This window comes from Dama dama, chromosome 12, assembly GCF_033118175.1.
Source record: "Dama dama isolate Ldn47 chromosome 12, ASM3311817v1, whole genome shotgun sequence".
Lineage (NCBI taxonomy): Eukaryota > Metazoa > Chordata > Mammalia > Artiodactyla > Cervidae > Dama > Dama dama.
The window spans coordinates 22,577,904-22,644,989 of NC_083692.1; the positions used below are offsets into that span (position 1 = coordinate 22,577,904).

The following is a 67,086-nucleotide window of genomic DNA, read 5'->3' on the forward strand; positions in this document are numbered from 1 at the left end:
CATTCTTACACCCTCTTATAGTTTATCTCATCCAAGAAAAACTGATTCTCAACTGCATTCCTGAGGGATGAGGTACTCTAAAAATGACCAAGTAAAGAACAGAAAAGACGAGACCAGAAAGAAGAATCCTTTTAAGATACATAATAATTAGCAAACTAGTAAACTGAGAGACTATGGTACCTCTCAGAGGATGAGACATAATGAATTAAAAGAAAAAGATAGATGAATGAATGAAACACTCAAAGAGGTAAGGTAACTAAAATTTAAATTATAGTCAAATGTTAGGGCCCCAAACATTAGAATAGGAAGCTGAACAAAAGCTCTTTCTGTCTGCTGGGCTCCTGAGTCTAAAATGAGGGATTAAAATGGCTTTATTTCAACAGAACACATTTTGTCATCTGATCTCTGTCTGTGACATGGATAAGAATAAGTAACTTATGGCTGCACTCTTAAGAGGGAAACAAATCCCTGAATATCATGCTTTGTTCGCTTTAGGATGGCAAATCAGTAACTGCTTGTTTATCAGGGGGGAAAAAAAGGCCATAACCCTTATTTTAAAATAAAATTTTTTATTTTTAATTAATTATTTTTACAATTTTATTTTAAAACAAACAGTATTTCCAAAAATCACTGCTGCAAGGAGGAATGAGGCAAGGAAGGATGGGAGCAGAAGGGAAGCAGAAAAAAGACTCTGAGGCTGCAATCATAGTGCCCAGGCACGTCAGAGAGGCCTTTGCTGTGACGCTGTCGGCTCACTGTTGCTCACAGAGGAGGAAACTCAGCAAATGCCCCAGGACGTGCGAGAAAGGGTCAGAGGCAAGCATTCCCGTCACAGAAACTCCTAAAAATGGATATCAGTTTGTACTCCCTCCAGCAACGTGCCTCCCCCTCCTTGCAATCCAATTTCTAAGGTTCTAAGCTAAGTAAGTTAGCAAAGTTATAGTCAAAGATTTACACACAAAAAAGTTCATCGCATGTATCATTGATATTAACAAACGATCCGAAGCAACCAAAAATTTCAACAGTGTGGGCATGGATAATAAAGTAAGGTAGAGTTACTGGAAATCTACTTTCAAAGATTTAAAGAGATAAGAAATTACTTATGATACCATGTTAAATGAAGGAAAAATAGGATACCAAGCTATATGTATACTCTCAAGCCTGTTTAAATACTACACACGATATATGCATTTTTAAATACTGAAAGGAAATTCATAAACATAACTGCAGAGATTAGTTGTGTTCTACCCAGAGGGATGATGGATTTTCATTCTTTCTTTAGATTCGTCTCTAACAAGCATACGCGTTACTTTTATATCAGAAAAAAAAAAAAAAACCCAACTTATTTTAAAACACGCTTACCCTAAAATAACTCATTTGAGATAGCAATTGTCAGTCTTAGGGACAGGCTGCTAAAGTCCAAGGCTGATTGAAAAAAAACGAAAAGATTCAAATCTAAACAGCGCGTGTTCTAAAAAGGACAGAGATTGCGTGTGCCATAGTCCAGATTTTTCTTCTATCTTGGCTGCTGGCTCTGTGATATTAAGTTCTGCAGGGAGCTCTACTGGAGAACCCATTCCTTTCACCCGAAGCAACCACAGCACCTTAAACGACCTCTTAGGACACGATTCTCACATCTTAGTGTGAAAGGGAAAGGAAGAGCCCTACTCTCTTAAGAGAAAGAGGTTTTTCTTATAAAACTTATCAAAATGACTCAGAATCAGATATACACAGTCTGAAACATAAGTCATGAGTTATGTCCAAGAACCGGGTATAAAAGCCCCTTATTCTCAAGAAGGAATATAAAGCAAGAGCTACAGGCACCCCCTTGTGGCAAGCCTGACTACTACGACGCCCGCCCATCCGTTTCCCGGTCCTCTGCCGTGTGCTCCAGTGCAGTTATAGCCCCATAACCACCTAGTGTGCGGAACATGCGGCCCCCAAGACTTTCTGATTTAGGGCCCAGAAACACCTATTTGAGGACGAGTGGGAAGGGACAGAGGAAAAAAATGCAAGATGTGCATGTGTGGTGGGCTGCTGTCCAGGGGTCAAAGCTAGGGGCGGGGGTGGGAGGCGGGGTGGAGTGGGGTATGGGGTGCGGAAGGGGAATCTGTGCATACATACCACGGGCTTCCCACATGGGGCTAGTGGTAAAGAACCTGCCTGCCAATGCAGGTTAGACATAAGAGATGTGGGTTCGATCCCTGGGTGGGGAAGATCCCCTGGAGAAAGGAATGGCAACTCACTCTAGCATTCTTGCTTGGAGAATCCCAAGGTCAGAGGTGCCTGGCAGGCTACAATCCATAGGGTCGCAGAGAGTTGGACACGACTAAAGCGACTTAGCACACACCACGGGCTGCCTAGATCTCCTTCCCCAAGAGTATCCACTGATTTTACAAAGTTATAAAGCAAAAAGTTTTACATTTACAATTCATGAACTTTGTGCTTAGAAGTTGCTTTACTTATCAATGTTAGAGCAGCCATAACCGACTCAGGCACACTTCCAACACAGAGTTCCTGTTGAATTCTGGCCATAAAAAAATTTTTTTAAAGCTTGTTAAAATCTTGTAAGAAAGTTTTCCTTATACTTTAAAAAAGATACTAATCACTAATAAGTTGATTTCACGCTCAAAGTGGTGGCCTCACGTTTAGAAAGATGAGAAACACCACCGTTTTGAACATCGAAATGGATTAATTAATCCCAGTGTCCCAGGCAAGATGGGAGACGGAGAAATCCTCTCACTGCAACCTGACCAAATGGCTCTGGGAGAGAATTAAAGCGCTTAAAAGAGGTCAGTATTGCAAATCTGATAGAACACAGAACACTGAAGGGACCAGATACTGATTCTGAGAGAAGATAATCTTCCTCTCAGAAAAGGGATTACACTAAAAACCTTGACGTTCTGGGCAGGAGGATTGCAACAAACAGCCGAAAGCTGAGCAAATCATCCAAGTTCTCTAGGGAGACAGTCCTTGTGCTTCTGTGTGGCCCACCCAGGCCTCTTTCCAGAAGAGAATCCCCTCCAGTGTTCGGGTGAAAACATATGGCAGGAAGGTGCTGCCTTGGTCCTGAACGTGTAAAGGGGAGCATTTGCAAGGACGTGTAATAAACCAGCCCAGGTGGGCCGGATCCCTGCCCAGGTGAGCTCCAGCACAGCATCAAGCCAAAGAACTTCTAATCATGAGGCTGAACTGGGAATAGGAATCCAACCCCTTTTCACCTCTCCAACCTCTAGAAGAACGTTTTATTTTTTTCTCCCTCCTAACCGGATGGGATTGAAATGCTTGACAGCTCCTGTTTGAGATAAACTAACACACTGGACAGGGAAGAAAAATTATTAAAAACTCGGAAGTCCTGACAAGACACTTCAGGAAGAATCCTTCATGTGTCGCCTGGACAGGGAAAGCATTATAGGGAGAGGGGAAAAATATGAAGGCCATGGTTCCCATTGGTCCAGAAAAGGGCGGAATAGAGAATTCTCACTCTGCCCAGCTGAAATTCAAAACCGGGAGCACCCCTGAAAGCAACAGCCTGGCTCCATCAGAAGCATCCTGGGATGATCACGACGGGTTAGTATTGTGAGTTGTGTCACCAGAATTTGACAATGACATTAAAACAGGAAGAGGTGACTTGGCACCCCCACCGGCTCCAGCTTCCCAGGCGTCCTGACCCAGAAGGGAGGCGGCGATCACGACAGCTTGATGGGAAGGTCCTCCCCGTATTTCCGGAGCAGCTTCTGATGGTTGTGGTCCACCGACCACTGCTGGGGCAGGTGCCGGGGCTGCATGGAGTCCAGGAAGTGCTGCCGCCAGCGGCTCTCCAGCTGCATGAGGGAGCGCAGCCCGCCCTGGGTGTGGTGCTGCACCACCTTCAGCCCGTGAGGAACGTAGTTTTCATTGGAAATCCTGTCGAGATACGAAGGACAAGGGTCTGAGGAAAACAAGCAAGGACAGCATCTCAATGGCTCCAGATGCTGTGGGCCAAGGGGCTTCCATGGGGGAACACAGAGAGGCTACCCGACTCCTGAAGGGTTGGTTACTTTGATGCTTTTGAAAACATCTTCTTTCCCACATCTGACTTTTTAAAAATAGTTCGGTCAAGCACAATCAATTCCATAGAAGACATCTGGGGATTCTGAGCTATACTTATGGGAAGACCACTGCATAACGCTCAACCCTACTAGCGGGGGCCCCACCACCTGGCAGATGATGGGTGGAGAATGGAGGTCTTTCATTTACTGAAGGGTTTCCTTCCTACTGGCTTACCCTTCTATTTTTTTTTTTTTAATATTTATTTATTTGACAGCACTGAGTCTTAGTTGCAGCACGGGGGATCATCAATCTTCATTGCAGTATGCACAATCTTTAGCTGCGGCCTGTGGGATCTAGGGCTTCCCTGGTGGCTTAAAGATGGTGAAGAATCCACCTGCAGGGCGGAGGCCCGGGTTCAGATCTAGTTCCATCAGATCCAGGTAAAGAACCTGGGCCCCCTTGCATTGGGAGCACAGAGTCTTAGCCAAGAGACCACCAGGGAAGTCCCTAGACCTTCTTTTAAGTTACTCATTCTGATCAATACTTAGTCTTTATATGAACTCTTCAATCAGCCCACGTGTTCCAGGCTTTCATCACAGTGTAATACTTGAATGTAAAATAAAGGTGGCATATTTCTTCAGTGCCTTCCTTCTCATACGAAGAAATGCCAAACCACATCCACAAGACGTGTTTTGGTCACAGTTAAATGCTACCGTGTTGCTCGGCTGCACAGCTCGTGCCGTTTAATGAGAAGATGAAGCCCTGCCTCCTTTCTCACTAAGATGCCTTGTGAGCAGTGCCTTCAGCTCCTGTGAATGAAAGGATTTCCCTGCCTGGGATTCAGTTCCTCTCCCTGCATCCACACCCCACTCTCAATCCTCCCCGTCTAGCCTGTTCGTGCCTTCCGGGTGTTTGTGGGGTATGTTCTTATTTAACTCACAAGCATACCACTAACTTGCCTAACTTTCCCCAAACAGCTGTTCTTCTTGGTCCTAGACATCCAAGCCCAGCACCCTCCCATCCAAGGCAGCGAGATGAATTTACTAGATAGGTTGGTCACCGAAATGGAAAATGTAGCTGTTTTAGGAAATACATCTAGGAACTGGTTAAAGAAGCTAGTCTCCTTAATTTGTAATATAACCTTAACCTTAATTTTGATGTATCTAAAATAGAGTTTGGAAAATAGTCTTAGGAATAATTTTTAAATCTTGAAAGATTTAAAAAAAATACAGGATATGATGTTAGCAGAAACCAGTAAGAAATCTAAATCCTACCTCACAGGAGGGAAAGAATTGTTATAAGAAACAATTAAGGCAATATATATAAAGTTTATTAACTGGGCTAAATAGATTAGCATATCTATAAAAATTTGTTCAATAAATATTTGTTGCTATAATTAAGTTTATGGGAGTTTTTTTTTTTTTTAAATAATAAAACACCATAGGCAACCAGCAGCATTATCAGGATTTGTGAACTTACCAGTTCAGTTACTTCAATCCCTGGAAAGAACTGACAAGTTGGGAAGCAAACTATAACAGGCAGCCCAGAGTTTTTAGCATCTGGGCCATGTTGCCATTCATTTCTCAGGACTATAAAATGCCTCTCATCTAGGGACACTGAATTAAATGATATGAATTCAGTGAATTCAACTATGTACTCCTGGGGAAAGAGAGAGAAAGCAAGCAAGGAAGCAAAAACATACAAAGTAATTTAAATGCTAACAACGATCCTGGCCAACATGCCATTCAGCAGGCCAATACCCTGGAGGGCAGGTTAGAGACAGGAAACATGAACCCCTGTGTCTCAATTCCCACCGACCTGGATAAGGGAAAAGATGCAAAACCACACACACTGTACTTCACAGGCAACTCCAGACACTGGAGGGATATTTCTTGACTCTGATTTTCCTCTTACGTGCTGACCAGAAGATTTCCTTCTGCAGAGAATGCATAAGGTTCAACTCCGGTGCCTTTGAACTCTCCTGCTCACTATGAAAATGGCTGGACATAGGGATATGATCTTAAAAGGTCAAGGACAGAAGGCATGTCTCCTCTAGAAAGTTAATCAGCAAATCGACTGCTCTGTCCCACCTGCCTGGATATCTTGAGCCACACAGACTCAGCGGGGTGAGCCCGAGGCTGCCGCAGGGCACCTGCTTCTGCCCTACAGGCACGCAAACCGAGCAGCCGATGTAAAGACACTGGACCAGTCCTCACCCGCCTCTGAGCAGGACCGCAGATCATACCTGGTCTCCAGGCTGGCTGCCTCCTGAAGCATCTCCTCCGTGACCGTGTCTGTGCGATAAAACTCGCGCAGCGCCTGCAGCAGCTCCTCCTTCCGGTGCGCAGGCAGGCTCTCGGCGTTGAGCAGGGCCCTGGCGCCCGAGCGCACCTGCCGGCGCTCAGGATCCTCCAGGAGGCGCAAGCCCTCCTCGGAGCCAATGGGGGCCTGGAACTCCCTGGCCAGCTGCTGCTTCAGGTGGTTGTCGTAGTAGTTGGAGATGGCGTGGCAGGAGGTGCAGAGCAGCAGCACGTCGTGGGAGTTGTGGTCCTTCATCTCGATGGGGAAGTGCTTCCGGTACTCGTGTGGGATCACGTTCTTCCTGCGGGCGCCCGGCACAAGGCAGCGCGCGTTAGCAGACGACACAGACCGAACACGGAGTCGGCAGGTGGGCTACTGGGATTCTGATCTGGGTCTAAACACGACTGAGGAGCTGGGGCCCCACAACCCAACAGAGACGACATAACGGCCCGACCACCTATTCCGGTCTCCGCCCACCTGCCTATGGCCCTTGGGTCCCCCTCTCCTTGAAGTAGCACAGACCACCGGGTCTCTGACTCCTCTGGAGCCAGGGGTAGGAAGAGGCTGATAACCACCTCTGGGAAGTCTGTGCTCCCCAAAGGAGAAGGATCTGAGAAATGAAAAGAAATTCTAATGGCCTTTAACATCTAGAAAATAACCCTCTCAAAGCATGCAGCAGGTAACCACTCTTCCCGAAATTTTGGAAGCCTGGTGATCTGTAAGAGCCCGTTTCTTTCATCTGAAGAGTCCCTTACTCTCAAATCATTTCCCTGGTTCATCGAAGTCCGTCATTGTCTTCTAAGGAGAACTAAGTTCTCAGGGAAAACTCCTGGCCACCACAACTATTTGCCTTACTTTGCAAGGAGAGATAGCAGTCAAGTGAGTTACTACACCTCAGTAGCCAGGGAGAAAGCCCAGGTGTCTGGGAACCTGGACCCAGTGGTAACATCACCCTCATTGCCTGGGGACCTTGATGCAGAATAATCTCAGACTATTCCAGAGTGTGCCTTCAGGTCACCTGGATACTCATGTACCCAGGATCACAAAGCCTGTGAGCCACTCAAAGGGAGGATCACAAGGACACAGAAAGGCAGCTTCTGAAGGAACTGGTCTCCGTTCCTTCATGAGCAAAAGGGAACGACTCTCTTCATGGCAAACTGTTTTGACAAGAGTGTTTCATTCCGGAAACTAAAAACTGGCTCTGGTGGGGGGCGGCGGGGCGGTGGGGGTAGTGGCAGGCACCACTACAGCAAGGCCAGGCAGTGTGTCGAAGCTCTTGGAGACACTGGGATGCCCCCTGGGGACAAGTCTCCAAGCCAAAGTGGGCAGACTCAACCAAGCCCGCCGAGGGCTCTGTGTGTGGCTTGAAGGGCACCTTCCATCAGAAGCAGACAAGAGGGCAGCCGCACCCTGCTGGACACTCACCGAATGTACGAGTCTTTCTTGCCACACACTACACACAGGTTCTCTTTAACCATCAAGTAGTAGTCTCCCGGGGATTCGGGTCTGCCCGCAGGTTCAAACTGCAGCTTGACCACAAAAGGCTCTTCACTCACCAGCTCTTAGAGGAAAGAGGCAGCGTTAGCACATGACCGTCTGCCCACCTCTCCCCCAGGGAAGAAGTACCACCTCAGTTGTTCTCTGCTGTGTCCTGGGCAGAGATCACTATTTCTGGGCTTTGAACAGCTCCATCCTGCGTGTCTCTAGGGCTCTCTTGCCTTCTACACATCGCAACCCTCTCCCTGATCTCAGGCTCACTCCAGTCAGTGCCTGCATGCACCTAATTATAAATCAAGTATGATGGCTGAGTCTCAAACCTCCGATGCCTTTGTCCAGGTACCACTGAGCTTTTCTTCGATCACAAGTGCAGAGGGGCTGTCCATCAGGAGCGTGGAGAAAGCAGTTATCGTAGAGAGGTGATTTTCTGTGGGGAAGGGAGAGAGAAATCTAAAATTTGGAGCGAACTATTGATCAAGGTATCAATTACCTTCCTATATTCTGAGTGACACAAGCCATTCAACACTAGGGTCATATGTTACATTTATGGGGGGGGGGGGGAGCATGGTGAGAAACCATGTTTACTTTTCCATCTACAATGGGCTAGGAAAGAGAAATTAAAATGAATTAGTTTATACCATTAGTTTTTATATTTATAGATTGGGAAATTAGGGAGTAAGTTGGGTAATGTTTACATGGTTCTACCATGAAAGCAAGCAGGAACAGGACATGAAGAAACTTCCCTGTAATCACTGGATTAAACCAAGTCAATTAAAATTCAAGCTCAAGTAATGAGTGCCATGTGGATTTATTTCTGGCTCATACACAATGCTTGCTTCAATTTAATCATCCAATTCCTAAAGGCATTTTGCTTAGAGGAACCAAACTTCCACTCCAAAGTATTTATTAGTCATCATTCTGCAATAGAGATATAAGCTGTACAGGAAAATTCTCATTGACTAGAGAATAACGTAAGTTTAGGACCTGGATACCATTCTAAATAATCAAATACCAAATGAGTAAGAAATCGAATGATGCATTTCTCCTGAAAAGTATGAGGCACTTCATGTTACTTTCACAGCTCTCCTGAAGCAAGCAAAGAATAATAATTATACCCCTTGGTAGCTCAGATGGTAAAGAATCTGCCTGCAATGAAGAAGATCCAGGTTCAATCCCTGGGTAGGGAAGATCCCCTGGAGGAGGGAATGGCAACCCAGTTCAGCATTCTTGCCTGGAGAATCTTGCCTGGAGAGCCTGGCAGGCTACAGTCCATAGGGTTCACAACTGAGTGACTACACTTTCACTTTTCTCATTTATAATAGAAGTACAGATCTTAAGGTTGTATCAAGGTCAGTGACAAAGCTAGGTTAAGCACTCCTCATTTCCACTTCCACTGCTCAAAAATAAAACAGTAGAAGGGTAAAAGGGAAAAGTACACAAATAAAGGCTAGCTCCAAATGTCCTTGAAGGAAAGGAAAAATAAAAATCCTTGGAGAGCCCCTGCCACCTTACCACACAAGCCTTCTTCCCAGACCCAAGGTAAAGCATCATGCTTTTTGCTGCAGGCTGGGCCACTGAATCTACTAGACACAGAACAACTCAGTTACCTGGCAGAATAGCCCACTCCCAGGGGCTTTCTTTTATGTTTTCTGGGGTCTCTCCCTTGGTGGTTGCCTGGCATTGTTCCATCAGCTTTCGACTTCTTATTTCTTATTTTCTGCTGAGATTCTGTTGCTTCCCCATTAACCTCTTCTCCTGATCGGCTAAGCCCTTTGCTTCGGAATGGGATATCTACCACATCCTGACATTTCTCTAAGATTTTTCTCCAGACAATGTGGTCATCATTTTCTTCTAGAGTCGAATTCCTAGAGAAAGGGTATCCAAGAAGATGGAGAAAGAGAGCCACTGAAATCTGGGCATCCCTGGCAGCATAAATTACCTGAAGAGAAAAGTCAGAGATCAGTAGAATCCAGAAGGCGGACCAGAGAGAGCAAGTTCAAAGTCAGTCACAAAGACAAGAGACCACTTCCAGGTTCTAATTCAAGATGCACAGTAACCCAGGCACCATCTACTGCTTAAAATGTTTTCATTACAAAAAAATTCAAACTAGACAAAAATAAATCAAATGGTATAATGAATCCTCATGTAACATAGATAAAATAATGACTTATTCTACATGCTTGAAATTCCTAATCTATATAAATCAGTGAAGTTTCCTTCTATCTGCTACCAAACCTGCTGGACAGATTTTCCTCCAGCTTGGAGTAGGGTACTTATCACAGGTCTGACAGCTAGTACATGAATTTCACTTTGGAAATGGTCATCATCTAGAACAACTGACACCAAGATTCATTAAGAGGCCTGTGTGACTACTGATCAGAGACAGCCTGCTGTACATATTAATATGATATGTAAAACAAGAAAAACAGCTTCAAACATGGACCTCAGATCAAAAGTCACAAGGGTCCATTTCTGGAATTTATGTATTTAACAATAGTAAGTCATTCTCTCAAGCAACTAGGCACAGGCAAGCTGGTCATAAATAAAAGTAGTCAAAACTATTAATTTAATTACTAGCTCTTCCTAACAAAGCATGTAAGGACTTTAATGAAAATTCCTTTAATTCACCTTTAATAATCAAGCCTGGTAAATAATACTATTCATATGGATCTTTTTTCTGTGTGTACTTTTAGAATAACAAAAAAAGAACAGAATACTAGAAAAAGAAGTTTAGATAAAATTTTCCACGTAGACTCAACCATCTACATCTCTGTCAGCAAGCAGTCTCCCACAGGAAAAGAAGGTGTTTGAATGTGAAGAGTGCAGAATACTTTTTTAACAAATTGTTTAAAAAAAAAAAAATTGTTTTCAAATGATAAGGAATTCAAGGCACTTTCAACAAATGGTGCTGGAATAGCTGGGTGTTCACATGCAAAAGGATAAATCTGGACTCCCACTTCAGACCACACACAAAAATTAACTCAAAATGAATTAGGAGAACCTAGGTGTAAGAGCTAAAACATATGATTCCTTGAAGAAAACATAAGAGTAAGTGTTCATGACCTTAGGTCAGGCAACAATTTTTTAGATATGACAGCATCAGGAATAAAAGAAAAAATAGATAACTGGACCTCAATAAAAATTAAAACTTTCAAAAAAAAATTTGAAACTTTCATGCTTCAGATGATCCCATCAAGTAAGTGAAAGGAAAATTTGCATAAAATGGGAGAAAATATTTATAAATTATATATCTGATAAGAGATCAGCATCCAGAATATATAAAGAATATGTATGCATACACACACATGTCTGTTAAAACTCAACAATTTAAAAACAAACAACACAATTAAAATGTGAGCAGAGGATCTGAATAGACATTTCTCCAAAGAAGATATAACATTAGACAATAAGCACATGAAAGATGCTCAGCATCATTGGTCACTAGGGAAATATAAATTAAAACCAAATCAAACACAATATGGAAAATTGGAACCCTCATATATTACTGGTGGGACTATAAAATGATACAGTTACTTTGGAAAATAGTTTGGCAATTCCTCAAAACACTTAAACATAAAGTTACCATATGACTCAGTAATTCCATTGTAGGTTATTTACCCTAGAGAACTGAAGATGTATGTCCACATAAAAACTTACACACAGATATTCAGAGTGGTATTATTCATAACAGCCAAAAAAACGAAAGCAACTCAAAGCTCTACCAAATGATGAATGAATAAACAAAATGTGGTCTATCCATACAATGAAGTATTATTTAGCAATTAAAAAAAATGAAGTACCAGCTCACATGAGTTACTGCAATGAACTCATATTTCTGCTTTGTTTTACTCTGTGTGCAGAGTTTGGGTTTTGACAAGTGTAAGCTACATAGTGGTTAAATCACAGAGGATCTGGACCTAGTAATATCAGGGATGGCAGAGGTTGGGGGCAAAGTGTCATCAGGAAAAATAAGGATTATGGGAAAATCTACATATTAAATAATGAGATAACCAGCACCACCTCTTCTACTCAGCTACCAGTATATAGGCTGTGGGGCTTATACTTCTTGGGTAGAAGACTAGAAGATTTATGTCTGGAGAAACTGAGTGGCCTGAGAGAAAAGACTTACCGTTATTGACATTTGATTATAATTTATAGTTACTGATAATAAAACCCATTAGTCAAAAAAATTTGGCCATATGTGCTATGCTCTCACTTCATTTCTTTAAATGTCAAATTTAAATATTATGTTCTATATTTTACAAAATCTCATTAAGCATTATGTTTATAATTAAAAAACAATATTTTAAATGAAGAATGAATAAGAGTCTTTGGAAATTCTGAATTTCATAATAATATGGATCACAAATCTGGTTTCAAATTTGCTGGCAATTAACCTTTTCTCCCCAATGTTTTATTTTGAAAGTTTCAAACCTACAGAAAAGAATGACAACTAACATGCACAACTGTCAACATGTGCTTTATCTCTTTATAATACATACACCAAATACTTCTCTTTTGGCTGAACACATTTCAATATTAAGTTGCAGCTACTATGATACTTCCTCCTTAAATACTTTAGTGCATCTCTTCTAAGAACAAGGACACTCTCCTACATAATCACACCACTGTCACACCCAAGAACTTTAATACTGACAAAACACGATAATATATGGTTGCATTCTAATGTCGCCAATTGTCCCAAATATGTCTCTTAGAGATGCTGCATGACTGAGGATTTTTCACACATTTACAGAATTGTGCAACCTTCACCACATCAATTTTAGAACATTTTCGTCAGCCCAGTAAAAAATCTTATATCCTTTAGTAGTCATCCCCTACTTCTTCCAGTCCTAAGCAACCACTGATTTGTTTTCTGTCTACAGATCTGCCTGTTCTGAACACTTCATATAAGTGGACTCATACAATACGTGATCTTGTGTAACTGGCTTCTTTCACTTCTTAGCATAATGTTTTCAAGACTCATCCATGTTGTAGTATGTATCCTTTTAACTGTTGAATAGTATTCTATTGTATGGCTATACTGTATTTTATTACTCATTCATCAATTGGTGCTTGATTCAATAGGCCAGTAGATTCAACTGGCGCTTTAATGTCTCCTTCATAAATAGAAATGGATAGCCAAGGATCTAACATTTGAAAAAAAATCCTTAACATGAAAGACAAAGACCAAATCAAACATTTAAAATTAGGAATTCAGAGGAAAAGGAGGCAATGCAGGAAGGAAAAAAAAACTTCAGAACCTTCAACACTCTAAGATAAGAGAAGATGTTATTAAACAAAAATGAAAAGTTATTTTAAAGGTGAATATTCAGAGAAGACCAGGAGCTCTTATAACAATAGGAATAATTAAAACTTTGAGTGAAATATTGAAAGATAAACTTGAAATTTTCCAGAAGATAAAACAAAAAATACAGAGATGGAAAATCAAAGAGAAAACATTTTACTAAGAAAATGAGAATATTAATTCAAGGGATCCAAACCACATATAATATGAATTCTAGAAACAAAAGGGAAATTTTCTAAGAAATATTTTGAGACTAATTCCCTGAACTCAAAGACATGAGCTTCCAGATCAAGAGTCCACTGAATTCTAAGACTATAGGGGAAATAGCTCACACTAATGTATATCATCATGAATTTAAAAACTAAGAATAAAAAAGATTTTTCCAGAAAGAAAAACAAGTCACATACTCAACATCAACACTGGAAGCTACAAACAGCACTGCCTTCAAAGTTCTGAAGGAAAATGATTTCCACCCTAAAATGCTATCCTCAGCCAAAGTATCAGTATCAGAGGAAACAAGTATCTTTTCAGACATGCAAGGTGTCATAAATTAACTTCCCATGCTCCTTTTCTCAGGAAGCTATTTTGAATGTACTCCACCAGAACAAGCAAGTGAAAAGACACAAGGTTTGTGAAACAGAGGACCTGCTATAGAAGAGAGGTGAAGAGAATTCCCACTCTGATGGTAAACACAAACAGGATGAGAGTCTGGCAAGCAGGGCTACAGAGCAACCAGTCCTGAAAGAAACAGGAAGACCAAGGGCTCGATGAGGGCAAGCTCCAAAGGAAACTTAAATGACTAAGTTACCTGACTGTGTCTGAACCAGCAGAGAGGAGAGTCTGGAGTAGACATAGTTAACAGGTATACAGAAAACTAAGCAAACAAAAATATAAATTACTACTCCTGGGAAAACAAAAAGTTGTATAAGAAAAAAACTTAACTGCAATTGACCATGTGGAGCAGTTATAAATAATATCAATATAAGTAAATATTAATCTGATAAAAATGACAATTTACCTCTTTTGGGAGCATGGGGGAGGGAATAAGTATCTGGGGATACAGGAATTGCAAGAGCACTAAATCACGTTTTCCATAGCAAGAAGTCAAAAGATAATAAGTAGAAAAGGAAAGAGTAATACATGCGTGCAATTTTTAAATATAATGGTAATTACCAAAAAAAAAAAAGGAAATTGGATGCCTCTGAAAAGAAGGAAGAGCAATTAAGAATGGGGGAGGAAGGCAGGAGAACTACTTGCTGTTCCTTATAAGTTGTCTTATAACACTGTTTTTTTAAATTAGAATTTTTATTCATGATAAGAATTTTACATTTTTCTGAAATCCCTGGCATATAGTAAATGCTCAAAAAAAAAAAAAACAGAACAGGTAATTTTACCCTTTTATTCAAGTGGCATGTACATTATTATAGAGCATTTATCTTGAGTATCATCAATGAGGCTATTTTAAGGTATTTCCACCCAACATATATCATTTTGAGGCTTAGAGTGTTTTAAATAATTATACTTTACAAGCAATGACTCTTCCACTCTTCAACTACTCTGATAAGAGAAGTACCTGGTCCTCAGTAAGATTCTCAGCATCCCAGTTGCTGCAGCGAAGCAGAAGGGACTTGTCAAGAGGAAAGTTCAAAACAGTCTCAGAGAGTGATTTCAGGCTAAGCCCATTAGAGAGCAAATTGTTTCTGCAAGAAATAAACAAAACCATGTGTCAAAAATGGGCAAAGGACAAGAACAAGACAATCCAAAAGAGGCATATAAATGGCCAATAAACAAATGACAGATACTCAGTCTCACTACATCAAATAAAACAAAAAGTATGTACAATTTTAAACTCTATCAGATTATGAAGATCTTTAAAAATAACTACATCTAGTATTGTGGAACATGAAGAATTACAGTCTAATGTAAAATTTGTGAGCTGAACATTTGTTCAATCTTTATGAAAAGGTTTGTCAACAAATGTTGTTTGTTGTTCAGTTTCCAAGTCATGTCCAACTCTTCGTGACCCCATGGACTGCAGCACGCCAGGCTTCCCTGTCCTTCACCATCTCCCAGAGTTTGCTCAAACTCATGTGCATTAAGTCAGTGATCATATCCAACTATCTCATCCTCTGTCGTCCCCTTCTCCTCCTGCCTTCAATCTTTCCCAGCGTCAGGGTCTTTTCCAGTGAGTCAGCTCTTCCCATGAGGTGGCCTAAGTATTGGAGCTTCACCGTCAGCATCAGTGTTGCCAATGAACATTCAGTGTTGATTTCCTCTAGGACTGACTGGTTTGACCTCCTTGCAGTCCAAGGAACTCTCAAGAGTCTTCTCCAGCACCACAGTTTGAAAGCATCAATTCTTCAGCACTCAGCCTTCTTTATGGTCCAGCTCTCACGTCTGTACATGACCACTGGAAAAACCATAGGTTTGACAGAACGTATCTTTGTCAGCAAAATGAGGTCTCTGCTTTTCAGTATGCTGTATAGGTTTGTCATAAACCTAGGAGTGTCTAGGTTTCCACAGTCTTCCAAGGAGCAAGCAATCTTTTAATTTCATGGCTGCACCCACCATCCACAGTGATTTTGGAGCTCATGAAAAGAAAGCATGTCACTCCTTCTTTCCTCTTTCACCTTCATCAAGAGGCTCTTTAGTTCCTCTTCCCTTTCTGCCATTAGGGTGGTATCATCTGCATATGTGAGGTTGTTGATATTTCTCCCAGGAACCTTGATTCCAGCTTGTGATTCATCCAGCCCAGCATTTCGCATGATGTACTCTGCATATAAGTTAAATAACCAGGGTGACAATATACAGTCTTGACTCCTTTTCCTATTTGGAACCAGCCCATTGCTCCATGTCCAGTTCTAACTGTTGCTGCTTGACCTGCATACAGATTTCTCAGGAGGCAGGTAAGGTGGTCTGGCATTCTCATCTCTTTAAGGATTTTCCACAGTTTGTTGTGATCCACACAGTCAAGGCTTTTTTTTTTTTTTTTACAGTCAAGGCTTTTTTAGCTATCAGAATTTTGAACAGGAATATTCTGTGATTTGATAATTCTACTTCTAGTAAATTATCCTTAGACAAATGTACATAAAACAATCTTTATTACAGCACTATTTATAGTAGCAAAGAACTAGAAACAATGTAACACCCTCAATAGAACACTAGTTAAATATCTCTGCAATTAAATTCCATATAGTTGTTAAAAATAAGGATGTCGATCTATATTGATGTGAAAAGATGTCCATGACATATTAGCAAAGTAAAAAGAGATTATGAAAGAAAACATGTGTATGAACTCTTTGTATTAATATATATACAGTACACAATAACTGTGTGTATGTGACTCTAGGTATGTGAGAGGGAAGAAGCACAAAGAGTTAAGTAGAAAGATATTAATCAAATGTTAGTGATGCTATCTCTGGGCGTAGGGTTTGGGGTGATCAGAAATCTTTACATTTTTTATATTTGAATTGTCTAGTGTTTGTGCATTACTTTTCAAACTTGAAAAATATGATAAGGCTTTCTTCACTGAGGGAGTGAAGGTACCATAAAATCAAATCATCTTCTACTCTTTTAACACTTTCTGATTAAAATAGTTGCAGGGAGGTGAAAAAAATTAATTTAGCCAAAGACTGAAGAGTTCAAATAAAGGTTAATGTAAAATTAAGAATATATCAGTCCAAAAATAAAAAGAACAAATCAGTCTACACAAGTGGAGCTGACTTCCTGGTTACCAGGTGAGAGCTTAAAAGTTTTAGAGGAAGCTAGGAGATGAGGTTCTCGTCAGTGTTAAAATATACAGGACTCCCTCGGTTACTCTGAAAAATGAAATCATTATAATGATAAAGAAAAGGAAGTCTTTCCTTACAAAAACAAGCAGTAACTTGATGGATTTCATCACCCCCAAACAGCAGCACTGACTAAAAAGTTAAAAAAAAAAAGGTCCAGACATATTTATGTAAAATATATAAGGTCATGGTTCAATTCATGGAAATGAAGACTTTGGGGGAGACAAACTGCTTTCTCTTTAAAATCTTTTCATGTTTTCCTTTATAATAGTAATTATAAAAGAAAGAATACTTACTTTTAAAAATGCAGACAATAGAGAAGAGTAATCGGTGAAAAGTGAAAGTCCCCCCCCCCCCACTTCCATGCCTCAAGAATAATGACCCTTATGAGTTATGTTGTGGCCCTTCCACATACTTTCTACAGATAAACAAGCAACGAGGTGGCTAGATGGAGGAGCAGATACAGTTTTTTAGTATTTGTTCTAAAACTTGCTCTATCACTTAATGCCTCGGGGACCTCCTTTCATGACAGTAAATACTTACTTTATCCTTTTTTATTTACTTTTTAAATTCTGTTTCTGGCTGCACTGGATCTTGGTTGCTGCGCATGGGCTTTCTCCGGTTGCCGTGGGCAGAGGCTGCTCTCTCACTGCAGCGTGCAGGCTTCTCACTGGGGTTCTTCTCTTTCGGAGCGCAGGCTCTATGCACGTGGGCTACAGGAGTTGCGGGGTCCAGGCTTAGCTGCTCTGTGGCACGTGGGACCTTCCAGGACCAGGGATCGAACCTGGGTTCCCTGCATTGGCAGGCATATTCTTACCCACTGGACCATCAGGAAAATCCTTCTTTCAATCTTTTTAACATCTATCCAATTTATCAAGCCTTGGTATTTCGTAATTTTTGAAATCATTACCCTCATTGAAAGACAGCATTCGGTTTTTATTAATTCAGTTCCATTTAGGTCATTAATCTTTTTTTAAATGTCATATTTGGGAAAGTTTCACATTTTTTGAGGATGAATTAAAAACACAAAGCCATCTTTGCCACTTCAAAGTTTCACTAGGAAAGATTCCAGAATCATACACAACAGTCTCAATAATGAATTATCTTCTGCTAACATATAATAAAAAATATAGACAGCATGAAGAAAAGAGAACAGCATTACCAAGAAAATGTTTGTTCCTTTCCAAAGTCAAATGAAAGTCAACCTCTTACAGCCAACATCAGGGACAACCTATAGCTAAATGTGTTAAGTATAATGTCAAATTTCTTCTACTATAATGTCAAAAATTTTAAATTTTACTACTATTCAATAATAAAATAAAGAATGTTTAAAATTTTAATAAGATTTCATTAAAATTAAAAAGCTAAATGCTTCATTCTTATATCTAGAGAAGTTTACAGTAATATTCCACTTTGGCCAAATTTTAACTTTGACACTTAGCAATTCTGCATTTAGCCGTGTAAGTAAGGGTACTTATAACTTCTATATACTCACAATGCATGGGTATGTGCTCAGTTGCTAAGTCGTGTCTGACTCTTTTGCGACCCCATGGACTGTAGCCCTCCAGGCTCCTCAGTCCATGAGATTTTTCAGACAAGAATACTGACTGGAGTGGGTTGCCATTTCCTTCTCCAGGGAATCTTCCTGATGCAGGGATTGAACCCGTGTCTTCTGCATTGCAGACAGGTTCTTTACCACTGAGCCACCGGGGAAGCCCACATACTCATAAATAGGACTATAACTGGATAGAAAGTGATCTGGAAGGACAAATCAATCGAATGATCACGGTGCTGAAGGTGGTAGTAGTAATGGTGGTAGTAATGATGGGGATGATGACTGAAATTTACACAGCACTCTGACTGTATGTCAAACACTATTTCTAAGTTCTTTACATAGCTTAACCCATTCAATCCTCACACCAATCCTATGAGATGGGAATATTATTTCTACTTTTTACAGACGAGGGAACTGAGGAACAGTGAGGCTCAGTAACTTGCCAAAGGTAACACAGCTGGTAAGAGCAAGATGGGGACTCCCACCCACATAGTCTGCTCCAGAGTCAATTCCTGGCCACTACACACACGTCCTCTAAGAGCAGTGACTGTGGGCACTATGGTGACCCACGGACGAAAGAGCAGATAAAGCCAAGGAGGGTCTTGGAAAGCAGGAACAGGAAAACCACACCCTTATTGCCCTTCCCTCCCCCATGAGGTAATTATTAATGGAACAGTACAACCTGTCTCCCCTCCTACCCCACAGGGAGGAGGTATTTGCCTTACTCTTCCCCCAACCCAGTATACGTGCCTCATCCAATCAGCAAATGACCCGCAAGACCCCTATCCCACTCCTTGTACCCTGGGTATAAAAGTGGACTAAGGATCCCCACTCAACGTTGGTTCTCCCTTGAGCTGGTCCGCTAACAGCGTCTCCCACTCCAATAAACTTTATTTCCCTCTCATTCTGTCTCATGTCTGGAAATTCTTTTCCAACCCACGCCCGGACTACCACAGGCACCTCTGGGGAGCCAGCGCCAGGGGGTGGAGGGCCTGATGAAAAGTGGCTGTTATACTCCAAATACTTTACAGAGCTAAAAAAATTAAAAGATTTTAATGTATTACTAGAAAAAATTGATACTTTATGAGTTTTATTTACTAAGCCAAAATAGAATTTCATTTAATACTAAAAAATTATGATAAACATAGATTTTAATCAGGCTTTCTCTTGGTTTATCAAATCCTCCAAACTTTTAATATCAGTGTCATGGAGAAAGTCAGGGATAAAGGCTGTTTCAGTCCACACTATTAAAATGTGGACCACAAATATACATGAAAATATACCTTTAAAAAAAGGTAGAATTTCCCTAATAATAGAATGCCAAGGTAAAAGACAATCTCTTCCTCTCAGTGAAGCATTAGGTTTCATTATTTTTGGCCTAAAGCATGGTTTGTACATTCAAATGTTTATCAGGATGAGTCAGGGGTTACAATGGGAGAGGTAGGGACTCTGGGAAATCGAGCAAAACATGCTCATCTAAAGAGGACAGTGCTATCTGACAACTGTTACCACTCAGGACTATTGACCTTGCGTAGTCAAATCACCTAAGAGAAGCCAGAAATACAGATTTTTACATTAAATCTTCTGGATTTATACTAAAATTCCCCAAAATATCACACAGGCCAAAAAAAAAAAAAAAAATCTGCAACTCTAATTTGCCCAAGGAGCTCATCAGTTTACAACCTGTAGCTTATAGAGACACCTTATTAACATTTCACTAAAAAGACCAGTTCTAGGTAGCTAAAGTTTTCCCAGAAGGTGGAATACCTCCTCACAAATTCAATAGGCATCTCAGATGCCTCTAGGCTTCTAAAGAATTTTAGAGGCTTCATTATTGAGTCTCAGTAACCTCCAACTTTTGCTAAAATATTCACCCCACAGCTACAGGAATCCAAGTGTTCATACAAACCATACCTCTGCCTCATGGCTAGGTATCGGAGGTCCAGGCACCCCTTAACGACGAGGCCATAATCCTGCAGAAGCTTGCTGGCATCTTCTGAACATCCTACTCCGACTTTTAAAATTGTGCCGTCTGCCAAAATGTCCAATAATGTTTTTGGTAGTGTTTTTCCTCCACAGATCAGCTTGGGCAAGCGAACCAAGACACAGAAGCCACTTGGAGAGGCCATCTGAAGGAGTGACAGAGGACTGGCTTTGCCTTCCGAGTTCACCTGCAACAGAGGAAAACAGGGCCACAGTTCACGCTCCAGCACAGCACCAAGGACAACATGACGCTGTGACAAAATGTCAGAGGTACTTCCCTGGCTTCCCAAAGAGAAGAGCTGACCAGCCAGGCTCAAGCCTAAGGATGAGCCTTTGCTAACAAATGCAACAGACTCCGAAGCAGCAGCCTAAACAGGTTACTGAGGGCCCAAATATGAGCCTGAAATATGAGCAGGCCATAAATAGTGACCAGCTGACCTGGAGGAGCACTGGGACACACACGCTGGCAGAGTCATGTGAGACACATTGGTTTTAAAAAGCTAAGGAAATGAGTGCCAAATGAGAATACATTCTTCATTTTCTAGACTCTTTAACGTGCATGCTAGTCATGACTCATTTACAGGGCATCACTGGCTGAAGATCTGATTTTCACAAAGAGGCAGGAAATACAATACTAACAATAAGTGAGTACCCGCCGATATAATAAATCCTGGTGGCACAAAGTGCCTTCTAAGCATTTTATGTTCATAAGCTATTCATAAAAATGTGTACCGAGCATAAGCTAGGATTCTCATATCTTAGATGAAACTAACTTTACACATTACCTGATTTAGTTTTAATTTTTTTTGAAGTAATAGATAAATAGGAGAAAATGCTTACAGCTAAGGAAATTATTCCTAGAAAAATTTACATGCAAAATTCACATTAATTCAAGGTCCCCTAAAGCTATCCATGGAATCCAAGTTAAGCATCCAATAAATTTCAATCCTTCTCATTTTTCAAGAGAAGAAATGTTAGGGCTACAAATGAGGTAAATTGTCTAAATGTGAAGAAATTGGGGCAAAGTCAGAAATGGAACCTGAATTTCCCAATCTGTAGAATGTAGAAGAAACAGTCTAGATCAAGAATCGTAAAATTAGGAGCAACTTCATCCTCAGCTTCTACTTCAATGCTAAGTAAAACCATGGTTTAACTCACAAAAGCTTTAGGAGTTCCCTCCTCAGGCACTGCTTTGTCAATGAGGGCTACTCCATATCCTCAAATGAAAGCAGGCCAGTTTGATCTCCAATGTCTCTGTTTCTTGGGGCTCAGCCAAGGTCAAAAATATCTAGAAGAAATTCAACTACTGGTTCCTGTTCTATGATAATTCACCTGGATGTGGTCAAATCACCTTTCTTTTATTAGTACATAATTCCCTCAATGTATAATAGCAGGTCTCTCCAAGAAAAAGCAGAAAATCTCCACTTTTAATATTTAGCACTGCTAATTTGATATAATACTCACTGCTAATTCCTAAGGCCAGGGATCTTTGAAAATCTTTTCAATCAAGTTCCACTGTCTAAAATACATTAAATAAACAGATAGATAAGTTGTCTTTTTAACACTGTTTCTGGATTGTGCTTAAGATCTACTGAATGATAATTGAGGTATTTCTACCAGGAATCCAAATGTTTGATTCCAATACGTACCCAATTTATACTGAATGTGTAATTGGAAGAATAATGCTTCTAGCAGAATCAATTTGACTTAAAGAATAAGCTATCTAGTTTTAATTTCTTATATTTCTCCCTTCTGCCAACATCTTTTTGCCCTGACATCACTTACTACCCATGGAAAAACAATTAAATTCTTGGTTTACCAATGTTATATTTAATATGAAAAAAATAAACCATATTTTAATTTTGTTAGTCTTATGCAATCCAGTGGTCACTGTCTTTTTTCTCCTTTTTAGATTAGTCAACTCATAAAAAATATTTGGGACATACACAATAAATATACACATGTATTTTAAATCATATAAATGTGGTACTATACTAATGATATAGATGTTATTAAATACACACAAGAGCAAAAATTTTAAATGGATGATGCCATCAATCATTGTAAACAAAATTTCTAACACTTTTTCTGTATTTCAGCGATTCACTTAGAAAGAACTGGTTTAGAGATTATGGAAAAGTCTGTGATTCTTTAAATGACCCCATGATGGCAGCAAGGAGCAAAGAAAAATCTGAAACCATATTTAAGGGCTGGAACAAAGTTAACTAGTGGTAAAGAATCTGCCTGCAATGCAGGAGCCACAGGCTTGATACCTGGGTTGGGACAATCCTCTGAAGGAGGGCATGGTAACCCACTCCAGTATTCTTGCCTGAAGAATCCCAGGGACAGAAGAGCCTGGTGGGCTACAGTCCATAGAGTCGCAAAGAGGACACGACTGAAGCGCCTTAGCATGCACGCACATTGAGCACCCGCTCTGTGGAGTTAATGTATCAGTTAAATTAGACCATGGCTTTGAGACAGGAATGAGCTTGTCCATTCGGGCAACAGAATGAAGGCCCAATGAGGCTGGAAAGTAGTAAGAAAGAAGATGGAAAGAGAATAGGAGATAAAATGAGAGATGCTGAGAGAGGCAAAAGAACATGAGTCATTAAGAACAAATAAGTAATTAAGACATCTTGGTTTTATACAAAGCAGTGGAGGCTTTTTAGGCAGGGAACTGAGATGATCAGGTGTGCATTTTTAAAAGATCACTTTGCTAACTCTATGGAGAAGGGATCATAGGTATGTAAGAGTCCAAGTAGGGAGGCCAGTCAGGAGGCATTTCAAAGGTGCAGATAAGAAATACTTGAGGCTTGGACTAGGAAGGAAATAGAGGAGATGTAAAGATGTAGATGATGCAAAATCTATTTCAGAGTTAGCATTGGTAATACTTCCTAAATGGAAGTGAAGGGTTAATAGTAAGGAAAAGGGAAGTGACTTCAGGCAAGCCTGAAGCCTAGGCCAGCAGAGGGATGCTCTTGGGAAAATGACCTTCACTTCATTCAGTCTTTATTACACTAATTATTTGCATCTGTTAAGCAAAGCTGTCTATAGCCAGAGACTCCAGAAAAAATCAGGCAGGAGTCAGGGGCCAGAAAGATATTTAACATCTCCATCCCCTGCCTCCAGGAAAAAAGGCAATAATAGCTTCTAAAACATGGCAGAATCCTCATTTTGTACAGGATTTATCCATAGTTGCACATCACCATGGGTAACTCGGGGGAATCTGGAAACACATACCTCTGTCTGGGAGAATGCTGTGTTATTTCCTGCTTTCTATAACTGTTTCTTTCAATTTCCATATATTTTGCAATTAAAGAAACTTAACATTCCATAACTGCCTGTTTGTGTATGACTTTCATTCATATCACTTCTGTTAGACAACCTGTAAGAGGGAGGATGTCTTTCTGATTTTAATCTTAAAGGTGGAGAAGACTAGGGCTAATACAAATGTGGGAAGAAAAATCAAGAGCTATGTTAGGAACATATAAAGTCTGAGATGACAAGGGAGGATTCAAGTAGAGAGATGAATATAAACAACTGGAGTTCTAATTTTGAAAGTCCTCAGCTTATCAATGACATTTAAAGCCACAAAATTAGATGAGATCCCTTAGAAAAAGAATATAGAGGACATAAGTTAGAGGTGCCGACCCACAGATATGTTTAATATTAATTTTTTTGGTCTCCACATTTTAAAAACTGTGTCAGAACTTTTAAATTAGTGGAGCTCACATTTTTTTAAATCTATTATGTTAAGTTTCTTTTTAAAGAACTGGACAATCTGGCAACACTTGGCTTGAACTGCACAGCAGCTTCTTCATTTACATAAGAAATTCTCTAATTCACCATAATGTCTTCTCAACACTAAAGCCAACTGTCATTTCCCATTTATCATTGTAGCTGTAAACCACTGTTTCTCCAATACAGAGAAATATTTCTCAGTCCATGTCCCTATCAAAACTAGGAAAATGGAAAATAGATCATAGACCTTGTGTTTAAATAAAAAAGGAAGGGAACATATTTCTTTATGAAATTGAAAAATATTCCCATGCCTTCAAAAATGCAAAACAATCACTCTATATCATCCACTGACATTTCCTATCTGGAACGTGTAGGCATCTGAGTTTGAACTGGGGTGGGTACAGAGGAGACCAAGTGTAAGTCATCTCAATATTTAGATATGAGATAGAAAGGGGATCAGAAAAGGAAAAAGAGGAAGACCAGGGGCTTCCCTGGTGGCTCAGTGGTAAAGAATCCACCTGCCAATGCAGGAGACATGGGCTTTGATCCCTGGTCCAGGAAGATTGCACATGTCTTGGGGCAGCTAAGCCCGTGAACTACTGTGCCTGTTCTCTGGAGCAGGAAGCTGCAACTACTGAACCCGTGTGCCTCAATTGCTGAAGCCTGCGCACTCTGGAGCAGCAGCAGCAGAAGCTACCGCAGTGAGAAGCCCTGCACCGCAGCGAGAGAAAATCCTGCGCAGCAGCAAAGAGTCAGCACAGCCAAAAATAAAAATAAATCAAAAAAAAAAACTTTTTTAAGAGGAAAGACCAAAAAATAAAATAAAATAAAATAAAAAATAAATAAAAGAGGAAAGACCAGTAAGATAGGAAATAGGAGAGTGTGATGGCATGAAAGCCAGAGAGAATGTCTCGTGCAGGAATTACACAGATGCTCTGGAGAGCTAGAATAACATGAGTCCAGATAAGTGTCCACCGGACTGGAAAACAAGAAAGCCATCAACTTCGTCACTTTCAGTGCAGCAGTATGATAGGATGTCAGATTAGAGTAGGTTGATGAATAGATGGAGAATAGCAAATTATACTCAGGCAAGTAGAAGAAAAGAAATAATGAAGAGCACAAATTGGTGTAATAGAACACAAACAAACAATAAAGACCAACAACGCCATAAGCTGATTTTTTGAAAAGCCTAATAACTTTGATAAACACATGGAAGGGGTAATCAAGAAAAAAGAGAGATGCAAATAAGCAATGTCAGAAATGAAAAAGGACCCATCCTTACACATCCATCTGATAGGAAAAAAAAATTGTTAGAGGATATTATAAACAAGTATACGTCTGTAATTTAAAATTTTGAAAAAAAGACAGATTTAGATGAAAAATATAATTTATCAAAACAGACATGAAGAAATAGGAAACATGAATAGCCTCTAAACTATCTTAATATTGTATTCATAATTCAGAAACCTCCCTTAAAAGAAAATTCCAGATGGTTTCACGAGTAGATTTTAATCAAACACATAAGGAAAAAAGAATTGACAATCTTACACAAACTTTTCCAGAGAACACAAAAATAATGAACAGCCCTAACCTGTTGCATGAAGCCAACCTCATACTTTAATCAAAATCTGACAAGGTCATTTCTAGAAAATAGAATTATAAGCCAGTATCACTCATGAATATAGATTTTTTAAAAAACACTAGCAAAATGAATTTCAGCAATGTATAAGGAGAATAAGACATCATGACCAAGTTGGGTTTATTCCAGGAATTTAAAAATCAATGTATTTCATCACAACAACAGACTAAAGGAGAAAAACTACATACTCATTTCAAGAAATGTAGAAAACTCACTTGATAAAATTCAACAACTATTCATGATTTTAAAAAAACTTAAAAAAACTGAAACATAACTTATTTATAAAACTGTTAGTTTCAGGTGTAGGGCAAATGATTCAGTTATATATATATTTCAGATTAATTTCCATTATAGGTTATTACAAGATATATAATAAACCCTTGTTGTTTATCTATTTTATGTATAACAGTTTATATCTGTTAATCCCACACTCCTAATTTAACCCTCCTCCACTCCTTTTTCCCTTTGTTAAAAAGAAAATTGATTTGTTTTCTATGTCTGTGAATCTATTTCTGCTTTGCGTATAGATTCATTTGTATCATATTAGGTGATATCCTAGAATATCTGTCTTTGTCTGACTTAGTATCCTCTGGGTCCATCTATGTAGCTCCAGCAATAATATTTCATTCTTCAAAAAAAAAAAAGAAAAAACCTCTAGTGAATTCCCTGGCAGCCTGGTGATTAGGATTCCATGCTTCACTGTCAGGGCCTGGGTTCACTTCCTGGTTAGGGAACTAAGATCACACAAGCCATGCAGTATGAACCAGAAAAACAAAACAACATAAAAACTCTTAAGAACCAAGAATAGGGACTTCCCTGGTGGTCCCATGGTTAAGCCTCCGTGCTCCCAATGCAGGGGGCCCAGGTTTGATCCCTGGTCAGGGAACTAGATCTCACACGCTGCAAGGAAGATCCCGAGGGCTCCAACGAAGACCCAGCACAGCCAAATAAATTAAAAAGAAAAAGAAACCAAGAATAGAATTGAATATATTTAATCTGTAAACAAACCTTACTGCAGATAACTTTTGTTGTGTTCAGTTGCTAAGTCATATCTGACTATTTGCGACCCCATGGACTGCAGCACGCCAGGCTTCCCTGTCCTTCACTGTCTCCCAGAGTTTGCTCAGACTAATGTCCAATGAGTCAGTGATGCTATGAAACCAACATACTCAACATGAAAATGTTGAAAGCTGTCATTCTACGATAGGGAATGAGTCAAGGATGCCTACTATCACCATTCATACTGAGCACTATATTATGATCCTGGCCAGTATAGTAAGGCAGGAAGAGAAATACAAAGTGTAAGGACTGGAAAGAAAATTCTCACTTCACAGATGATATAACAGTTTACACAGAAATTCAAAAGAATCTACAAGTAATTAGAATGAATAAGTGGGTTTAGTTAAGCTCTTTAATAAAACTACATTTCTATATGTCAGAAACAACATCTTTTAAGATTTCATTTATAATAGAATTTATTAAATCTCAGAAAACTACAAATACCTTACTAAGAGAAGTTAAGGATCTAAATAACTATTTTTGTATTAGAAAACTCAATATTGGAATAAGGTCAGTTCCTCACAAACTGATCTATTAGATCCAATGCAATCAAAATATCAAGAATTTTTCTTTGGTAGAACTTGAAAAGTTGATTTTAAAATATATAAGGAAATGCATGGAGAAGGAAATGGCAACCCACTCCAGTATTCTTGCCTGGAAAAGTCCATGGACAGAGGAGCCTGGCGGGCTACAGTCTATGGGATTACATGACTGAGCATGTGTGCACGAGGGTGGAGGGAGATGGGTTGGTAGCAATAAAGTGGTAGAACTAAAAATAGTAATAATAATAAAATAAAATATATAAAGAAATGCAAAGGACCAAGACAATCCAAGACCTTCTGGGAAAATAACAAGATAGAAAGTCTTGCTAAGAGTTTCTTCGAGGTCCAGTGGTTAAGATTCTGTGCTTCCACTGCAGGGGGCGCAGGTTCAATCCCTGGTCAGAGAACTTAAGATCCGGCCAAAAAAAAAAAAGGAAGTCTTGCTGTCACAGTTATCAAGTCATTATAAAGCAACCGTAACTAAGACAGTTTGTGACCACCAGTGGAAGAATAGAAAATCAGACTACTAGAGTGTCCAGAAATACATCGACTCATATTCAGATACTCGTTTTATAGTAAAGTAGCATTGCACAGCAGTGAGAAAAAATTTTATCCTTTCAACCAATGGTGCTAGGACAACTGAATATCCGTAAGGGGGAAAAATGAAACTCAACTCTACCTCACATCATACACACACACACACACACACACACACACACACACACACACACACCTCAATTTCAGGTAGAGCATAAAATCTAAATACGCAAGGTGTAAAATCTAAATATCTAAAACTACAAAACTCCAAGAAAATAACATAGGAGAGTACACTCACGACTAGACAGATAAGGGAAGACTTGTTATACAGCACTATATAGATTTTCTGATCATCAAGCTTTAAAAGAATGTAAAGGCAATCCACAGAATGGGGGAAGACATTTACAATACATTTAACTCACAAAGGGTTCATAACTAAAATATAAAAGAACTCCTATAAATCAGCAAGAAAAAGAAAATTTGATTTTTTTAAAAAAAAGGAGGCAAGTGACTTGAACAGGTGCTCTATTAAAAAAAGATATCCAAATGATCAATAAAAATTTTTTAAAAAGATGCTCAGTCTCAGGGCTAATCAGGGATATGCAAATTACAACCACAATGAAATATTACTACACATCCATTAGAATAGCTAAAATTTTTAAATCTTACAGTACCAGATGTGGACAAGGATATAAGACAAAGGTAATTTTCATACAGTCTTAGTGAGAAGTTAAATTTTTAGAACCACTTCTGAAAACAATGGGTACACTCATTACTACTGATGAGGTTAAACTAGTTAAAACCATCTTGGAATACAATTTAGCATTATCTGTAAGAGTTAAAGATAAATATAAAACTCCAAGACCCAGAACTCCACTCATAAACACTGTATGCCCAATAATAAGTACATTTGTTCACTTCAGCATTCTTTGTAATAGCCCCAAACTATAAACAACCCAAAAGTTCATCAACATTAAATTGGATGAATAAATCATGATATATTTACACAATGGACATATGGTAATGAAATTACAGTCACACCCAACATGGGTAAATATTACAAGCATAATGTTTGAACAAAGGAAGCGAGACACAAAATACACACTTGATATTTTAATTTACATTAAATTTTAAAAGCAGACAAAACTATAGTGCCTAGGGATGCATGTTTAAGTAGTAAAAGTATAAAGAAAGACCAGAAAGTAAATACCATAAAATCAAGATAATAGTAACCCTGGTGGGGGGGATAATGATTATGAGGGGTCACAAGGGGAGCTTCCAGGGTGCGAGCAAATTCTGTTTCTTGACCTAGTTTCCAGTTACACACTGTTCTCTTTAGATTAAACCATCCAGCTGTTTTATTAATATTTTTGTTTCAGGCACTTTTCTTGATGTGTTTTACTTCACAATAAAAAAGGTTAAAAAAAAAAAGATTCAAGGAGTAGGTTAAATAGCAGATTAGACAAAACGAAAGAAATAAAAAGGGAACTGAAAAGAGAGCTGAAGAAACTGCAGAATGAATCCAGAGAGGTTAAGACATGTTTAATATAAAAGAGATTACAAGACATGTAGGAGAGCAAAAAAGTTCAGAATGTAGCTGATCAAATTTCAACAAGAAAGAAGAGGTGAAAAAGGAGGGGTAAGAAGAGGAGGAAGAGAAGAAAAAACAGGGTGAAGGCAACCTTCAAAGAGAATTTAGAACTGATGTACAATACCAACCACTATATCCAGATATCTCTCTGAATCCCAAGCAGGAAATACAGAAAGATGACAACACTTAGTCTCCCTTAGATTCTTAGTGAATCTTCAGAATCAGCAATTCAAAAAGATCTTAGAAGTGTCTACAAAAAATTTGAGTACGTATAAAGAATCAACATTTAGACAGACAGTTACTTTCAACAGCAACAATGGAAGCCAGAAGACAGTGGAAAGTGACCTTGAAACTGATAAGCTGCTAAACTAGAATTTTGTATCCCCCAGTGAAAATATCTTCAAAGATCAAAAGCAAAATAAGGACACTTTCAGAACAATGGGGTTTCTTGATTGCTCAGACAATAAAGAATCTGCCTGCAATGCAAGAGACCCAGGTTCAATCCCTGGGTCTGGAAGATCCCCCGGAGAAGGGAACGGCAACCCACTCCAGTATTCTTGCCTGGAGAATCCCAAGTTCAGAGGAGCCTGGGTGGGCTACAGTCTATGTGGTCGCAGAGAGTCAGATACAACTGAGCAACTAACCCTTTCACTTTCACAGAATAATAATAATTAAGTTTACTATCAATGAGCCCTCAAAAAGAGAACTTCTAAACAACAGACTTAAAGAGGATGATGCCAGAAAGTTCTGAGATACAAGGAAAGATGAGCAAAGAAAAAGGTAAACACTTTGGTAAATCTAAACAAATACTGACTGTATTAAGACAAGGACAAAAATAATAACTAAGCAAATACACAAAAGCAAACAAAAGAGAAAGGGAATCAGAGATGAAAGAATGGAAAGAAGGAGGATGGATGAAGGTTTTTCTGTGGCAGCAATCAGGGAAATGCAATCACACCCGAAGGGAAGTGTGGCATCAGTGGAAGTTCAATACACTGAAAGCTAAAATGAAGGGGGTTTTGGATTATTTGCCACTTTAAACTTACTCTGCTATAGTAGTTAAACATATCACTATTAAATCAATAACTGTTACTAACTATTCACTTCATCCTACCTTATTGTTTCTGAAGTTATACTTCATTTGGTTGGAATAATCAAGGTATTTGACAAATGAGAATTTTCCTAATCTACTAAAGCTCAATGTTTACTAATGCTTTCTTCTATTGTTGTTGGTGTAAACATTTCTAAAATAATATAGAAATATGTTAATATTTCTAAAATGACATAATTCTTATACACAATAAACTAAAAATGCCCAATCCTTTCCTGATGGCCCAAGGTCACTGGTATAAACTACTACTCAACTATTGCTGATATAAAGAAATACCCTTAGTAGCTCTGTAAGACCTTGTGTGACTGCCAAACTTTTCCCACACCATCAGGTGTTCTCTTCTTGGTCATCACTGTATTGGCATCTTTAGTTCCTCCTACCAACCACCTGTGATCTGATCTGGTGGCAGCTATTCTGCTTGGGGCATCCTTTGATTACATTTCCTGGATCCTGACTATACTCCAGATATCCAGAACACTTAGATCACAGAATCTTGGCAAGGTATTATGCTGAATTAATAAGAGATGTGGAAAATTCTGAAAGAGATGGGAATACCAGACCACCTGACCTGCCTCCTGAGAAATCTGTATGCAGGTCAGGAAACAACAGTTAGAACTGGACATGGAACAACAGACTGGTTCCAAATAGGGAAAGGAGTACGTCAAGGCTATATATTGTCACCCTGCTTATTTAACTTATATGCAGAGTACATCATGAGAAATGCTGGACTGGATGAAGCACAGGCTGGAATCAAGATTGCCAGGAGAAATATCAATAACCTCAGATATGCAGATAACACCACCCTTATGGCAGAAAGGGAAGAACTAAAGAGCCTCTTGATGAAAGTGAATGAAAGAGGGGAGTGAAAAAGGTGGCTTAAAGCTCAACATTCAGAAAACTAAGATCATGGCATTTGGTCCCATCACTTCATGGCAAATAGATGGGGAAACACTGGAAACAGTGACAGACTTTATTTTTGGGGGCTCTAAAATCACCACAGATGGTGATTGTGGCCATGAAATTAAAAGACGCTTACTCCTTGGAAGGAAAGTTATGACCAACCTAGACAGCATATTAAAAAGCAGAAACATTACTTTGCCAACAAAGGTCCACTTAGTCAAGGTTTTTCCAGTAGTCATGTATGGATGTGAGAGATGGACTATAAAGAAAGCTGAGAGCTGAAGAATTGATGTTTTTGAACTGTGGTGTCGGAGAAGACTCTTGAGAGTCCCTTGGACTGCAAGGAGATCAAACCAGTCCATCCTAAAGGAAATCCATCCTGAATATTCACTGCAAGGACTGATGTTGAAGCTGAAACTCCAGTACTTTCGCCACCTCATGCAAAGAGTTGACTCGTTGGAAAAGACCCTGATGCTGGGAGGGACTGGGGGCAGGAGGAGAAGGGGACGACAGAGGAGGAGATGGCTGGATGGCATCACCGACTCAATGGACATGAGTGTGAGTAAATTCCAGGAGTTGGTGATGGACTGGGAGGATTGGCGTGCTGCAGTCAATGGGGTCGCAAAGAGTCAAGACACGACTGAGTGACTAAACTGAACTGAACTAAGAATAAGCTAATTCTCCTTTAATATTATCCTCTTTTTGACTACTCAAAATGTCTGGAAAAGCGGAAAATACTTGTTTCAGTTTTTGCTTTTTAACTTACCCACTCACAGTCGATTCCAAGCACTGGAAAATCTTCTAGCTCACTCCTAAGCGAGGGCTCAATTTGATCCCACTCCGCCTCCTGAGACACAGTCATCACCTTCGCTCCGAGGATCCTCTCTTCCCATGAGGCTCTGGGGGCAATGGAGTGCAGCTGGTCCTCTCCTGGGGCGGGCAGCTCTCTCCCGCCTGGCACTTGCTGCTGCTGCTGCTGCTGCTGCTGCTGCAACAGGCGCTGCCGGGTCACCGGGCTCGATTTACTCCTCCGGCGCTTAAAGCCCTTCCATAGGACAAATCCCCCGACAGCCACACCAAGAAGGGTGGTCACTGTCAAGGCCACTAAGTGTTTAGACATCTTCAAGTTTCCTGCTGTTTAGGAAAGCATATCACTAACCCAGCAATCTGCAAAACAAATGGCAACAATGTATTTACAAACAGAATTTGAAGCTACACAGAAACAAGTACCCCCTCCACCCCACCAAAAAAAAAAAAGTTCCATTCACAATCCATGTAACCACAAACTTAAACAATCACTACAACTTTCCACATGAAACAGTGGTATTTTAATTTTTCTCCCCTTTTGTATGTCCTGCACTCTACTTCTGGGCTTCCCAGATGGCTCAGTGGTAAAGAATCTATCTGTCACTGCAGGAAAATGCAGGAGACAAGGGTTCGATCCCTGGGTAGGGAAGATAAGCTGGAGAAGGAAATGTCAACCCACTCTAGTATTCTTACCTGGAGAATCCCATGGACAGAGTAGCCGGGAGGGCTACAGTCCATAGCATCACAAACAGTCGGACATGACTGAGCAGTTGAGTACATACGCACGTACTCTACCTGTATCTCCATCCTCATCCAAGGAAAAAACCCCTGCCCTCTATCAGTTGCCCAGGGCTCTCTTAATCCTACAAAATCAAAATAGAAAAAAATCTAGACTCTTACTTCCACTTGCTGATGTAATGTGAGTAAATTTTAGTTAATTGATCTTCCTTGGGGTGTTTGTGCTTGAACCCTCAATCTCTAACAGTTGAACAGAAACATCTGCTTTGCAATTTGAAAAATCGAATCACCAGCGAGTTGGTGGGGAAACTTACTTTTCTAGAAGGTGTGGGCTGTAGGGGATGGAACAAACAGGCTTGAGTAAACGTGGACTTTTCTGTTGTTTGAGAAGTCCTCAATAGTTCTCCCATAGAAACACACTCAATTATCGAGGGTAAACTAGTGCAATGCAAAAGAGAAGATCGACTAGAAATGAAAAAGAGCAGAACTTAAGAGAGCCAAGAGGCAGCTGCAGTTTGAAATGTTCACAATATCAAAACAGGATAACACAAATAAGTGAAGCAAGCCAAGTGCAAGAGAAAATTGACACAGATGTCCTATTAAATATGTATGCACTGTCTTCCTTTCTATCACAAAATAGTTTCTTCTACATTTTTCATACGTGAAATAAAATTCATTATTTTAGGGCAAGACAAGAAAAACAAAATTTTTTTTCTGTCCTTTGGCCTCCTCTCTCTTCCCACTGTGCATTATGTATCTGCATTATGCATTAACCTAAACTTCCCCATCGGCAGAAATAACTGCTCAATCATAAACAGCAATATTCTCCTAGCATCAATGAGACAACTCCTTAGAGCTAACATTCCTTCTTGATCTCACAAGGGGTCACATGGCACTTAGATCTCGGTAATATAAATGGACAATAATACAACATCTGATGTACAGCCCTCAGTCCCAGAACTCTTTTATAACTCTGCCTTGACTTCTCAGTGATGGAACAATTCTCAGAGCTTTCTGAGATGCTCTTCCCAGGTTACAATTCTCCAATTTGGCTCAAATAAAACCTTTCATTTCTTCATTGGATTAACTGATTAACTTTTCTACCGATACTTACAATATGGTTTTTGACCACCTATCTTTTGTTTTCCTATTTTTGATAGAAAAAAAAAATAGGTATATACTACTATTTCTGTACTATTTTTAAAACAACAGTAAAAGTGTAACAATAGGGAATGGCTATCCACTTCAGTATTCTTGCCTGGAGAATTCCAAGAACCAGAGCCTGGCAGGCTACAGTCCATGGAGTAGGACCCAGTTGGGCAACTAACACTTTCACTTTCACAAGGGTAACGATAAATGGCAAGTGGCCTTTGGCCTCCGTAATGGAGGGAAAATGTGGGAGAGCAACCATCGAGCACAAGCTGCTGTGCTCCTCCTCATCTATTCGTGAAGAAGACCCAGGATGTTCAGACTATCTTGATGACTCAAGAGAAGTTAGATACCTGAATTTTATGTGAAATGTCACCATCTTCAAGTGTCGGCAACAAATTTAGTTTTTGAAACACCGTGGAAGTGAAATAAAAAAAAAATTTGAGGTTTCAATAAATTTTTAAAATAATTTAAAAATTAAACTATTTTGGGTTCCGGGCTACCCATCTGTAGGCTCTGACCTAAAATCTATACTGTTCAAAGACACAGCAATTTGCTAGACCCCATCTATACTCATCAAGTAGCCATGTGTGGATGTGAGAACTGGATCATAAAGAAGGCTGCTGTGCTTAGGTTCTCAGTCGTGTCCGGCTCTTTGCAACCCCATGGGCTGTAGCCCATGAGGCTCCTCTGTGCCATGGGGATTCTCCAAGGCAAGAATACTGGAGTGGGTTGCCCTGCCCTCCTCCAGGGGATCTTCCCAACCCAGGGATCGAACTCAGGTCTCCCGCATTGCAGGCAGATTCTTTACCTTCTGAGCCACCAAGGAAGCCCAAAGAAGGTTGAGCACCAAAGAACTGATGTTTTCAAACTGTGGTGCTGGAGAAGACTCTTGAGCATCCCTTGGACAGCAAGGAGATCAAACCAGTCAATCCCAAAGGAAATCAACCCTGAATTGGAAGGATTGATGCTGAAGCTGAAGCTTCAGTTTTTGGCCACCTGATGCAAAGAGCTGACTCACTGGAAAAGACCCTGATGCTGGGAAAGATTGAAGGCAGGAGGAGAAGTGGGTGACAGAAGACAAGACGGCTGGATGGCATCACTGACTCAATGAATATGAGTTGGAGCAAACTCTGAGAGATAGTGAAGGACAGGGAAGCCTGGCATGCTGCAGTCCATGGGGTCACAGAGTCGAAGAGGACTTAGCAATTGAACAACAATACTGCTCTGTGACTTTTGGTTTCCATTCAATGTGTACTTTATTTTGTTTTAGTCAACCATACGGCTTTTGGGATCTCAGTTCTAGACCAGAGATTGAACCCGGACCACCAAGGAAAGTCCAGGATCCTAACCAAAAAGCCACCAAGGAACTCCCAATGTGTACTGTTTTTATCAATTTTTAAAACTTTCAACGACAAATTTTTAAAAATACTTTAATACAACAACCGATCATTATGCCTACAGAGATATTCAGCATTGGAGAAAAAATGGAGTCACAACAGTTATTACTGTACTAATGAAAACAACAAAATGGCTATACTGCTCTTAAAATACTTTTTTGCAGAAACTATGCTTCAGAATTCATGTGTATGTTCTCCAGTACTTTTACTGAAGAAGAAATTGAGACTTAAATTGAGATTAAAGACCTTGCATAGTGAGATTTCTAGTTAAAATACTCTGAGAAGATTAAAAAAAACCCTTCCCTTTCCCAATCTAAACAATACAAATTTTGGAGAAAATATTAAAGAGATAACAAAAGTTTAATACACAGTTAAACTTAAAAAGAAGACAGGTGTCAGAAATGGAAGAAGGGAACCTGCAGGGGGTAGGAGGTAAAGTTGGGCAGAGACCAGAACACATACCAGCCCCAGTGCTGGGGTATATCACCAGCCCAGGGACAAAAGTCTAGGCCACAGGCCCAGGGCACAGCAGAGATGCGGGAAAGTGTTGCCTTGTTCAATCAAAGAACCTCTAAGTGTCCACCCACCATGGCCCAGGTAAGTCACCCACCCAAGGATGAGAATATGAACAGTTCCTTGGAGATCGACCAAGATGGTAGAATAGAAAGACCCTGAGTTCACCTCCTCTCACAAGCACACCAAAACCACACCTATCTACAGAACAACCATCTATGAAAAAAGACCAAAACCTCCTGAAAAGATGGTCTGCAACTAAAAGACACAAAGAAGGAACCACAAGATGGGCAGGATGGGCAGGAGTCATGATATAAAGTCCCATACTCGAAGGTGGGCGACTCACAAACTGGAGAATAATTACAGTGCAGAGGTTCTCCCACACGAGTGAGAGTTCTGAGTCCCACGCTGGGTTCCCCATCCCGGAGATCCTGCACCAGGAAGACTAGCCCCCAGACCATTTGGCTCTGAAGGCCAGCAGGGCTTAATTTCGGGAGTCCCGAAGGATAGTGGGAAATACAGACTCCACTCTTGAATGACACACACAAGATCTTACCAGCACTGGGGCTCAGGCCAAAAGCTGTCATTTGATAGGAGACTGGGTCAGACCTACCTGCTGGCTTTGGAGAGGCTGGGGGTGGCTGCAGCTGGCAACAGTTATATTTGGGAGCTCAGTCAGTCATATAAGCCAGTGCTGATCTTTGCTCCTCCCTCTAGTTCATTAGAGCCTGTGGCCCTACCCAATAGCTTGTAGGCACCAATGTTGGGATGCCTCAGGCGAAACAACTAACTGGGTGGTGACATAGCCACACCCATAAGCAGACAGGCTACCTAAAGACTTCCTGAGCCCACAGCCCCCTCCAGACACTCAGAGTCAACTAAGAATTTGCATATGTGCATGCGTGTTCAGTCACTTCAGTCATGTCTCATTCTGTGTGACTCTACGGACTGTAGCTCACCAGGCTCCTCTGTCCATGGGATTCTCCAGGCAAGAATACTGGAGCGGGTTGCCATGCCATCCTTCAGGGGACCTTCCCACTCCCGGGATCGAACCTGCATCTCTTAAGTCTCCTGCACTGTCAGGCAAGTTCTTTACCACTAGTGCCACTTGGGAAGCCCAAGAGTTTGCATGCCCCAACTAAAGATCAAGCTTGCCACAACGAAGAAGACTGAAGATCCCGTGTGTCACAACTGAGATCTGGCACAGCCAAATAAATAAAAATATTTAAAAATTAATTTAAAAAATATCCTTAAAAACACTTCATTCGTTGAAAAGGGTGGGGGTCCGGGTGGGGTGCTTCCCTGGTGGGCCAGTGGTTAAGAGTCTGCCTACCAATGCAGGAGACATGGGTTCAATCCTTGCTCCAGGAAGATTCTACATGCTGCAGGGCAACTAAGCTGGTGTGCCACAACTACTGAGCCTGTGTGCCTAGAGCCCATGGTCCGCAATAAGAGAAGCCACTGGAATGAGAAGCCCAGGCACCACAATGAAGAGTAGCCCCTGCTCACCACAATCAGAGAAAGCCTCAGCAACAAAGACCCAGTAGAGTCAAAAATAAATAGGTAAAAATAAATAAATCTTGAAAAAAAAAAAGAACTACCATATGACCCAGCAATTCCACTCCTGAGTGTATACTCCCAAAAAACTAAAACACTAATTTGAAAAGCTACACGTATCCCAACGTTCAGTGAAGCTGTATTTACAATAGCCAAGACATGGGAGCAACCCAAATATCCATCACCAGATGAATGGATGAAGAAGATGGGGTATATATACACAGTGGAATATTACTTGGCCATAAGAAAGAATAAAATAATGCCACTTGCAACAACGTGGATGGACCTGGTGAGTACCATACTAAGTGAACTAAGTCAGACAGAGAAAGACAAATATCATATGATATCACTTAAATGTGAAATCTAAAAAAATGAAACAAATGAGCTTATTGGCAAAACAGAAACAGACCCACAAAGAAGACAGACATGATTACCAAAGAGGAAGGGGGAACAGGGATAAAACAGGAGTTTTGGACTAATATACACACATTACTATACATAAAATAGATAACTAATAAGGATTTACTGCATCAGTTCAGTTAGTTCAGTCGCTCAGTCGTGTCTGACTCTGCGATCCCATGAATCGCAGCACACCAGGCCTCCCTGTCCATCACAAACTCCTGGAGTTTACTCAAACTCATGTCTATCGAGTTGGTGATGCCACCCAGCCATCTCATCCTCTGTCGTCCCCTTCTCCTCCTGCCCCCAACCCCTCCCAGCATCAGGGTCTTTTCCAACGAGTCAATTCTTTGCATGAGGTGGCCAAAGTATTGGAGTTTCAGCTTCAGCACCAGTCCTTCTAATGAACACCCAGGACTGATTTCCTTTAGGATGGACTGGTCGGATCTCCTTGTAGTCCATAAAATATACTCAATATTTTCTAATAATCTATAAGGAAAAAGCTGTATATACCTGAATATAAGTGTAAAATTTTTCAAAACTGTAAAGTACTACAGAATATAAAGAATCTTTCATTCAATTTAAGAAAAAGAGAATATGAACAGAGTTCCCCCTGAGAGGACAACCGCTCAAATCTGCACTCTGGGCTGATAACAGGGGCTGAGTTCACGTTATACTTACAAAAGGAAACCCTTAGCCAAGAAACTAAAACTAAAGATGAGTTCTGTTAGAAAAAGACAGAGCTGATCATAAAGCTGTTTACACCATGCAAGAAACGTGCAGGATTGCCACGGAAGATCAGGCCCACAAGAGTGTTCACAAATGAAAGAAAACAACACAAAACCCCAAACCCTAAAACCAATAAAAATAGCTCACAGAGTCAGCAAAAAAACCAAAAAATCATATCTTAGATCTGAAAGAGACTTCAAAGTAACAATCAGGGAAATTCAGGAACATAAAATCTAAAGCATGGACAGAAGACAACAAAAAGTAGAATTTCTAGATACGAAAAACATTTGTTAAAATTTTTTAAAAAACTCAATAGTCAACAAACAGTGGATCAGACAGAGAGGAAGAGTTACTGAATTGAAGATAAGTCTGAGGAAGTCACTCAGAATGCATCACAAAGATAAAGAGATAAAAAAAATGTAAGAACAGACACAAAGGATGGATTGAGAAGCTCAATATTCACAAAAGGAAGATTTGGAAGATGAAGGAGGTCAGATTTGGTACAGTTCCCTGAGTCCAAGTTGGATAAATTAAATATATCCACAAAAAGACTTGTATAAGTATATTCATAACAGCTTTATTCAGAATAGCCTCAAACTGGAAACAGCCCAAGTGGTACTGCCATCCAATGCGATGTTAATCAAGAATAAAAAGGAATTTATTACTAATACATGCAACCTGGATGAATCTCAAAAATAACCTTAGGCTGAGTGAAAGAAGACAGATATAAAAGAGATACTGTATAGCTCCATTTATATATAAAGAACATCTATTTATATATATATTTAGAACAGCTAAAACTAATCTATGGTAGAAAAAAAATCTGAACAATAGTTGCCTCTAGAGAGGTGTGTGCAGGGAAGAGACACTGACGCTGTGCACTGAATGATAAAAAGGAGCCAGTTATGTCAAATTCCAGGGAAAAGCCTTTTAGATACGAAGGAAATTTCTGGAATTGTGGTCAAGTTCCATATGTTGATGGAGGTGTGGGTTACACAAGTGTATGCAATTTTTTAAATCTAGGGATATTTCTGATTTTTCTCCTGTTGGCTTGACTTATGAATTAATAATGACTGCTCATTCATTCACTGTTTATCTTTCCCACCAGATTGTAAACCCCATGAAAATAGGGACCTCAAATGCTTCTTCACCTTAACTGGCTTCTTCATTTATATATAACTATCTCCAGCAACTAGCACAGAGCTGATAACAATAAATATTTACTGAATGGATAAAATAATTCAAGGCATTATATGCTAACATTTTATGATAGATATTTCTAATTCAATTATCAGACTACAAAACTGTTTATTCACACAAAACTAAAAAAAATGTTTTCCCTTATTGAGCTGTGATACTACAAACAAGCGGTATGGTTCAACACTGGGCCAGGAGTGAGAAAAATAAAATCTTGGGTTATAAATGGAATGTCTGCGTCCCTCTGAAATTCATGAAGAAATCTCAAACTCTAACTTATGGTGTTAGGAAGTGGGGCCTTTTGGAAGGTAATTAGGATCAGATGAGGTCATAAGGGTGGAGCCCTAGTGAATGGGATTAGTGCCCGAAAAAGTCAGGAGAGACCTTGTTTCCCTCTGATCTCTGCCACTAAGGATACAATAAGAAGTTGTTAGCAGCCTGCAGCCCAGAAGAAAATGTCCATCAAGACTCAACCACGCTGGCAATCTGATCTTGGACTTCCAGACTCCAGAACTGTTAGAACTGGTGTCTCTAAGCCACCCAGTCTGTGGTATTCTATACATACACACTAAGACACCTCGCTAAGGACTGGCTCTGGGATCCAAAGCTTTCGATGCTTCACCATCTTCAGTGACAAAGGATCTGCCATTCTTTTTTTTTTTAAACTGTATTAAAAAATTATATAAAATAATTGCATAAAATAACTGTTATAAAACTGATAATGGTGGTTACCTAAGGCACTAGAGTTATAAATAGTTTTGATTTTTCAAATTCTGTACAAGTATGTATATATTCATAATTTTGTTGTTGTTGTTGTTGCTTTACTCCCTAAATCACATCCAACTCTTTTCCGACTCCAATTAGAAACACATTTTTTTAAGTGGTGCTTTTTAGAGATGGGCTTCCCTGGTGGCTCAGACTGCAAAAAAAAAAAAAAAAAAAAAAAAATCTGCCTGCAAAGTAGGAGACCTGGGCTCAATCTCTGAGTTGGGAAGATCCTCTGGAGAAGGGCATGGCAACCCACACCAGTATTCTTGCCTGGAGAATTCCATGGACAGAGGAGACTGTCAGGCTACAGTCCACAGCATTGCAAAGAGTTGGACATGATTGAGTGACTACACTTCATTTTCATTTTTTGAGACAACCAAAGTAAGTTTCCCACTCAACACTTAAGACTCATGATTATATTCTTGAAAGAAATCTCATTTTAATGCATTAAACAGTAAGTTAAAATGTTCAGAGAGTAGCATAAGGTAGAGGATGAAAACATAAGCCCCAGAGTCAAACACCCTGGGCCTCCGCCACTTGCTAGCTATATTGCTGCTGTTTCAGTTACTCACTTGTGTCCGACTCTTTTGTGATCCCATGGACTGCCAGACTCCTCTGTACAAGGGATTTTTCAGGCAAGAATACTGGAGTAGGTTGCCGTTTCCTTCTCCAGGGGATCTTTCTGACACAGGGATTGAACCCTCGCCTCCTGCATTAGCAGGCGGATTCTTTACCACTGAGCCACCATGTAAGCCCTGGTGGCTACATAAACTTGGGCAATTTACTGAACTTCTCTAAGTCTCAGTTTCCTAATCAGTAATATGAGAAGGATAGTACCTACCATGTAGGATTATTGTAAGGCTTAAGTAAGATGATGAAATAGCTTGACTTAGCATATTGGCTAGCACTTTAGAGTTCAATAAATGTTAAATATGACTACTACTGGGTTCTATAAACCACAGTAGTCTTATTAAAGGGAAACAAAGAACTATAGAGTTAAAATGTAAAAGCCAAATTCAGCTCTCACACAGTTCAAGGTTTCTTTCTTTCATAATCCTGACAGATCATGACCTGATCTCTACCTGAATACTCCCAGACACAGAGTTCATTACCTTAAGAGGCAGTTTTTGTTGAAACGTTCTTGCATTCTGTAAAAATTCCCTACATAGAATTTTTTCTCTTTGATGTTCAGTCTGGCCTCTGAAATGACAGACGTGTTTACTCTTTCTTAAGAGCTTGTGAAATATGTGAAGACAGCTCTTACGACTTCCCTTGGTACATTCTACTTAATCCAATCAGTCTTCCTGTGACCTAGTTTACAGACCACTCGCCATTATGGCTGGATCCTTCTGAACAGCTCCAAGCTTGCCAATGTATCTCTTAAAATGTAGCGCCCACGCCTGTATTCAATACTTGAGACATGGTCTAACTGGTGTAGACTACATTGGTACTATTACTTCCTAGGCTCTGGAACCTATATATTATTTATGCTGGATGAAATGGTAGGTATTTGTACAGTAGAATCACACTGATGATTCATACAGAGTTTGTGGTAAATAAAATTCACTGAAATCATATTGAATTCCTCATTTTATATACTTGTATATTTTGCACCTAAACCCAAAATTTTACATTTATTTCGTCTAAATTTCTTCTTGTATGTTTCAACCAAACATTTTATCCTTTGCGATTAATTTGGATTTTTCTAAAAAATATTTGTTCATTTATTTATCGCACAAGGGCTTTCTCTAGTTGTTGAGAGCAGGGGGAGAGAGGGGGCTGCTCTCTAGTTGCGGTGCACAGGCTTCTCATTTTGATGGACTCTCTTGTTGTGGAGCACAGGCTCTAGGGCAAGCAGGCTTCAGCAGTTGTGGCCGCTGACTTAGCTGCCTCAGGGCAACTGGGATCTTCCTGAAGCAGGGATCAAACCCGGGTCCCCTGCATTGGTAGGTGGATTCTTAACCACTTATCCACCAGGGAAGCCCTTCAATTTGCATCTTGATTGTGCCTTCCCTCCCAACTTACAAGTTTTTGTACAGAAAAATGAATTTCTGTTTTCCGGGAAAATAACATCTTCTAACATGTGTTTTTATTTATTCATCTTTCAAATTTATTTTTGTATTTCACACTACCTCCATGGTTAATAACACTAAAAATCAGGTTATGTTAAAGTGGAATACTTAAAAAAAACAACAACAGAGCATTATTGATTTGCTTCCATTGAGAAGGGCTCCCTCAGACCTGGAATTCCCAAGCAGCCAGGTTCCCACTTATTATTTACCATGATGTGGCCTGTGAAAAAGAAAATCCTAACAGGGAAATTGAAGGAGCAATGAAGGAACTCTTGGCAACATTCAAAACAGTTATTAATTCATTTTTTTAATTAATTCACTTTTATATGGAGAAATTTTGTGGGGTATTCTTCCCCCCAGTCAAGGGATTCATTCAGTAAACATGTACACAACTGTTTCAATAAACCAAACACTGTGCCAGGCTCTGGGTAAAAACAGTTAAAAGGCCAATCTGCTTTCAAAAATCCAGGATTCAGAAAAGGAGAAATGGGTGTACTGAACAATTTGCAATATAGTGAAGTAACACAAACCACAGAAGCACACACAAGTACAGGATGGCCAAGAGGAGGCGTGGGAATTATTAAGAGAAACTCGCTGAAAGGGGTGAGCTCTGAGACTGGTACTGGCGTTAAAAAATGAGCAAACTGGGGACTTCCCTGGGGGTCCAGTGGTTAAGAATACACCTTCCAATCCCTGGTCGTGGAACTCAGACCCCACATGCCTCAGGGCAACTAAGCCTTCATGCCCGACTAGAGAAGTCTGCATGCTGCGACGAAGACCCAGCACAGCCAAAAATAATAATAATAAATCAATACATTTTAAAAATTAAAAAAGATTTTTTAAATGAGCAAGCATTCTCTAGGTGCACCAGGCAAAAAGAAGGTCACTCCAGGCAGACGGAACAACTGCACGTGCAAAGATATGAAAGGCACGAAGTATCGTGGTACAAGTGGAAAAGTTCAAGCCAATTTAACACGTACCATAAGTGCAAAATTCTGAGTTCTAAAGACTGACAAAAAATAAATAAATAAAAACTATCTTATTGATAATTTCCATATTGATTTTTTAAAATATTTATTTTTGGCTGTGCTGGATCTAAGCTGCTGCACGGGCTTTTCTCTAGCTGTGTCGAGCAGGGGCTACTCTTCAATGCAGTGCGAGGGTTTCACATCCTGGTGGCTTCTCGTGTTGTGGAGTACAGGTTCTAGGGCACTTGAGCTTCAGTAGTTGCAGCTCCTGGGTTCCAGAGCACAGGATAGAAAGTTGTGGCACACGCGCCTAGCTGCTCTGCAGCACGTGGGATCTGCCCGGGCCAGGGATCGAACCCGTGTCTCCTGCACTGGCAAGTGGACTGATTCTTCACCACTGAGCCACCAGGGAAGCCCTTCCATATTGATTTTTAAGGTGACCTTTTATGTCATTGTAGTAAAACATTGTAGTAAAACACAAAATTTACATTTTAACATTTTTAAGAGTATCATTCAGTGGCATAACTGCATCCACAAGGTTATGCAATCACCACCACTATCCATTTCTTTTTTTTTTTTTTAATATTTATTTATTTGGCTGTGCCAGGTCTTAGTTGTGGCACACGGTCTTAGTTGTGGCACACAGGCTTAGTGGACCAGCAGCTTGTGGGATGTTAGTTCCCCCACCAGGGGGGTAACTGTGTCCCTGCATTGGCAGGCAGATTCCCAACCACTAAGCCACCAGGGAAGTCCCATCCCTATTCATTTCTAGAACTACTTCATCATCCCAAACAAACTCTGTACTGTTAAACAGTAACTTCCCATTCTTCCCTCCCCAACCCTCGTTAACCTCTATTATAATTCCTATCTCAAGTAATTCCATACTGAGATTTTATATCTCACGTTGAAATGATATTTTGGATCTACTGGGTTAAACAAAACCTGTTAAAATTAAGTTCACCTGTTTATTTTTATAGTCTTACTGTGGCTAGTAGAAAGCTTTAAATTATGTATGGGGCTCACATGATATTTCAACCGGTCAGCACTGTGCTAGAGCGTAACGTATAAGTAAGGAGACAGAGAGGAATGATGCTAGAAGGAGGAGATACAGGTCAAGTCATGAGAAGCCCTATATTACCTGATAAGATAAAACCTTACAGGTAATGGGGAGCGTATAACAGACTTAGAAGCGAAGTGACAAGCTCAGACTCATATTTCAAAGAACACTATGGTCACTGCGTGTGTGCTAGATTGGATGAGGGCAAGGCTAGAGGCAGGCAGACCCATTAGATTAAGACTCACAATAGCAGAGCCAAGATGAGAAGATTCAAATGAGGGCAGAACAAGGCAGAATGGAAAAGAACACCAGTTCCTAACAGAACACTGGCGTCGGAATAACCCAGATTAGAAAACAAGTCACAACTTTTAAACTTAGAATTTTGAAAGTGTGATGAATAGAAAACTAATAGCTTCCCAAACCCATTATAAAAATATGAAGAAAATCTCATTCATAACAGAAATATACAGTTTTAAAACTACAAGCCACATGTTTTTAAACAAACACACACACAAACATAAGTATAAACTCAACAAAAAATATGTAAGATCAACTGAACTGATCTGAACTGAATATGAAGAAACAAAGAAAACCTTACTGAAGTTATAGAATAAGACTGGAAGAGCAGGGATAGAACAGGTGTCATTTAGAGAGCACGTTATCAAGTGCCAGGCTCTTTACACACATATGCCTGTATATTTATGAATACATTACTCATCTAATCCTTTTAACAATCCTCTACAGAAGGTACTATAATTACTGTATTTCTCCATTAATAAAGAAGAGATGTTTTACAGAAATATTCCAAATGTGCTCTAGAGCCCGCACGCCACAACTAGAGAAGCCTACATCCTATAATGACTACCCAACGCAGCCAAAATAAAAAAAATAATTAATGTTGAAAAAAGAAATACTCAGAATAATGTAAATTAAATGCAAACTTAATTTAAAAAAATTTTTTAATGAATTGACTATCAAGAAAGTGAAAAAAAGCCACAGGATGGGAGAAAATATATTTGCATCATCTAGCTCATGAGGGTGTGTATCTAGAAGATATAAAAAACTATTACAATTCAATAAAAAAAAGAACCAATTTAAAACAGGCAAAGAAAGAAAAAAAAAACAGGCAAGGATATGAATAGACATTTCTTCAAAGAACATATACAAATGGCCAATAAACACGTGAAAAGATGCTCAACATCATTAGCTATTAGGGAAATGCAAATCAAAACCACAATGAGATACCACTTCACACCCACCTAGGATGGCTTTAATTAAAAAGACAGCTAATAAGTGCTGGCAATAATTCGGAGAAATTAGAATCCTCATATACTGTTGATGTTGACATAAAATGGTACAGCTGTTTGGAAAATAATCTGGCAGTCGCTCAAATGATTAAACATAGAGTTGCTATATGACCCAGCAATTCCACTTCTAGGTATATATCCAAGAGGAATGAAAACACACATCCACACAACAGTTCATAGCAGCACTATTCATAATAGCCAAAAGTGGAAACAACTCAAATGTCCATCAGCTGATGAACAGATAAATAAAATGGGGTAGATCCATAATGTTATGTGATTCCCCCAAAAGATATGTTAATATCCTAACTCCCACTATCTATGAACGTGACTTTATTTGGAAATGGCCTCTGCATACCTAATTAAGTCAAAACAGGGTCCTGCTAAAGTGGAGTGCCTTTAATTCAATAACTGGTATCCTTATATGAAGGGGAGAAAAGACTGATACAGATTTTCACAAAGAGAATTACAACATGAAGATGGACACGCTGGGATGAAGGCCAGGCGAAGGCAGAGGCAGAAGTTGGGAGTTATGCAGCTGCAAGCCAAGGAATGCCAAACAATGCCAAGGACTGCTGGCAACGTCAGAAGCTAGAAAGAGGCAGGAAAGGATTCCCCTGTAGAGACCTGAGAGAATGCATTCCTGCTGACAACTTGATTTTGGACTTTATAGCCTCCAAGGCTGTGAGAGAATACATCTGTTATTTTAAGCCATCCAGTTTTCGTTACTTCGATACTGTAGCCCCAGGAAACAAATACACCACAGAATGGAATTTTATTCAGAGATAAAAAGGAATGGGTACTGATACACGCTGCAACATGTATGAACCTTGAAAACACTATACCAAGTGAAAGAAGCCCATCACAAGATCGTGCAAAAACTGTACAATTCCATTTACACAAAATACTTATATCTATAAAGGCAGAAAGATTAGTGACTGTCTAGGGCTAGGGCTAGCAACTTCCCTGATGGCTCAGACGGTAAACAATCTGCCAGCAATGCAGAAGACCTGGGTTCGATCCCTGGGTCAGGAAGATCCCCTGGAGGAGGAAATGTCAACCCACTCCAGTATTCTTGTCTGGAGAATCCCATGGACAGAGGAACCCGGCAGGCTAGAGTCCATTCAAAGAGTCAGACATGACAGAAGTGACTTAGCATGCACAGGGCTAGGATATTGGGGAATGGGTATTGATAATAGGTATGGGCTCCTTTGGGCTTCCCAGGTGGGTCAGTGGTAAAGAATCCACCTGCGATGCAGGAGCTGCAGAAGACATGGGTTCGATCCCTGGGTGGGAAAGATCCCTGGAGAAGGGAATAGCAACCCACTCCAATATTCTTTTTTTTTTTTTTAATTGATCCAGTGTGGTTACGTTTATTTTTTAAATTTTTTTCATTTATTTTTATTAGTTGGAGGCTAATTACTTTACAATATTGTAGTGGTTTTTGTCATACATTGACATGAATCAGCCATGAATTTACATGTATTCCCCATCCCAATCCCCCCTCCCACCTCCTTCTCTACCCAATCCCTCTGGGTCTTCCCAGTGCACCAGGCCCAAGCACTTGTCTCATGCATCCATCCTGGGCTGATGATCTATCACTCCAATATTCTTGCCAGGATAATCCCATGGACAGAGGAGCCTGGCAGGCTAGAGTCCATTCAAAGAGTCGGACATGACTGAAAGCAACTGTCTTTGGGGGATGATAACCATGTCCAAAAATTAGGCTGTAGGGACTTCCCTGGTGGTCCAGTAGCTAACACTCTGTACTCTCAATGCAGGGGGCCAGGGTTTGATCCCTGGTCAGGGAACTAGATCCCACATGCTGCGATTAAGCCTGGCACAGCCAAATAAATAAACTTTTAAAAATAAAATAGAATTAGGTTATAGCAACGACCACTTAACTGGAAATATACTAAAAAATCACTGAATTGTATACTTTAAAAAACATTATGTGAATTACATTTCAATAAAACCATCTTATTTTTTAAATGCAATTATTTTTGTATTAATTTTTATTGGAGTACAGGTGCTTTACAATGTGTTAGTTTCTTGTTGCAGAGCAAAGTGTATCAGTCATATGTATACAAATGCCTAGTCTTTCTTAGATTTCCTTTCCATTTTGTTGCAATCACCAAGTCATGTCTGACTTTTTTAAGACCCCATGAATTGTAGCCCACCAGGCTCCTCTGTCCATGGAACGTCACAGGCAAGAATACACTGGAGTGGGTAGCCATTTCTTTCTCCAGGGGATCTTCCCAGTCCAAGAATCAAACCCATGTCTCCTGCATTGGCAGGCAGATTCTTTACCACTGAGCCACCTCTTCCCATTTAGGACACCACAATAAACTCACTTAAAAAGAGAAAAAAACTACTTGACCAGCTGATTCTAAAATTAATCTGGGAAAGAAACTGTAAGACTACCCCCAAAACACTGATTAAATAATGAGTACGTGAGCTGATAAAGTATGACTTTCAATAAAATAACAATAAAAATAATCATGAGGGACTACTTACCCTACTAGATACCAAAGTATAATATATATTTAATGTAGAATGCTATGGTATTGGCCCAACAAAATAGAAAATTAGGACATAGGAAAGAAGAGCATACAGAAAAGACACTGGGTGAGACATTAGTACATGATAAATGTGGTATTTTAGATTAATGGGTCAAGGATGGACTGATATTCAGAGCGACATTGCTTGGAAAACAAGAAAAAGGCACACACCATTCCCTCTCTCTCTCTCTCTCTGACACACACACAAAGGAATTAGAGAAAAACTCTAACATATAACAACTTACAGGAGAAAACATGGTGGTAAGAGAAAAACGCGGCCTCAAGGTAGGACAGGGTTTTTCAACCTCAGCACTACTGACATTTTAGGCCAGAAAAATTCTTTGCTTAAGGGCTTTCCTGGGCACTGTAGGGTGTTTGGCAGCATCCCTGGCTTCTAGCCTCTGGACGACAACCAAAATACATCTCGTGACATTGCCAAGTGGCTACCAGAAAGCAAAACAGGTCCCATTTGAGAACCACTGGGATTAGGAATGAAAGCCCACTAAATACACAAAGTAAAAGACTGATATATTTAAATGTAAAATTTACAACTTTGATTTTACAAAGATGCCACATGGTTAAGAGATAAGAAACAACTTCAAAATGTTGGGAATAAATATTTAAAACATATATGAATGACAAAAGATTAATATATAAAACATTACCATATATAACCAGACAACCCCAAAGAAGTGAGGCATTTCTCAAAAGAGGAAGGAATACAAATAGCCAACAATCATGAAAAGATTCTCAGTCTCACCAATAACCTGGGAAATACAAATTAAAACACCAAATTAGAGTCATTTCCCACCCATCAGATTGGCAAAAGCAAAAAAGGCTGACACCATCAAATGTTTAAAAGAGCTGGGAAAACAGATATTATTATACACTGCTGGTGGGCAGTTGGCATTAAATATCCACACCCTCCCACCCAGCAATTCCACCTGCAGGTTTCTATCTTTGAGAAATGCTCACTCAAGCTCACAGACGCTGTGGGAGGATGTTCTCTGCCGCACTGTGCCTAAGACGGAAAAACTAAGCAACCTATGGAATCTCACATATTATGGGATCGTAACATGTTCTGGAATTTACAGAGCAAGTAGAACAAATATGGCAGATGTCTACATATTAACAAAGAAAAAGTTCCAAGACCCATTTTTAAGCATAAGAAGTTTAGTTGTTGATGAGGTACAATATGCCACATTGGTAAAAGTTTAACACAAAATTTTACACACGTATCTGTACAAACACATATCAATAAATGTAAACAAAAAGAAATAGAAAAAACAAGCCAAACTGATAACAGTTTTTACCTTGGGGCAAAAAATTAAAAAAGAAAAGGTGGAGATGGAAAGAGGTCAAAGAGGATCTATTTTGTGTCAATTTTTGACATGACTGTATGCATGGACTACAGCTAAAATAAATATAAAAGAATAAATACATTTTTAAAAAGCAAACTCAACTTGACCAAAATTTGTAATTCCTTCCCTTCTCCTAAATCACTCTTTTTCTCTCGAACTTCGCAACTTTGGAATTACAAAACCTTTCAGTTCAGTTCTACGGTGTAAATATTTTAGCGTTTTCAAGAAATGAGTGTCTAAGGGAGTTTGTGTCCATTAATATATCAAAGGCTTATAAAAGTTTAGGTTTCGTTTACAGGCAGGTATCAATTCTGTAATAAATCATCATCACGGTTCTAGCCCTGATCCACACTCCAGGTTTGCGAAAGAAAAAGAGGTGCCTCCCAGCAAGGTCCACAGCAGCGGGTGTGGTCTGGGAAGAAAGAGGTGGTGACAATGGGGGCGGGCGTAGGTCCCCACGAATCGAGGGGACGAAACTCTTATCTGTGGACGCGTGCAACACGCAGCGCCTAAGGAGCTGCCAGATGTTGCGAGCGGTGCTTCCTTTGTAGCTAACTGGGTCAAGAAGCCAGGAAGGTTTGGTAGGTACTCCTTAAAGAGAGCAGACGCGGGTCCGAGGAGGCGGCCCCGGAAGGCCACCGGGAGCCAGAGATCGAGGTGACATCCCTCGCGGCGCACCTGGGTGCTCAACTGCCCCCGCCACGGGCGAGGAAGGCGGGGAGAGGGGCAGGGCCAAGTCGCTCGGGGACAACGAGGTCCCCGCAATCATTCGCCCCCGCGCACGGTGACATCGCCAGCATCTTGAGCCCTCTCCTCAATCCGCACGGAAAACCGCCTCCACCATTCGCACAAACCCGGAGAAAAGCCTCGTGGGCCGCCGAGGCGAGGTGCGCCGGCTCACTTACCTGCGGCCCTGGACCCGACCCGAACACCTGCGGCACTCCACGCTGAAGATCTGGAACCTCTGTGACCACCTGCGCGCACCCACCCGAATCCTCTAGGACGGAAACCACTTCCGGTTTCGTGACGTAACCCGAGCCGGGGTGTACAAGTGGGAGACGCCATCTTGTACGGAAGCAGCTCGGGCTGCTGGTGCCTTAACCGGTTTCTCCAGTGCTGAACAAAGGCTCTGCTAAAATCGGAAAGGCTTAACACCTTTTCGGATAAGTGCTGCTTTTTTTTTTTCCCCCTCGGTGATATTTTTGTTTGTCTTGGTTTTAAGGAAAGAAGCCTCTGGAACCGTCACAAATGCAATGTGGGATTTCTAACTAACTGTCCTTACTAATTAGCTCGGAGGTGTTTCTGCACCGCACTGATTCTTAGCTGTTAAATGAGGAAGGTAAACAGAAGAGACACTTGTTTAAATAATACATTCCTCATTAGAAGTGGCTTTTATACTATATCCATTATAATACGTATGCCATCGTTTATAACAAGAACCACAATACCTTCCATTTATATTTAAAACCTTTCACCCAGTTTTTTATCAAAAGCTGTCATTTGTGAGGCACCCTATGTGCTGTTGCTTTGTCCTAGAATGTGTAAAATAGGAGAAATGAGATGTGCATAAACAATATAAGGGATAATAATAGCTGCCATTTGGGGACTCTGTGCTAATAGTATGCTAGGAACTTTGCAAAACGTTTTACATATTTTATCTCATTTAATCCTCATAATCTCATGAGACAGTACTATTATTAGTGCCATTTTACATAATGTAGAGAAAGGTTAAATAAATTTCTCAGGGTAATTCAGCAAGTAAGAATTGGAGCTGGGAATCAAAATAGTATGTCTGATTGCAAAGCTTGTTGACCTCATCACTACATCGTGTGGTTTCCAGTACAGGAGAAAAGGTTCTAAGTTCCATTATGTAATTACCCATTAAGGGAAATTTTCTGGCAGATATACAGCATTAACCCCTTGTGTTTTCATCTGCTCCATCCTAAAACACCTTAAAAAGCAAAAAAGTAAAGAGGAAATGCAAATTAAGGCCTCGGGGGTATAGCTCAGGGGTAGAGCATTTGACTGCAAATTAAGGCCTCAGAGAAGGACTTCTTGGGTGGTTCAAGTGATTAGGAATCTGTATTGCAATTCAGGGGTTGTGGTCCATCCAGTTTTGGGGACTAAGATCCCGCATGCCACGGAGCAAGCCCTCGCACCACAATTAGAGCCCATATGCCGCAATGAAAGATCTGGCATGTGGCAATGAAGATCCACAAATAACATATTTTATAAAAATCCTCAATGAGACACCTTTACACACCCACGTACATGCATGCATGCTCAGCCATTCAGTTGTGTCTGTTTGTGACCCCCATGGACTGTAGCCCACCAGGCTTCTCTGACCATGGGATTCTCCAGGCAAGAAAACTGGAGTGGGTTGCCATACCCTCCTCCAGAGGATCTTCCCCACCAGGAATCGAACCCACGTTTATTAAGTCTCCTGCTTTGACAGGTGGGTTCTTTACCACTAGCACCACCTGAGAAGCCCTTACATACCCACCAGAAAGGCTAAAATGAAAAAGAGGAGAAAATACAAAGTACTGGCAAGACTGTGGAGCAACCAGAACTCTCAGGCTACTGAAGGGAACATAAATTGGCCCAATCACTTTGTTAAACTGTTTGGCAGGATCAGCAAAAACTGAAGCTATGCATAGCCAAAGATGTGTACATATGTTCACTTAAAGGACATGCACAAAAAAAGCTTATGCTTATACTTGGTAATAGCACTAAATTGGAAACTACGCAAATATCCATGCTGTTAGAAGTCAATGTGTAACCAAGCAGGACTTTATTGGGTCTTCCAAGGACAGAACCCCCTTGCTCCCCATGTTCTCTGCCTGCCTCTTGTCTGTAGAAAAACTTTAGCCTTCTACACTTTACCTGAATTCTAAAGAATAAAATCAATCAGAGAAGTGAGAAAATACAGAAAGAAGGGGAAACACTCAAGCAAGACAAAATAATAAGAGTTTAGCCATTAAACAAAGTCAAGGACCTTTAGTTACTCCTCAAGGGAGGAGGAGAAGGGGGCGACAGAGTATGATATGGTTGGATGGCATCACTGACTCGATGGACATGAGTCTGGGCAAACTCCAAGAGATAGTGAAGGTCTCAGAAGCCTGGTGGGTTGCAGTCCATGGGGTCTCAAAAGAGTCGGATATGACATAGAAACTGGACAACAAAGGTTATAGATAATATTCTAAGCTATGTCCTTTGGGCTATTTTGCAGATACCAAAACCCCTAGCAGGTGAAGAAGTTAACTATATGCTGCTATAAGCATCAGATCCCTGACCAGTTGGAACAGAAGGTTGATAATGTGGACTCCTGATTACCTCATCACCAACAAATCAGAAGAATGTCCACGAGATGATCTCGCACCCCCCCAACCTCTCTCCCTCACCCTGTCTTTAAAAACTCTTCTGAAAGCCGTCAGGGAGTTCAAGTCTTTTGAGTCCTAGCTACCTAGATTCCTTGCTTGGCACCCTGCACTTTCCTCCACTACAACCGTGTGTCAGCAGATTGACTTTACTGTGCACAGGTGAGTGGACAGAAGTTTCGTTTGGTAACAAAATGTAGCAATTACTCTTAGTGGAGTAATGACCCTGGAAGAGAACATGGGAGCTTCTGGCTAATAATGTTCTGTTTCTTAATCTGAGTGCTGATTTACATGTGTGTTCAGGTTGCATGTCTGTGGACACTTTTCTGAAGGCATTTGTACTTCAATAAAAAGTTGGTGTTTTTGTGTGTCGGGGGGGGGGGGGTGCTTTTATTTAGAATGAAGGTAAAGGAGTGAAAAGTTTATAAGACCAAAGAAGAAAAAGAACAGGAGAGGAGACAAATATCGGTATAATTTTAAAAGATAGAAATTAGAATGGAAGGATACATCATTTGAGGGATCCCATAATAAACTGTCTATATCCATAAGCAATCACCCTACATTTAAGGTACAGTCAACAAGCTCCATCTGTGCATAAAAAATTTCCAATCAACTTGTTAGTATCTCACTCTTTGTTTTAGTCCCTTTGGACTGTAATTAAAAGTTACTATTGACCGTGCTAAGTTGCTTCAAGTTGTGTCTGACTCTTTGCCACCCTATTGACCCCAGACTCCTCTTTGTCCAAGGGATTCTCCGGGCAAGAATACTGGAGTGGGTTTCCTCCTCCAGGGAATCTTCCCGACCCAGGGATTGAACCCAAGTCTCCTTCATTGCAGGCGATTCTTTACTGTCTGAGCCACCAGGGAAGCCTCTATTGGATGGGCAGCTTACAAACAATAGAAATTTACTTCTCACAGTTCCAGAGGCCGAAAAGTCCATGATCGAGGTGCCAACAGATTTATTGTCTGGTGAATACCTGTTTCCTGGTTTATAGACCAGGACCAGACTGTGTCCTCGCTTGGCCTAAGAGATAAAGAGCTCTCTTGGGTCTCCCTTATAAGGCATTAATCCTGCTCATGATGACTCCACCCTCATGTCCTAATCATTTCCCAAAGGTCTCCCCTTCCTGATACCGTTACGTTGGGTGTTAGTTTTCAACATATGACTTTTCAAAGGACACAAAACATTCAGCCTACTGCACACTTAAATATGAAAAAACATCTAAGACACATCAGTAATTGTAGGCAGATGCTTTATTGTCTGAGCCACCAGGGAAAGAAATATGTATAGAACTCTTGCACACAGCATTTTGAGAGAGCACATACTTTAAAAACAAAGAAGATTTAAGAAAATTAATTTTGATTTAGGTCATTGAACAACTTTCTACATATTGAAAAAAATGCTGTAAAGAATCTTTTAGTAAAATATTTAAAAAATTCTCCAAATATATGGAGTTTTTAAAATAATCATTTTTGTATTGTTTTTAACTTAATTGTAATGTGGTCAGAGAATACAGCTCTCATTCTCTGACCACAGAGAAAAATGCTGTAAATAATCTTTTAGTAAGATTTTTAGAAAATTCTCCAAATATGTGCTAGTGCTAGGCCACTTCAGTCGTGTCTGACTCTTTGCAACCCTATGGACAATAGCCTGCCAGGCTCCCACGTCCATGGAATTTTCCAGGAGAGAATACTGGAGTGGGTAGTCATTCCCTTCTCCAAGGGATCTTCCAGACCCAGGGATTGAACCTAGGTCTCCCGTGTTGCGGGCAAATTCTTTACTATCTGAGCCACCAGGGAAGTCCCCTCCACATATATGGAGTTTTAAAAATAATCATTTTATTATTGATTTTTAACTTAAGTGTGATGTGGTCAGAGAATACAGATCTCATTCCTTGACCACATTACACTTAAGTTAAAAATCAATAATAAAATAATTATTTTTAAAAACCCCATATATTTGGAGAATTTTTAAAAAATCTTCCTAAAAGTTAAAAGAAGAAATCCCAATTAAAATGTATAATATTAGATTTGAGAAGTAAAAAAAATGCTATACATATTTAGAAAATTTACATGATACATGTAAACATATAACATATGCTTTTTACACTAGAAAATAAGAAATACTGAAAATCAGTTATATAAGTGACCAGCTAATACATTAGAAAGAAACAACAGAATAAATTCAAAGTACTAGAATGAAGAGGATAACAAAATCAGAGAACAAATTAATAAAATAGAAAAGGACATGATTCATATGGCCAACAAAACTAAGATTAGATCTTTGAAAGTGAAAGTCACTCAGTCATGTCCAACTTTTTGTGACCCCATGGACTATACAGTCCATGGAATTCTCCAGGCCAGAATACTGGAGTGGGTAGACTTTCCCTTCTTCAGGGGATCTTCCCAACCCAGGGATCAAACCCAGGTTTCCCGTATTGCAGGTGGATTCTTTACCAGCTGAGCCACAAGGGAAGCCCAGATCTTTGAAAACACTAGTGAAAAAAGTTGTGTGAGTCTGATCCAGATAGAAGAGAAATAACAACAAATAAATAATGTTAGGACTAGAAGGGGAAACAGAGAAAAGTACAACAGAGATACAAGAAATTAGAAAATGTAATGAACAACTTTATTTCAAAAATGTTTTAGAGAAGAGAATGAAAAGACAAGTCAGACTTGGAGGAAATCTCTGCAAAATACATGTTTAATAAAGGACTGTTATCCAGACTATAGAGAGAACTTTTGAAATTCAATAACCCAATTAAAAAGTGAGCAAAAGATCTGAATAGACATCTCAAAGAAGTTACATGATATCCAAGTAAGCATATGAAAAGATTATTGACTTTACCTGTTGTTTGGGAATTGTAGATTAAAACAATAATGAGATACCAGTACTTCACTGAATCACTAAATTCTATTAGAATGGCTAAAATCCAAACACTACGACAGCAAGTGCTGCTGAGGATACCCAGCAACAGTAACTCTCATCCATTGCTGGCTGGAATGCAAAATGGTACAGTTGCTCCTGAAGATAATTTGTCAGTTTCTTAACAAAGTTAAACATAGTTTTGCCATTCAATCCAGCAATCATGCTCCTAAGTATTTACACAAATGAATTGAAAACTTAATCCACACAAAAACTTGCACATAAATGTTTACAACAGCTTTCGTCATAAATTGAAAGCAACCAAGATGTTCTTCAACAGGTAAATGGGTAACCAAACTGTGTTAAATCCATACAACAGAATATTATTCAATGACAAAAAGAAAAAAACTATCAACCCACAAGAAGGAGTATTAAATACACTTTGCTAAGTGAAAGAAGCCAATCTGAGCAGGGTACATACTGCGTGATTCCAACTACTGTACATGACATTCTGGAAAAGGCAGAAGTATGGTGACAGTAAAAAGATCAGTGGTTGCCAGAGGGCCACCTAGTGGAGGGGAAGAAGAGAGGGTGCATAGGTGGAAGGAGCACTGAGGACTTTTAGGGCAGTGAAACTATTCTGTATGGTACTGAATGACATGGTATTCTGTATGGTACTGTATGACATTATGCACGTGTCAAAACCCATAGAATTGTGCAACACGGGGAAAATCCTAAACTATGGACTTAAGTTAGTAATAATGTCAATATTGGTTCATCAACTGTAACGAACATACCACACCAGGGGAAATGTTAATATTATAATAGGGAAGCTGTGTGGGGTGGGCTTAAAACTCAACATTCAAAAAACTAAGATCATGGCATCCAGTCCCATCACTTCATGGCAAATAGATAGGGAAAAAATAGAAACAGTGAGAGACTCTACTTTGGGGGGGGTCTCCAAAATCACTGCAGATGGTGACTGCAGCCATGAAATTAAAAGATGCTTGCTCCTTGGAAGAAAAGCTATGACCAACCTAGACAGCATATTAAAAAGCAGAGATATTGCTTTACCGACAAAGGTCCATCTACTCAAAGCTATTGTTTTTCCAGTAGTCATGTATGGTTGTGAGAGTTGGACTATAAAGAAAGCTGAGTGCCAAAGAATTGATATTTTTGAACTGTGGTGCTGGAGAAGACTCTTGAGAGTCCCTTGGACTGCAAGGAGATCCAATCAGTCAATCCTAAAGGAAATCAGTCCTGAATATTCATTGGAAGAAGTGATGATGAAGCTGAAACTCCAATACTTTGGCCACCTGATGCGAAGAACTGACTCATTTGAAAAGACCCTGATGCTGCGAAAGATTGAGGGCAGGAGGAGAAGGGGATGACAGAGGATGAGATTGTGGGATGGCATCACTAACTCGATGGACATGAGTTCGATCAAGCTCCAGGAGTTGGTGATGGACAGGGAAGCCTCGAGTGGTGTGGTCCATGGGGTTGCAAAGAGTTGGACACGACTGAGTGACCAAACTGAACTGTAGGGGCTGGGGGGAAGGCATATGAAAACTCTATACTTTCTATTAGAATTTTCTCTGAATCTAAAACTGCTCTATAAATAAAGCCAATTAGTTACAAAAGAGAGAGTGATCATGCTGTGAACTGCTTGATTTATCTGAAATGTAATTAATTGATTCCAAGGACAACTTAATGCCAAGCACAGGGATGTCATGTACAGAAAATTCCAGAGGAACTGTGGCAAAAGTGCTAGTGGACTACCCAATATCCATTCTCCTCTCTACTTAGTAACAGTAGTCAGTGTATTACATGTATTAAACAATACATTTTTCTGTCTCCATTGTGAATAGGCATGGTGGCCATGTGACTGAGTTATGACCAATGAGGTATAAACAAATTACAAATAAGTTTTTGCATTTGACTTTGGGTAAGGTCTGTCTAGTCAAGGCTATGGTTTTTCCAGTGGTCATGTATGGATGTGAGAGTTGGACTGTGAAGAAAGCTGAGCACTGAAAAATTGATGCTTTTGAACTGTGGTGTTGGAGAAGACTCTTGAGAGTCCCTTGGACTGCAAGGAGATCCAACCAGTCCATCCCAAAGGAGATCAGTCCTGGGTGTTCATTGGAAGGACTGATGCTGAAGCTAAAACTCCAATACTTTGACCACCTCATGTGAAGAGTTGACTCATTGGCAAAGACCCTGATGCTGGGAGGGATTGGGGGCAGGAGGAGAAGGGGACGACAGAGGATGAGATGGCTGGATGGCATCACTGACTCGATGGACATGAGTTTGAGTAAACTCCGGGAGTTGGTGATGGACAGGGAGGCCTGGCGTGCTGCGACTCATGGGATCGCAGAGTCGGACACGACTGAGCGACTGAACTGAACTGAACTGAAAGTTATTAAAAAGGTCCTTTTGGTGGTGAGGGGTGCTTTTTATCATTATCCTTCTTTCTTGCTGAGACTAAAACCTGATGGCTAGAGCTCCACAGCCCCCTGCCACCACAGTGGCACCTTGAAGATGGAAGCCAGGTGCCTAGAAAGGGGGAGTGGAGAGGTTGAAGAAGCCTGGACTTCTGATGTCTTCAGCAGTTTCTGTACTAACCCTAAATGTAGGGTTAGTTCTGGACTACTTCTGGACTTCTTTTACATGAGAAAATTAATTTTTTTAAGTCATGCAGTCGTCTTTGTTACTATCAATAGAATCCAATCCCTAAGTGATACAGGAAATGAAAGATACTAATAATGAATGCATATCACACAGGTCAACTAAAATCTGCTGAATATAGTGCCCAGTAGATGCACAATAAAGGTGAAAACCATTTATTCGATTTGTGTAGTGTGTTGAAGATAAAGGTCAAAACTTAGAGGGGACCACTAAATAGGCTTATTCAATATCCTGTTTCCTTCCATTGAAATTCTGTCATTCCTTCCTGCCCACTGATCCCTTCTATAAATTTTTCTAATATTTTAGGTATTATACAGATTATAAAAATATGCAGCAATGCACTCAAGAAGCTTACAAGCTAGCTGGAAACGCCAAAAAAAGACTTTATTGTCAGCAAGTGAGAAAAGGCATCCTTTCTTGGTGGTTTAGAGAATCAGAACTCTTTTTTCTCCTAAGGAAGTGGAATGAGACTATCTCTTGGGAAAAATGCCCATATTCATTTAGAAGAAATTCATGAAGGCCCCTCAGAGTAAGGGTGAGATATATACACCCCCACAATGAGACAAGTTCATCTAACAACAGGGGTTGAAAGCTGAATCTTCCTGGAAGAAAGACATCTGGGAGGAGAGAATGTGGGAGAGAAGGGGTGTATAAAATGTTCGGAGATGGGATTTTAAGTTCCTTATGAGAAGTGTGTGCTTGTTATGCAACATCATCTTCTCTTCCTTGTAGGTAGGTGTCCATAACGTCTGTATCATTCTCTAATGCTTTTGTTCCAGGAGACTCATTAGAGGAATTTGAATAGGTATTGAATTTTGCATCCAGGTTTGCAGGAGGGAAAGACAAATGTTATTTTGGGCTTTCTGGAGCTAATGATAAAGAGTAGGGTAGACTCTAACATCTAGGTCACAGAGAAAAGAGCACAGAAACAGACCTCCAGTTAAATGACGGACTGAGCCATATGTAACTCCACTTCCTCCTGAAATTTCTTTATAAATGGGAAAACACAAACCTTCAAGGTAAAAAGATACAGAAAAAAAAGAAAAGAAAATCCCCTAAATGAGAAAAAAAACGAAGTTATTTATTCAGAATTTGCTATAGGAGGGAGTCAGCAACCATCACTTGTGTTTGGCAAAGACTCAAAGGCAGGCAGAGAATTGGGGAATCTTTATAATGAAAAAACTAGAAGGCTTTAGATCTATTCTGAATGGAGGTCATTGTCCTGGGGAACTTCAGTTCAGTTCAGTTCAGTCACTCAGTTGTGTCTGACTCTTTGCAACCTTATGAACTGTAGCATGCCAGGCCTCCCTGTCCATCACCAGCTCCCGGAGTTTACCCAAACTCATGTCCATCGAGTCGGTGATGCCATCCAACCATCTCATACTCTGTCGTCCCCTTCTCCTCCTGCCTTCAATCTTTCCCAGCCTCAGGGTCTTTTCCAATGAGTCAGCTCTTTGCATCAGGTGGTCAAAGTATTGGAGTTTCAGCTTCAGCATCAGTCCTTCCAATGAACACCCAGGACTGATCTCCTTTGGGATGGACTGGTTGGATCTCCTTGCAGTCCAAGGGACTCTCAAGAGTCTTCTCCAACACCACAGTTCAAAAGCATCAATTCTTATGCACTCAGCTTTCTTTATAGTCCAACTCTCACAACCATACACGACTACTGGAAAAACCATAGCCTTGACTAGATGGACCTTTGTTGACAAAGTAATGTCTCTGCTTTTTAATATGCTGTCTAGGTTGGTCATAGCTTTCCTTCCAAGGAGTAAGTGTCTTTTAATTTCATGGCTGCAGTCACCATCTGCAGTGATTTTGGAGGGGAAGTTAGGGAAGGGCTAACTGGAAGCCAGGCTTCTTATGTGATTGATTTGGCTTTCTCTGTTTGGTCCTGTATTGGAAGTAGGGGCAAGGTATAAGGAAGCTGACTCATTGATAAATTCTGACCATTCTCATGTCAATTAGATGCTAACCACCTGGCTTCCTAGGCCGGTTGTTGTGGAGGTTCTGGATCAGTGTTCTGTTGTCATACATGGAATGGCTATTTGTCCATTCATATTGTTGATTTTTCACAGAAGAGGAGATGAAATCGCTAACATTTTGGAAGCTGGAAGGCAGAGGATGGTGGGAACTGACTTAGCAAACTCATCATCTATCAACAGACAGGCCAAGAGAAAGCCCGATTTGCCCCCAAAGAACCACTGAAAGGCTTGAAAATAGGCAGTGCCAGGTACCTCAAGAAGCAGGGGTAGGGGTTTCCCTGGTGGCTCATTGGTGGGGAATCCTCCTGCCAATGCAGGGGACACGGGTTTGATCCCTGATCTTGGGAGATCCGACATGCTGCGGAGCAACTGGGCCCATGCACCACAACTACTGAGCTGTGTTCTAACACTGCAACTGCTGAAACCCGTGTACCCTGGAACCCGTGCTCCACAGCGGGAGAGGCAATGGCAATGAGAAGTTTGTGCGCCACAAGGAGGAGTGACCCCTGCTCGCCACAACTAGAGAAAAGCCTGAGCAGCAACAAAGACCCAGCACAGCCAAAAATAAACCTAAAAAAAAGAAAAAGAAGTAGGGGTAAAGTTGGGACTAAAAACACAATAATTGGTTAAAAGTGTACATCAGAAGCAGACCCCAGACTTCCTCCCTAACTCCCAAGTCACTCCCCTCCTGGTCCCTGCAGAAGGCTTAGGGTTGATTCCCTGGAGAGGGTAGAGGTGACCCTATCTAGTTAAGGATAGGGGTGCCATACTAATGAGAATTCAGTGAAAAATCACTGAGACTCCTGCATTACTCTCCTGCATCAGCAACCACTCTTAGAAGCCAAGTGCTGAAGAAAATTTTTCAGATAATTTTGATATGAGCACATAGCAAAATTTCATTATCATCTTGCAATGAGGAAGAAACTTTGTAGTAGGATATAGGAGAAAGTGTGAAATACTTTTACATGGACTGAAAGATTACTGAGAAATTGGAGACTATGCATTGTTTTAAACAGTCTGATAAGTGGAGACTTCCCACTTATCAGATTCTATGGGATTTATACTTTTTCTATCTTTGAACTATTTCACATCTCTGAAGAGATATAAGCTAATTTGTTAAAAACTGATAATAATGCAATTAATTATTGTCTTTAGATTTGCAAAAAAATTCTGTTAGGTAAAGTTTCTATTGACATCACTGTCCCCCTACATCCTCCAATAAACTGGCTTTGCAACTACTAAGAAAACTGGTTTCAACAATTCTGATAGGCTTAGATGCTTGTCTGGCCTTTGGATTTTCCTTTGAACTGATTGTAACATCTTTTCTAGTTCTCTCAATAATTAATAAGTTAAGTTAAATCTTTGACACATTCATTTCATATTTGCATCTGAGTCTCTTTTTTTTAACGATAATCCATTAAGAAATCAAATTCTAAGGTCTACTTTTAGTAGAGATATTTGAGAGGAAGAGATTGGTTAGAAAATCATTTTAGATTAGATACAAAAAACGAAAAAATATTTGGTAAAAGTCACTATACTCTTAACTGAAAAGTGGGGGGATAACTGGTTTCTCAGAAGTTTTAATCCTGTTAGTTGGGAGTATTTAATCAGAAATTCTAATTTCTTCCTGGAAAGAGGCTGTATGTAAATTACCTCATGCAAAAATTGCATCCTGGTCCTAGTTAGGACTTTTTTTCTTTTACAGATGTTGATTCCCAAAACTCCAGTTCAAAGCTGTGCCTCTAAATACTTGTATCAGTGCTACACAAGATGCTGGTCTGAAATGAGAAATCAACCTTCCTCCAGAATGTAAATCAGCATTCTGCTTCTTTCACTGAAAAATCTTCCTGCAAAAAAAAGTGAAGGGAGATTAACATGGTGCCTGCTACCATAGTTTATACTCTAGCAAAAAGTTTCATCTTGTTAAGGACTGGTAAAAACAGATTACACAAAATGGTGGTTCAGTTCAGTTCAGTTCAGTCGCTCAGGCATGTCCAACTCTTTGCAACCCCATGAAGCGCAGCATGCCAGGCCTCCCTGTCCATCACCAACCGCCAGAGTCTACCCAAACCCATGTCCATTGAGTCGGTGATGCCATCCAACCATCTCATCCTCTGTCATCCCCTTCTTCTCCTGCCCTCAATCTTTCCCAGCATCAGAGTCTTTTCCAATGAGTCAGCTCTTCGCATCAAGTCGCCGAAGTATTGGAGTTTCAGCTTCAACATTAGTCCTTCCAATGAATACCAGGGACTGATCTCCTTTAGAATGGACTGGTTGGATCTCCTTGCAGTCCAAGGGACTCTCAAGGGTCTTCTCCAACACCACAGTTCAAAAGCATCAATTCTTATGCACTCAGCTTTCTTTATAGTCCAACTCTCACATCCATACATGACTACTGGAAAAACCATAGCCTTGACTAGATGGACCTTTGTTGACAAAGTAATGTCTCTGCTTTTTAGTATGCTGTCTAGGTTGGTCATAGCTTTCCTTCCAAGGAGTGTCTTTTAATTTCATGATTGCAATCACCATCTGCAGTGATTTTAGAGCCCAGAAAAATAAAGTCAGCCACTGTTTCCACAGTTTCCTCATCTATTTGCCATGAGGTGATGGAATCAGATGCCATGATCTTAGTTTTCTGAATGTTGAGCTTTAAGCCAACTTTTTCACTCTCCTCTTTTACTTTCATCAAGGGTCTCTTTAGTTCTTCTTCACTTTCTGCCATAAGCATGGTGTCATCTGCATGTCTGAGGTTATTGATGTTTCTCCCAGCAATCTTGATTCCAGTTTGTGCTTCATCCAGCCCAGCATTTCTCATGATTGTGGTATGTACCCAAAATGGAATATTATTCAACATTAAAAAGGAATGAAACTATAATACATGATACAACATGGATGAAGCTTGAATATATATCATGCTAAGTGAATAAGCCAAACACAAAAGGACAAATAGTATATGAGTTCACTTATATGAGGTAGCTAGAATAGTCAAATTCATGGAGTAGAATGGTGGTAGCCAGGGGCTGGGGGAAAGGCATGGGGAGTCGTTGCTTAATGGTAGACAGTTTCAGTTTGGGATGATGGAAAAGTTCTGGAGATAGTGATCATAGTTGCAAAGCAATATGAATATAATTAATGCCACAGAGCTGTACACTTACAAATGATTAAAATGGGGACTTCTTTAGTGGTACATTGGATAAAAATTCACCTGCCAATGCAGGGGACACAGGCTTGATCTCTGGTCCAGGAAAATTCCACATGCCAAGGAGCAACTAAGCCCTTGTGCCACAACTACTGAGCCTGCATGCTATAACCACTGAAGCCCTCAGGCTCCAGAGACAGCGCTCCGCAACAGGAGAAGCTACCACAGTGAGAAGCCTGTGCACCGAGAAGAGTTGCCCCTGCTCACCGCAACTAGAGAAAGCCTGCGGACGGCAAGGAAGACCCAGCGCAACCAAAAATTAATTACGTAATTAAATTTAAAAAGAGAAAAAAATTTTAATGGTTCAACTTTAGATATTTATTTGTGAATAGCATTGAAACATATATATTACCATATGTGAAATAGATCACCAGTCCAGGTTCGATGCATGAAACAGGGCACTTAAAGCCGGTGCACTGGGACAACCCTGAGGAATGGGATGGGGAGGGAGGTGGGGGGGGGGTGGTCCAGGACGGGGGACACATGTACACCCCTGGCTGATTCATGTCAGTGTATGGCAAAAACCACTACAATACTGTAAAGCAATTAACCTCCAATTAAAATAAATTAATTAATTTTTTAAAAAAGATTTTTATTTGCCTAGTAATTTAAAATAGGATTAAAATGATAAATTTTATCTTTTGTGTATTTTGCCACAATTTTAAAAAGTATTTATTTATTTATTCATTTATTTAATTTTACATTTGGCTGTGCTGAGTCTTTTTTGCTGCATGGGTTTTTCTCTAGCTTCAGTGAGTGGAGGCCACTCTCTAGTTGCAGTGCATAGGTTTCTGGTTGAGGAGCATGGTCTCTAGACACATGGGCTTCAGTAGTTGCAGCATATGGGCTCAATAGTTTTGGCTCCCAGGCTCTGGAGCACAGGATCAGTTGTTGTGGCATACCAGCTTAGTCGCCCCTTGGCATATGGAATTTTCCCGGATCAGGGATCCTGTATTGGCAGGCAGATTCTTTACCACTGAGCCACCAGGGAAACCCTGCCACAATTTTTTTTAATTGCATACTAGCTAGACCAGAGACACTGTGAATTGTATTATATTAGATTCGAGGTTTCTCAAACTAAATTTATCAACCCAACAGATTTTTTACACACTACAAACTACCTCCTCTCTACTCCTCACTCCACATCTTTCTCCACTACTCACTTGGTTACTAATACTAGAAACCTGTGAAATATTCTAGAACCCTTCCTTTCCCTCATCTTTGTGTATGTTATCTAATCCTGGTTGTCTTGTGCTGGTTGTAAAGAAATTGTTCCTCAGCTTCAAACCCTCCCACCTCTACTCTATTTTTTGGTGTTGGGCTAGGACTCTGCAATTCACATATATCCTTTGCCAGCTTGGCCCTCCATTAGCTTCTGCCAATAGTGGGAGATCTGAGGCAGGAATGAGAGAAAAAGGACTTGCTCCTTCCTGTTCACTTCCTGTTTCTATCAGCGTCACCCAGGCAACAGTTGTTCCTGCCAGCAGTAACAGTTGGTTCCATCTTTGGACTTCTTTCCATATTCCCAGAAGGAGCTTCATCACATTCCTCAGAGATACCAGTGCCAGTCAGCCAGCCGCCCTCCTCAGAGGTCTGAGTCCTGAAATGCAGGTCCTCCTCTGAGCCACTGAGGTACCAGAATAAGTCAGTATAAGACAGCGTGTTCTCCTCGAGGTCTGGATCCCACCTCTCTAAGGCCCCTCCTTCAAGTGTTTGGTCCCAATATTCCCAGCCTTGACCTTCATTGCTGCATCTACTTTTCGCAGTTACGACTTCCTGGTTCATTTTCCTTTTTCAACTCTCCGATACCTGTGATAGCTCTATAACTCTTTGTGTTAGTTTCCTCAGGTAAATAACTGCTGTGGTTTGCTTCCTCATTGACTCCTGACTAATAAGAAAACAGTCCTAAGGGTGGTTCTAAGAAAGAGACTTTCAGATATAGGATTTGGGGTTGATTTGATCATACCCTTACTTTCAAACTCAATGTTGAGCAATTCATCAATGGGAAATGAGATCCAGTAACATCATAGATAATCAACTTATCACCTGAAGTCTTTTGCATTGAAGTGCCCACTAAACCAAATGCTTTGGAGCCATGCTTGACTATCTGATGGTAGTGGTGATTATCATGGGGCCTCAGTGGTATTATTAGATGGCTCAGTGGTAAAGAATCAGTCTGCCAATTCAGGAAACATGAGTTCAATCCCTGGGTCAGGAAGATCCCCTAGAGTAGGAAATGGCAATCCACTCCAAGGTTCTTGCCTGGAAAATTCCATAGACAGAGGAGCCTGGCAGGCTACAGTCCAAGGGGTTGCAAAGAGTCAGACATGACTGGGTGATTGAGCAAGCACACACACATGCACGGTGACTATAACAACTATGGGTTGGGAGTGACTTTATTTTCACGCACTGAAGAACTTACATAAAGAAATGGAAAGTCCAAGTCATTAAATATTTGGTTCAAGGTACAATAAAAGCTTCTACGGCAGCCCTAAAAGAATCCCTTCCTTTTTGTACCTGAAGACTAAAACAAACAAAAAGTTAATTGTGCGGTTTTCAGAATAACAACAGAAGTTATCTCATAGCCTTGCCAAAACTCTCTAGTGAAAGACAGAGCATTACTTGGGAAGAATATGACACTGAAACTTGGAATGCGGACATTAGGACTGACTCAAAGCTAAGATTCTGGAATGCCCAAATCTCTCCTGCATCAGTGGAAACAGCCCTCATCCCTTGCTTAAAGTCCTGTAATTATATCATCTGAAGGATGCCTATTTTCCTCCAGTTTCACTCCCACCACTCACTGTTAACTGT

General features: G+C 40.3%; 1 protein-coding gene across 2 annotated transcripts; it reads right to left on the minus strand.

Moving 5' to 3' along the window:
• Positions 1 to 426: 426 nt before the first annotated feature.
• On the minus strand, positions 427 to 51,169 carry EXD2 (exonuclease 3'-5' domain containing 2). 2 transcript variants are annotated; one of them, XM_061156799.1, is made up of 9 exons: positions 51,070 to 51,169; positions 32,351 to 32,751; positions 20,396 to 20,652; positions 14,712 to 14,838; positions 9,438 to 9,769; positions 8,151 to 8,257; positions 7,759 to 7,894; positions 6,278 to 6,634; positions 427 to 3,906 (listed from the first exon to the last, which is right to left on the minus strand). In XM_061156799.1, the coding sequence occupies exons 2-9, from the start codon at positions 32,702 to 32,704 to the stop codon at positions 3,690 to 3,692; spliced, it is 1,887 nt and encodes a 628-aa protein (XP_061012782.1). In that variant the 5' UTR covers positions 32,705 to 32,751; positions 51,070 to 51,169; the 3' UTR covers positions 427 to 3,689. The 2 variants fall into 2 exon arrangements, with proteins under 2 accessions (XP_061012782.1, XP_061012783.1); XM_061156800.1 differs by lacking the exon at positions 51,070 to 51,169 and adding an exon at positions 33,444 to 33,830.
• Between the last annotated feature and the right edge of the window lie 15,917 nt (positions 51,170 to 67,086).

What these genes read in the sequence shown, in the direction of transcription:
- EXD2 (XM_061156799.1), bottom strand. Translation starts at nt 32,704, where the DNA reads ATGTCTAAACACTTAGTGGCCTTGACAGTGACCACCCTTCTTGGTGTG. An exon ending in AGAATCTTACTGAGGACCAG is followed by an intron (nt 9,770 to 14,711) that starts GTACTTCTCTTA and finishes TTTTCTCTTCAG; the next exon opens with GTAATTTATGCTGCCAGGGA. An exon ending in CCTGGACAAAGGCATCGGAG is followed by an intron (nt 7,895 to 8,150) that starts GTTTGAGACTCA and finishes CTTTCCTCTAAG; the next exon opens with AGCTGGTGAGTGAAGAGCCT.